The sequence below is a fragment of the Herpailurus yagouaroundi genome, unplaced genomic scaffold (genome assembly GCF_014898765.1).
Source record: "Herpailurus yagouaroundi ecotype Mexico unplaced genomic scaffold, PumYag 28, whole genome shotgun sequence".
Classification (NCBI taxonomy): Eukaryota; Metazoa; Chordata; class Mammalia; order Carnivora; family Felidae; genus Herpailurus; species Herpailurus yagouaroundi.
Window position 1 is genome coordinate 101845060 of NW_024412376.1, and position 72089 is coordinate 101917148.

A 72089-nucleotide genomic window follows, 5' to 3' on the forward strand; every position below is an offset into this window, starting at 1 on the left:
AGAACCTCATAGGCCACAGTAAAGAGTTGGGTTTTTATCCCAAATGAAATATGAAGCCATTTGATTTTTTTTTTCTTTTGGAGCAGGGGAGTGACTTGATCTGATTTATGTTTTCAAAAGATCACTATGGTGGCTGTGCCATGATGGAGCGTAGACTGGGGAATAAAAGAAACAGGCAGACATGTGAGCAGGCAGTTGAATTATTCAATTCAGGGGAAAACAAATGGAAGCTGGCTTGGACCAGACTGTCACCTGGGTCAAGTACAAGGAGCAAAGGGTGGGACTGTCTGGAGAGAGGTGACAGGATTGGATGTGAGGCATGAGAGAAAGAGAAGAAGCAAGCACGGATGATTCTTGGGGTTTTCAAGGTTCTAGGTGAGTAAATATACATATACAGGTATATGTATGTGTGCATATATGTATATGTACATGTAATTCTATGTATGTGTCTAGATATATAATGTAATTAAAAAATATCCTTTCCTCTAAGAACAGTTTTCAGACTGTGGTCTCAATTATTTTTAGGTAGGGTTGCTACATATTGATGATCACACTGTTTGTTCAAGGCAGAAAGAAAGGATTGACATTTTAATCACTTCCATGAAAGGTGGTGTGCCAAGTACTTGATACATGTTATCTCACTTGAAGTTTATGCCTGGGCTTTATGAAGTCATTATTTCTACTACTTTATTCATGAGGAAACTTTTCCCTGGAGGGAAAAGAAACTAACAGACTTCAAACATTTGTTCAATGAACATTTTTAAATGACCTACCCGTGTGTGTTATATTCCTAGTTGAGGATAAGAATGGGTATCCTCATTGCCGTATACTATGGCAGTAAGACCATTCACTGGAAAAATAAGTTTTAAACCCTCCTTGTTGTGTGGTCTATTGTCTTGGTGCAAAACTAGCCTTTCATTCATTAAGTTCAATCAGATATAGCACCTGCGGCCAAAAATCTTCTCAAGCATACACTATACCAATAGGGTGTCAGGGAAAAGTAGTTAAAGTATATCATGTACAAATAATGTTATTATGGTTTTAGATGGTAGAGTGTGACCAGGGTGGGGGTATTTAAACTTAGTTTTTTCTCTCTCTTCATGCCAAGTTCAACTTCTGCTGCCTTTGTGTTTTTCTTTGTAACAAAGCAGAGCTGGGGATGCCAGCTCTTCTATGCAGCTGCTCTAATAATGGCCTACAGTTTTTAGTTACATCACATCTTTCTTCTGCAAGAGTCTAAAATATCTCCCTTCTATGGGTAGACCCAACCCACAGACTCCAATGCGGCTTTCATAGCACTCCTCGGTTAGCTTTTCTGCACTTTTTTCAAACTTAAGTTCGCTTCTGGGTATGCCCAGAAGGATTGGGCTATCAAATTTATCTCCTATTTTCACATAGGTCTTATTGGCACTTTTTTTTTGCTTCTATTCCTTTCATTCATGGTGTGCAAGTATGAAAATAAATGCACAAGATAATTTTTAATGATAGCAAATGTATATTCAAAAGATTGCTGACTATTCAGGAAAGTTGCCTACAGAATCATGTTTATTCTTTCCTCCAACTTCTCTATAGATGAAAAGGGCAACCTAAGAATATGTGGAAACAAATTGGAAATGCACACAAGCCAAGTCTGAAAACACAGACCAGAAGGAATGACGAGCAATATCATTTTGGTTCAAAATGATGTACTGGCATTAAGAGAAGAAATTTATTTTCTTGTAAACTGGGGATGAGGGATAATGCCAAAAATTTGGGAATACGTGTGTAACCTCCCCCCAAAATTACTTTAGGCATTGAGTGCAGCACACATTCAGAAGAGTAAATTCTAGTATGCTTGCTAGATATTGGGTCATATCTCACACCTTCCTCTTCCACTTCCACTTGCCAGATTCTATTTATCTGTTGTTTTTTTCTACCTGAATTAAAACTCACTGCTCCTATAACTCTTTAATCAAACTCTGGGCATTCATATTTTCAACTTCTACTATATTAGAAGCTTTGGTACTTTCCACTAAACTTGTCTAAAACACTGGTCGTCATCCTTCATCCTCCAAATCTTGCTTCTCGTGTCATTTCCCTATGGAGGGGGCAAAGAGCTGTTAAACTCAACCTCCATGGCTATAGAGGCCAACTAGCTTATATAAAGGCTCAAGTATAAATTCAGCACTTCCAATTTAATACTCTGTTCGGGACTTCTGTATTCTATCTCCCTTCATGCTTCGCAGGTGGTCTATACAATCAAACCTTGACCACTCCATTCCTTTGGCCCATCAATTCTTTTTATTTTTTTAACTTATTTTATTTATTTATTTTTAAATATGAAATTTATTGTCAAACTGGTTTCCATACAACACCCGGTGCTCATCCCAACAGGTGCCCCCCTCAATGCCCATCAGCTCCTTTCCCCTCCCTCCCACCCCCCATCAACCCTCAGTTTATTCTCAGTTTTTAAGAGTCGCTTATGGGGGCGCCTGGGTGGCGCAGTCGGTTAAGCGTCCGACTTCAGCCAGGTCACGATCTCACGGTCCGTGAGTTCGAGCCCCGCGTCGGGCTCTGGGCTGATGGCTCAGAGCCTGGAGCCTGTTTCCGATTCTGTGTCTCCCTCTCTCTCTGCCCCTCGCCCGTTCATGCTCTGTCTCTCTCCCAAAAATAAATAAACGTTGAAAAAAAAAATTAAAAAAATAAAAAATTAAAAAAATTAAAAAAAAAAGAGTCGCTTATGGTTTTGGCCCATCACTTCTTACAGATGACTTTGCCTCCTACTTGATGTTAAATATCACCTGTATCACTGTGACTGCAAGTCCCTACATTCAGACCAGACCTTCGTGCTGAATTCCTGACCAGTAGGCCTCTGATGGTATTCACCTAAATTTTCTAGTGGCCACAAACTCAGTTCAAAACTGAATGCATCCTCATGCATCTCCATCTCTGTTCAGGTTAACACTGTTTCTTGCAGGACTATTTGAGCTCTTCAGCATTGTTCCTCTTGCCTCTGGCCTAGATTTCTGTTGGTTAGCATTTGTATTTTTGTTTCGTTTAAATTCGTCTAATTTCATTTTGCTTAAAAGTGCTTCATCCAAATTAAAACTAACTTTGATGTTGAGTTAAATTTTAGATAAAGGGTCTTAAGAGTCATCCAAGAAGTGCTTATTGTGTTCAAAGCAGATTAGAAAAAAAAAAAATTAAGCACACAATGCAATAGAACTAGAACCCCAACTATTCAGTAGGAAGTAAGATTTGTTTTCAAAATGACTCTATAGTTTTAAAACTGATGGGCAGCCTGAGTGGCTCAGTCGGTTAAGCGTCCGACTTCAGCTCAGGTCATGATCTCACAGTTCGTGGGTTCGAGCCCTGTGTCAGGCTCTGTACTGACTGACAGCTCAGAGCCTGGAGCCTGCTTCAGGTTCTGTGTCTCTCTCTCTCTCTCTGCCCGTCCCCCACTCTCTCTCTGTCTATCTGTCTCTCTCAAAAATCAAATTAAAACATTAAAAAAAATTGAAATAACTTCAAAATATAAGATTTCATGGGGGCACCTGGGTGGCTCAGTCAGTTAAGCATCTGACTCTTGATTGCGGCTCAGGTCATAATCTCATAGTTCATGAGTTTGAGCCCCACATCAAGCTCTGTGTTGATGGCATAGAGCCGCACAGAGCCTGCTTGGGAGCTTGGGATTCTCTCACTCTCTCTCTCTCTCTCTCTGCCCCACCCCTGCTCATGCTCACTCTCTCTCAAAATAAATTAAATAAATAAACATTTAAAAAATATATATGATTTTATGGTAGAAATTAATAAGAGCAGAGCAATACAATTGAAACACCTGTGGGATATAGTTAAATAGTACCCAGAGAAAAATGGTTATTCTTACGTGGACTTATTAAAACACTATAAGAATTGAAAATAAGTGAACTCCATATTCACCTCAAGAGGCTAGAAAAATAAAAAAAATAAATCCTACGGATTACAAGAAATTATTTTATTGATTAAAGCATTACTTAACACAAGAAAAAAAACCTTATTCCTTATTACAGGCAAAAGTTAATTTTCTTAAAAAGATCATCATAACAGGGGCACCTGGGTGGCTCAGTCAGTTAGGCTTCTGACTTTGGCTCATGATCTCGCGGTTCGTGAGTTCGAGTAAAATAAATAAATAAATAAATAAATAAATAAATAATAAAAAGATCATCATAACAGAAAACAAATATGTAAGATTGACCCAGGAAGGAAAAGAAAACATAAATAATGATGCCAGGACTAAGAACAGGAATAACAACAGATTTGGGCTAATGTCAATGAGAAAATAAATTACAAAGGTAATTTCCAAGAGCATGTAAATTACTAAAAGTCAATTCCTGTAGAATTAGAATATCTGAGTAGTCGAAAATTAAATGGTAACCACTTATCTCCACAAGGCAATCAGCTCAGATAATTTAATAGTGTTCAATAGACAATTCCGATGACACTGAAATCTTTCTGTACAAAGAATTTTCCAATTCACTCTCTATAACCATGATATCCAACTACACAACTGTTTTGTATATAACAACAAAAATGTACACCAATTTTATTTATAAAAATGGATGCAAAGCCCTAAATAAGATATCATAATTCAAATCCCAAACTATATTACAAGATTCACTGTACCAGGTAGAATTTAGCTGGTAACTATTTGGGAACGTTTTAATGGTATTTGTAAGATAAATGTATTAATGGAAAAATATATAATCATATTGACAAGCAATTTTTAAAAGATAAAATTTAGTATCCAATTGGGAAAAATCTCTTTGTAGAAGATCAGTATTTTTCTTTTCTTTCTTTTTTTTTTTTAATTTTTTTTTCAACGTTTTTATTTATTTTTAGGACAGAGAGAGACAAAGCATGAACGGGGGTGGGGCAGAGAGAGAGAGGGAGACACAGAATCGGAAACAGGCTCCAGGCTCTGAGCCATCAGCCCAGAGCCCGCCGCGGGGCTCGAACTCACGGGCCGCGAGATCGTGACCTGGCTGAAGTCGGACGCTCAAGCGACTGCGCCACCCAGGCGCCCCAAAGATCAGTATTTTTCAAATGAAACTGAAAAATTGTTTCTAAAGTTGATCTGAAATAGTATATGCAAAAGAAAAGTAAAAAAATTTATAACTAAGAACCTTATTAATCTCATCCTTGTGAAGAATTTACAACTTCCAAGTCACTTTCATCTGAATTATTAAATTTGATTTGAAATGTAGATGGGACCCATACTGCTGCTCCCTAGATCAAGCCGCCATTATCTTTTATGTTGAGTATTGAAATCGGTGCCTCACAGTCTCACAGCTTCTACTTCTGGCCCCATTCATCTATTCTCAATACAATAGCCCAAGTGATCTGTTAAATATAAGCAAGATTACTTCTCTCTACAGAACTATAATTCCCATCTCTTTCAGAGAAAAAGCCAAAATCATTCTTTCCCTATAGCCTAACCCATTCTACCTCCACCTCTGTTAACTCCCTCACTTCCTGTTCCAATTATTTCTCCTGCTCTCCTCCAACCACACTGGCCTTCTCACTCTTCCTCACATATGGAGGTTATACTCCAATCTCAGGCTTTTTTCCCTGGCTCCTGCCTCTGATCCATGCCTTTTCCTCATACATTTACCTTCTTTAGACTTTGACTGAGTTTTGATTTTGATTTCTCACCTCTTCAGTGTGGTTTTTCTTGATGACTCTCTTTAGAATTGCAAGTGCCTTGGTTGTCTTTATCCTTCTTCCCCTTGCCACTTTCTTCCACAGCATTCCTTGCTCTCTAATATGATACACATTTTATATATTTGCCTTACACGCATTGCCTATTTTCTGTCTTACTCCAGTACAATGTAACCTTGATGAAGACAGGCTGCTCTATCCCCAGTGTCTAGAACAGTGCTGAGCAGATGTGAACTTACAAGAATTTCTTAGATACATGTCTGAGTTACAGATGAGGTAACCGATCCCAGCATGGTTAAATAACTTCACCTATGGTAACAAGACTTCATTAGAACATCCATCTTTCTACTCTCTAATCCAGTATATTTTTCCAACTCCTTTTTTATCACTATGATATCCATATCATAAATTTGAATTAAGTGTGAATTTGGTTAGGTTGTTTGTTACTTTTAGATACTTTCAAGTGAACAGATTTCGTGGGTTTTTTTTTACACAAAACCCACAGAATTTAGAGTATAGCTTTAATCTGTTCATTTCTCACAAATAATTCCTTTTTAGAATTTTACTGCTTTGTTGTTTTTTTTTTTAATCGAAGTTACAACCTAAAGAAGACCCAAGAATGTTCAAATTAGTATAGTGAATAGAGGAGCACAGTAGACCAAGTCTTGTATAGATACACAAAATGTTATTTTTATGAATGCAATGAGATGTAGAAAGGTTCTCTAGAAATGCCATGATTTGCAGAAAATTCAGGGGATGTCATCTTTAAATATTTATATGAAACCCTCAATATTATCCAACATTCTGACTTTCACATCAAGCTGCAAGACCCAGGCTGTCCTTGTACATTTTTGCTGAAGACTCTTATTATTTATTAGGGAACTAGAAAGAAAATAAGGGTATTAGATTAGTTTTCAGCTGGAACTGTATACATTAAAAGGACATCTGTAGGGATAGGTGACATTACATATTTTTTAAAGTATTGAAAATAGGGGCGCCTGGGTGGCTCAGTCGGTTAAGCATCCGACTTCACCCGGGTCACGATCTCGCGGTCCGTGAGTTCGAGCCCCGCGTCAGGCTCTGGGCTGATGGCTCAGAGCCTGGAGCCTGCTACCGATTCTGTGTCTCCCTCTTTCCCTGACCTTCCACCATTCATGCTCTGTCTCTCTCTGTCTCAAAAATAAAAAAAAAAAAAAAAAAGAAAAGAAAATATACCTGGGACTTTTGTTTAACCTGAAATTTTCCCTAATCCTGGAGGTCACGCATAAGGCATTCCTTTACTGTTCAGTTAAATAAGTGATTATTTTCCCAAGTTTGTCTTTTAAATGTCTCAATCATTCTCAAGCTTAATAATATAAAGGTTGATGGAACTGGAGGGTATTATGCTAAGTGAAATTAGTCAGAGAAAGAGAAAAATCATATGACTTCACTCATATGAGGACTTTAGGAGACAAAACAGATGAACGTAATGGAAGGGAAACAAAAATAATATAAAAACAGGGAGGGGGACAAAACAGAAGAGACTCATAAACATGGAGAACAAACTGAGGGTTGCTGGAGGGCTTGTGGGAGGGGAGGATGGACTAAATGAGTAAGGGGCACTAAGGAATATACTCCTGAAATCACTTGCACTATATGCTAACTAATTTGGACATAAATTAAAAATAAAATTAAAAATAAAATAAAATAAATAAAAATAAATAAATGAATAAATAAATAAATAAATAAAAATAATATAAAGGGTGATGCAGGGGAGCTCTGTCATATTTGTTACAAACTTGAGCTGTTTAGAGGGGAACAGTAGTATTTATACTAATACTAACATATTAGTATAAATCTGTGCGGTGATATTTTCTCTGTTTCCAAATGAGGATTAGGTTGACTTGACTGATGGGAAGCCTCCTGGGGAAGCTGGGGTGATTCATTTTGTACAAGTAAAGCGAATGATCTTGAATTTTAAAAAATGGGAGTGCTCGGGTTATAGCTGCCATTCTTTGTTCTATTTGTCTTATGTTTAGCCGTGTCTCATTTGTGTTTCTATCTGATGGCTCAAGGAAATGCAAGTGACTGCTAAAAAACTGCACATTAAAAAATAAAGCATAAAAAAGAAGGGCAATTGCAAAATTTGCCACATTCTCGGTGAAAACTGACTGAAAAAATAAATAACGTGACAAAAGCACTCTTGAATATTATTTCCTGAGAAGATTTTAATTGAGCAAGAGATGAAGAAGAATTCCATTCTGGATCCATCTGGCATTTAATCCTTTAGATAACATTAAGAGGTAAACCTATGTCTTGATTTTTTTTTTTTTTTTTCCTATCTCCTTTGGGCAGAAATATCTGACTGAGAACAGAGATGCAGAGAATATTCTTTGTCTTTAAAAATAATAGAGAGAAGGAGAGAGAGAGAGAGACAGAGACAGAGAGAGAGAGAGAGACAGGAGAGACTAGGAGGGGGAGAGGCAGAAGGGGGTCCAGGAACACCTAAAATGCAATTTCAAATGTTTACTGAAGAGCCTCACAAATGGATAATTAGTTCACAACAAAAGAGACAGACAAAATCCTTTGATCTCCAGTCTTGTCTAGAATTGACCCCACTAGAAGCAAGGGCCACCTAAGAGCCGGTTCTGCACAGTGGTGGCACCATATTCTGCTTAACCCGAGGGTCACGGGGTACGCATGGAGGCTAGGATGCACTTTAGCATGCCTTCTTCTCTGCAGGCTAATAGCTGGACTCCATCTAGTGGTCAGAGTAACAAACTGGGATTTAGCTGCTTACGTAGACCAAACCAAAGCAAAAAGATGGATGCTGTTCTTGAGATTTGACTGTTGCTGTTGTCCGAGGGTCTGAGGTGACTAAATGAAAGAACAACAAAACACAGAGCCTCTGGGTCCTGGTATCAGATACTCTGATACCTCCTTTTATAGGTAGGAGCCTGTAGTGGCTGAAGCCCTGTAAGCCATGCAGGGTTTTTGCTCACTCTGATGGTTTTCTGAGATGCATTTTCTTGTTGTGTGACACAAGGAAGGGGGTAGAAACAGTAGTGGATGGAGTGTCGGAGAATTGTTTCTGCTATGTGACTCTGGGCGGGTCTCTGGGGCTAAATATCTGTGGGACAGTTTCCTGGTATCTAAGAGGTAAGACACAGAGCTTTCCTCCATTCATCTACTTAATAATAGCTGCCAGTCCCGCAGCTGGGTGCTTTGGGGGCTCAAGGAGCTTACAACTGAAGAGCATAGATAGATAAAAGTTTAACGTATGCATCAAAAATACATTATAGAAGGTGAAAAGTTCGGTACTGGAAGACCACAAGAGAGCTCCAGACAGAGTTGTCTAACTCCTTATAGGTGGTAGGAGTGAGAGGTGACAGAGAAAGTGAATGATGCCTGTGTCTGTGACTGTCCATGTCTATATCCATATCCATACCTACTCTCAATGTGTGCTTTCATATAAAACATATATACATATACATATACTTGCAAAAGCCAATTTTAAAATTTCACAATCAATAAAAGACAAATGACCACCTGGAGAAAACATTTGGAACGTGAACAGCAGATAAAAATTTCATATCGCTCATGTATTCTTACAAACGAACAATTTAAAAAACAAACTCCTGGGGCGTCTGGGTGGCTCAGTCGGTTAAGCATTCGACTTCAGCTCAGGTGATGATCTCATGGCTCATGGGTTTAAACCCCACACTGGGCTCTGTGCTGACAGCTCAGAGCCTGGGGCCTGCTTTGGATTCCATGTCTCCCTCTCTCTTTGCCCCTCCCCACTTGCACTCTGTCTGTGTCTCTCTCAAAAATAAGTAAACATTAAAAAAAATTAAAAAACCACAAAAAAAAAAAAACTCCTTAGTCACAAAGTGAACAAAGGACACGAACAGGTCACTCTCAAAAAACAATTACACATGTTTAAAAAATCCATGAAAACTGTATTTAAGCTTACCAACAATTAGATAGATTAGTTCAGCCTTTAAATAATTCAATTAGTGGGGTGCCTGAATGGCTCAGTTGGTTAAACGTCAGGCTCTTGGTTTCAGCTCAGGTCATGATCTCACATGATCTCTATCTCTCTCAAAATAAGTAAATAAACATTAAAAATAAATAAATAATTAAATTAGTTTGCATTACTGATTAATTAACTAAAGTTAATTGCTAATAACAATAAGTTAAAATTTCTTACTAGAGCAGCAAAGTTTAAAATGGTTGAGAGTCCCTAATATTGAATGTGCTGTGGGGAGAGCAGGCTTTTATGCACCGATGATGGAAATGTACTCATTGATCTGAGTAAAGCTTAGTAATGTGAATCAACATAAAAAGATTCAATTGTTGGGGTGTATCTAAAAGAAACAACTGAATAGACAACTACACAGAAATGTATTTGTAATAATCTTCATTGTAGGATATTATATAATAGCAAAAAAGAAAAAAAAAAACACAGCAAATACCAACCATAATAAATAGTTTGCTATTTAGGAGTGGTAAAAATAATTGGGGTATAGCCACAAAGCACACTGCTAAATTGTAATGAAAATTTGTGCAGATCTGCATTCATACTGTAAAAAATATTTATAATATGCTAAGGAGAAAATAGCTTACAAAAAATGTGTACAGTGTGCCACAATTTTACTGAAATAATAAACTGCATATGTACGTGAATTAGCATGGAGAAATATCCAGAAAGATATAAATTAAAACATTACTAGTGATTATCTCTCAGTAGTGAAATTACATTTTCCACTTTCTTTTTATACCTTTCTCTATAGTCTGTGTGTATCCCACAATTATGACAGATTACTTTTATTATCGGATAAACCAATTAAGAAATTTTTATTGAAGATGAGAATAAAGCCTGAGCAACTGGGACAAATTTCCGTGAAAATCTCTAACTGTGCTTTCTACAATGTTTCCTAATCTGAAAGTATAATTTCCTGCTTCGGTTTATAGTACTGCAGAGGTAAATAAAGGGACGAACAAAAGAGATGTATCTTTCACAGGCCATAAAAGTTCCATTTCACTGGTGAAAAATTCTCTCTTCTCATATCCCTTAGGCACTATATTAAGTCTCCATATGGAAGGAGGTAAAAGGGAAACTTGCAAAGACACAAAGACTGTCTCTGAAGGAGGCAGACTAACCAAGAGGGCTTGCATGGTCGGGACACACACCCCCTGCCTGCAGTCATCTGCCCATGTGCTGGTACATGTGCTGTCGCCGGGTTCCCATGGGCTCAGTGACATCTGTAGGCCTCCTATCTCTATACTCAAGGTTCAGGTCCTGAGTGTCTCTGACCAGTAGAATGATTTCCACGGCTTCTCTGAGGACAGTCTTTCCTGGTCTTTACTATTGTTGTCAAACTTACTGTCTGCTGCTGCAAGGAGCGAGACATACTTGAGTTTGATTCATAGCATTACCATTTCATGTATTTGTGATCCCTGTGCCAGTAACTGAACTCTCTAAAATTTCAATTTCCTCATCTCTGGAGCAGGGATGATACCCTTGCATCTGACTCTTGGGAAGGGTGATGTGACAATAGCCCCCGGCACTAGGCTTGGCACATAGTCAGGTTTCTAGAAATGAACATTAAGCCATTCCTGTATGTTCAAGCAAAGCAGATATTAACCCCCATTCAATACAAGTTGGATGACCGTCCAGTCTATCAAACAAGCAAGATCATTCCTGAGAGTGAAAGGCGGGGGAGTTCTTCAGTTATGCTGATGCGAGATGTGATCTGGGAGCTGACCTGGGCAAATTAAGACGGATGGCCATTCTGGTTCTTAATTTGATTCCCTTGAACTGTACAACATTCATGATGGTTAGTGCATTATTATCAGCACTAAATGTGAGTGAGTGCCTTATGGGATGGGGGCCAGGAGAATCTGATGATGCCCTGAGCACATATCTATGGTGCACTTAGGTTGCATTACCGTTATTTGCTTGTGTGTCAGCGTCCCCATGGTGTGTTGTGTGACTTTACATCCCTGGTGCCTAGCATATTGTATGTGCTCAATAAATGTTGATTGAATTTATGACCAGATGCCCTGGAACTATTAGTGTCAGATGCCAGGAAATGGCTCCTACACTATCCGGGTGGTTCCTGGCTGTAAGCCCAGCTTCCTAGCAGTTGGATAATTGCACCCTGATGGTCAGCCAGAGGCAGCAACAATCATCTCCACTACCTGGGTCAAGAATAAAGGTTGCTGACTGCTGCTCTCCTGATGCTGTACTGGGACTTTCTGAGGGGGAAGGGCCCTGGCTTTTTTGGCAATGTGTTGTCTCTCTCTGCTTTACCTGCTGAATCACCTGTTGAGTCCATTAGACTGTGAGCCCTTTGAGAGCAAGCAGCAAGATGACCTTGCTTATACTTGTATTCTCAGCTCTATAAGAGGGCACAGCACCCAATAAATATTTGTGGGATGAAAAAATTTTGAAATGGTAATAATTAAATAGTTATGAAATAAAGAACCAAAAATTTAAAAAAAATGGAAAGAATATTGTAATTTGCATATAAATTTGGAAAGTTCATTTATCTTTGGGCCTCATTTCCAATATCTACAGAATGGGAATAAAGCCTTCACAGTGTGAAAAAAATATCTCACAGTGTGGCCTCAGGTATGCCAGTTGTCACCAAAATGTATAAAGTGTAAGTAATATTAATAGCGCAAGTCTGTAAATCATAGTGGCAATGCTAATAGCTTTGGATTCAAACGCATCAGAGTTCAAATGGAATCTATCTACCTATAATTAACTATTAGAGTTCGAACATTTTAAAATATAATATATTGTCAAGTTGGCTAACATACAGTGTATATAATGTGCTCTTGGTTTTGGGGGTAGATTCCCCTGATTTATCGCTTACATACAACACCCAGTGCTCATCCCAACAAGTGCCCTCCTCAATGCCCATCACCCATTTTCCCCTCTCCCCTGCTGTCCCCCACCCATTCAGCAATAGCCAAATTATGGAAAGAGCCTAAATGCCCATCAACTGATGAGTGGGTAAGGAAGATGTGGTTTATATATACAATGGAATGCCACTTGGCAACGAGAGAGAATGAAATCCTGCCATTTGCAGCAATGTGGATGGAACTGGAGGGTATTATGCTAAGTGAAATAAGTCAGTCAGAGAAAGACAAATATATATTTTCACTCATATGTGGAACTTGAGAAACTTAGCAGAAGACCATGGGTGAAGGGAAGGGAAAAAAAATAGTTACAAACAGAAAGGGAGGGAGGCAAACCACAAGAGACTCTTAAATACAGAAAATGGAGTTTGAACATTAACTCGGCTTCTCCAAGTCTCAGTTTCCACTGCTGTAGAGATAAAACTAGATTTTTAAAAAATGTTTATTTATTTTTGAGAGAGAAAGACAGCATGTGCGTGAGGGAGGGGCAAAGAGAGAGAAGGGACAGAGGATCTGAAGCGGGCTCAGTGCTGACAGCAGAAAGCCCAATACAGGGTTCAAACTCACAAACTGTGAGACCATGACCTGAGCCGAAGTCAGACGTTTAACCTACTGAGCCACCCAGGCACCCCCAGATTAAGCTATATGTTGTGAAAGGAATTAGTATTTTCTATTGCTTAATAAAGATATTATTACCAATATTACTATTCATATCAAAGGTTACTTTACAGTCTTAGAATTTTATGAATTTGTTTCCATTATCTACATATCTATTATCTGTAAAGCAAAAGAGTATTTTTTATTTATAAAATATTTAACATTCTTATTCACAATTAGAAAGCCAGGAAGGTTTATTAGATTTGTATAATTGGGGATTGAGGATAAATTGATAGATACAATGTATAGAACCCAATAAATACTGAAAGTTCTTATATGGTACACAAAATACTTCCACAAGATTCATAATGTTGGAATAAACTATGAACTGTGGGTAAGTTTTCATGCATTACTGTGGATTGCATTTATTCCTCACCATATTATTTGGGGGTTCCCATGGATGCTAAAAACCATATGTAACTCATTTACCTGGCTGATTTAAGAGGAGTTTGATAGCTTCCAAAAGTTTCCACTCTCTCTTTCCTAGCCAGAAAATCAGAATGCAGGTGCATCAGAGAGACTGGAAAGAGTTTAATGTAGATTTGTTGGGTGGGGGAGAATACTGGAAGAAACACTTTCTGTAAATGTGTGTGTGTGTGTGTGTGTGTGTGTGTGTGTGAACTCACAAGCATCTCTGTCTACACACCACACATAAGAAAGAGGTAATAGAATAGAGCCCTTCCTGCATTCAATGAAAAGACTCTGACAAAGAATCTTAACAACTTACTCTGAGCCATGGAATAGTTTCAAAGCAGGTGCTTAGACCTCTTTACTCTCTGGTCCTTAGAAGTCTCTCATTTGCAAAGTCTACTTAGTTTACTAATAAGTCCAGTTACTTACTAGTTTCTCAACCAGAACTTGTGAACACTTCTCAAACTTAACACTTTATATATCCACATGGTATTATATTATCATCTTTATTACTTATCACTGCTCACAGTTTCCACTTATAAAATCTTACTTCAGTTATTAAATTTTTACTCAAAACTGGTTGTAAGCAAGAATGAATAATTCAGCACTCATTTTCATTCATCCATTCGTGTCTGGAGATGGGATACTGGGAAAAAACCCCAGGGCTACGTACACGTTTTGGAAACTTAACTAAGATGTATTTCACACATACGATCCCGTCCTCAGTCCAGAAACATTAACACTTTCAGGCCGTTGACACAGACTTTTGTACGCTGGAAAGTTAAGAAGTGCTTTTTAGAAAGGTTTTAGAAGAAAATAAGTGCCCCAGAAAACAGAAAGCAAGAATGTTGTCTGGGTTGGAGAGACCGAAGTTTTCCCTTCTAAAACAGAGACTCTGTGGACAAACACTCAACATTATGTGGAGAAGCAACAAGACTTGAAATTGATGCCTTTGTCTAGTTTATACCCACAACTTTCTTTTTCAGCCTTGAGAATGGCTGCCTTTCTGATGTAATTATTTTTAACTGTTTATTACCTATTTTGATAGCAATCTATCTCAAAGGAAGGAGGACTGGTGATATATCTGTATCTTATAAAAGGGACTGTCACCTTTTTGTAAGATACAAATATATAATTTTAATAATATTGCGCGCTTTTTTTCCAGAACATTTACATGGTTTTAATCAGCGCCTTTCATTTGGAAAGTCATTTGCTTGTAGAAAACATATTGAACAGAGTTATTGTCAGAAAGGAATTGAGATAACTTGATGGAAAACAGGATAAAATGGTTTAACAGTATTTAACTTCACCTTTCTATCTATTATAATCATTATCATTATCATCAGCACCATCATCTATTAGGTGCATGTATTCCAAATGTTCAGAAAGGGCAAAGGACCAGTTTCATGCAAAAGTGGACTTAATGAGTTAGGAATAACTGTGGAAAAACTTAATGTTATCATACAAAGTTGTTTAGAGTCAACAGAAAGGCAAGTTACAAGTGTCCTGCCAGGTAGGGCAACCCAGCTGGGTTTGAATGGTAATTAACATCTGTATTATAAATAGCAAGTGAGTAAAACCTGTACCTTGGGCCAGGACTAATGACTTGAGGCAGCTTTTAGGTCACAGAGTGATTAACATGTAATTTTAAAGAAGTATGGATTCTAAATTACAGTTTATAATAACTTTTCACTTTTATTAGTCACAAGGGCGCTCGCATCTTTCATTGATATTCAAAGCCTACATATTGGCCAAGAATCTACTTATTTGATAGTTCACCTTGTTCAGATAATGGATATAAAATAGAAAACATTTTCCTGAAGACTCAGTGAAACTGCTTCCGTTTATCCCTTAGATCACCACTGTCCGGGAGAAGGTTCTATGATGATGGAAATGTCCTATATCTGCCTTGTCCAATCAGATAGCCACTGGCCATGGATGGCTATTGAGCATTTGAGATGTGGTTTGTTGGACTGCGGAACTGAATTTTTATTTTTATTCCAATATTAATTAATTTAAAGTTAACTAGCTACATATGGCTAATGGCTACAGTATTTGTGAAGCTTTAGATTCAAGCTCTCTTAACTGTTTTGTTGCTAAGGGCATTTTTCTGAATGGTTTCACGCTATCAGATGCTGGACCTTTAAAACCTTGGCCAAAACTAAAACTCAAGCTTCCTGTCCTCCAAACTACTGAAGAATTTCTTACTTAGATTCCCTCCACTTGCAGCCACCAGTGTTTTGGTCGATTAATGAGTAAGTTACCATCTAGGACCTCTTGTCTCTAGCAGTAGTCATGATAACAGTCTACCGATTCTCAGGGGTTCAAAACAAGCATCTTTTCTCTTTTCTCTTTCCTTTCCTTCCCTCTTTTTTTGTTTTACGTGGATTTACAATCAAGCTAATTATTTTTCATCAGTCGTAAATATCTAGCATGTGGCTCTGTTTTTTCATGAAGTCAGTAAACTTAAAAGAAGACCTTTTCAGTAAGTACATGTTCAATGTGTAGGTTCAGTCATTTCATTTTTCTTTGTATCCTAATTCATATGTGTTTTCCATCATCTGTATATGCCTGATAACCACTCTGGAGGCTATTCGACCTTCTCACAAATTCAAACCGTTATTCCAGAAAGCTGCAACAGACCCGGAAAAGAATAATAATGAAGGCTAAGATTCATTAAGATCTTTTAAATTTAAAATACGATATTTTAATTTAACTCAGCAGACTCACGTTTATGTGATTTTTCCCTTGTTCTCAAAGCCCTGGGTCATTTTCTTACGTGTCTCAGGTGATTCGAAGCAGAATTCAGTAGAGGAGTCTGCCTGCTACTAGACAGAAATATCTCATCTTAACAGTGAGCCCTAGATATTGGTTTTCTAACTAGAGAGACTGGCGTAGGATTTTAATATAACCTCCATAATGCTCTGCTAGGGGAAATGGGAACTGCTGACGACATTACAGGCAACTATAACTTCAAAATGCTCTCATCCCAATGTATCACAGCTGAAATTTCTCCTCGCAACATGTGGCTATCCCTTGGAAGTATTATAAAGTGAGTTTCATATTAAAGGCAGTAGAAAGCACAGCTCCAAAGGGCTCAGTTATCTCTGGCCGCACACCCCTGGCCAGGCGGGCCATCCTCTCCGGCATTATAAAATCATCCGAACGTTACTAACACCTCTGGGGTTTCTGATTCATGTTACCAACACCAGAGAGTAGGCTCTAGATTCCACACAGCGTTTTTCTTACTGGTTCAATTGGCAGAATTTTGATATTGTGTCATTAATTTCTTCCATTTCTAACAAGATAATTTAATGAAATTACATACGTTGGACCCAATGTTGAAAGTATGTTCATGCGCACGTATGTCAGTGTTTATAGCGATGGAAAATCTCCAGAAAGCAGGGCTCAAGTCCTAAAAACACCAAGATGTTTCTCTTAAGTAATCCCATTTTGGGAAAAGCTCTGTCACATGGTCCTTGCACATAATTGCCTCACCTCTGGACTGCTGCATTCACATCTGGCCTGAGCCCTCATGAGGTGGGGGTTGGTTTTGACTGTAACCTGATGGCAGTTTGCCCATGTTTTGAGTCTGAAAATGTAGTTGGTTGATATTTTGAGTCAAGGGGTTGGAACATAACCATACCTCGCTCCCTGCTTCAGTGACATTGCAGTGGAGCCGGTGTGTGTGTGAGATATTGGGTATGGGCTGGGATGAAGGGAATGTGGGGGAGGAAAACACCTGCTACTCTTGGATTTTAACTTCTTCAGGGCTGGATTTCTTATTGCCCTCAGAGCAGCATTTCAATGTCCCAGAAGGAAATGAGAACAAAATGAAAATCAAGTTGTTGCAAACTAAAATGGACAACATTGCGGGGGGGGGGGGGGGGGGAGTGGGCTTCATATTTTAACCTTGTTAGTTACAGCAGCCTCCCATCGTTTCACAGAATAGACTTCTCTCTCCTATAGGCTGCAGCTCAAATACCCAGACCACTATGGGCTTGGACTCCAGGCAGACCAAAGTTGGATTATTTTTTGCCACATCTTTTGAGGGTCCGGGAGGAAACAAGAATAATAAACAGGGCAGAGGAATTCTTACAAAATAGCTAACTGAAATGATCAGTGTATGTCATATTTGCTCCTTTTAGATTTATAATAAATGTTCATTAGAATTAAAAATATGATAGGAGACAGTTCATACAACAGTTTATGTTAAGGGAGTCACTTTTACCTCATTCCCCACCTTTCCATAGTGGGGCTCTATTTATACCCCCACTTGCTAAGAAGGTACAGTGGTTGAAGACATGCCCTGCTCCATCCAACTCTGGGGCTTCCCCCCCATGGGAAAGGAGCAGCTACCCCAAAGAGTGAAAGAGTGAAAGTTGGCCATCCACCAGGTGGCTCATATTTCTCAGTAGGGCCAGGGTAAGATTTAAGATTATAATAAAAGATTATAGTCTTGTTCTTTTGGGCTCTTCACACTTAAAGGGATGTAGGGAAGGGCATAGTGATACCTGACTTCCAGTTTCCCCATACAGGGAACAAGAGTCCTGTGGACTCCCTTCTAGGAAAGTATCGAAGCAATATTTTCGGTTCCTGTCTCCGTCCTTTCTTTTTAAGGCAGACAGCTTACCCGACTGATGATGGGGAAAATGGCAACATTTTCTGGGAAGAAAAATGGCAACAGTTCAGTCCCTACTTGACTTTTCCCTTTTCAGAATTATCTACTCAGAACACACCTGTTCCATCTTCCAGGACCTTAGCTCATCAGTCTCCACATCCCCTGGGACTGGCCTACAATTGGGCAGGAAGTTGAACGCAGGCAAACAGCCTCAGATCTAAACACTAACCAAATATTGCCGTTATTACAATTTATTTTTTTTTTGTTCCCTGATACCTTTGCCTACTTCCTCAGTATTTCTCAGAACTCTCAGAATATTTACTCTGATGGCTTTCTTTAGGAAGAGGCATCTGAAGGAAAGTGGAAGAGAATAGGACAATCAGAGCAAGTCTACTACTACTGCTGGAACCCCAGCTGTGACACCAGTATGGCTCTTACCTTGGTTAAATCAATTATTCTTGATGGATAAACTGGGGATACTGCTGAGACCAGCCTTCTCAGTTCAAAAGAGGACTCATTCGTGAAAGTGTATAAAGTACATTTAAGATACCAAAAAAGCTAATGTTATAGAACATTTACTCTGCATTATGAATAGTTATAAGTGTTTCACATGTCATAAGTAATCCTTTCAACCCTGCAAGGTAGGCTCTGTGTTTCATCCTTATTGTACACACGAGGACACCGAAGCATGGAGACGTTTTATAACTTCTGTAGGTCCACACAGCTAGTACTGACAGAGTTGAGATGCTGATGCAAATAATCTGGCTCCAATCCTGAGCTCGTAACTTCCGTGATGCATTCTCTTTACAAAGAGTGGTAGATAAATTTGGTTTTTGTTTGTGTTTTAATTTTATTTGAATACTGTTGACACGCGATGTCACATTAGTTTTGGGTATACATCATAACGATTCGATGAGACTATACATTATGCTATGCTCACCACTGGTGCGGCTATCATCTGCCACCACACAATGCTATTACAATTCCATTGACTGTGTTCTCTGTGCTGGACCTTTCCTCCCTGTGACTTATTCATTCCATAACTGGAAGCCCATGTCTCCCACTGCCCTTCACTCATTTTGTCCATTCCCTCTGTCCTTCTGACAACCACCAGTCTATTCTCTGTATTTGTAAGTCTGGTTCTGCTTTTTCTATGTTTGTTTGCTTTGTTTTTGAGATGAATCTAGCTCTTAAAAATTATTCTTTGCTGTTAAAATGAGAAGAGGAATGCTTCAAGTATGTTTATGAAAGAGACAAGAGTCTGGCAGACCCCCATCACGCAACAGAAGCGAGACAGAATCTGTGACCTCCTTCCAAGTTGAGGGATGGCGACCTATTTCCTCAGTTCTTTCTGATGTTCTTCCCACTTCCCCTTTCACTATTGCTCTTGTTGCTGTTTTTTCCTAAGACATGATCAGGACTGAAATGCTTAGGAGTTGTGACTAAATTAAGTAAGGATGTTTGGATCCTAGAATCTAGGGTACTAGAGCAAGAAGCGATTTTAAAGACCACCTAAGAGAAAGCTGAGGCCACCAGGAGGTGAAGAAACATAGCAAAGCACACAAGCCCGGAGCTGAGCAATGCCAGGGCTAAAGTCCGGGGTTACAGCAAGTGCAACTGGAAAATACAAATATTAGAACCCAAATTAAATTTAAAAACTCATACTGTGAGAACATCTATTTGTATGTGTGTGTGGACAAAAGAGCATGAAGAAAAGATTCGTGGATTCTTAATTTTGTGTGTTGTGAATCTAAACGTATAACCCTGTGGCATTGTGCTTTTTCTTATTGTATACTCTGGTTTTATTGGTTGATATTCACTTGAGGATAGTTACATATAGCTAACCTCCAGTTTTGAGACTGTGTACAATTTAGATACTGATGCTCTGCATCAACAAGCACATCTCCACCAACCGTGACAGTTTTGTGCAATGTGAGCTAATCCTTGGTAATACTAAATAATTTTTAGGAGGATGCGGATTTGTGCTCAAAGTTCTTATTCTCTACCCCAATCTCCACCACATCTTCTAATAGCCACAAAGACCAATCGTAAGAGATTTTTCAAGGCAATCCTCTGGCACAAATACCGAGTCAACCTATTACAATAGCAACTCCTTTGCAAGCCCCTCTTAGTCACAGAACTGACCACCTTGATGGTATGATAACCCAGTCAATATTCCTCAAAGGCATTTGTCATCCTGGTAATAACTAGCAGTGCCAGGATCACACTGGAAGTCAGTTTGATGTCAAAGACCATGTTCTCTCCATAATGTTACAAAGGGCTCTAAATACCAAATTTTCCAGTAGTTTGTTGTATGGCCCCGGGAATTCTCAGAAGTTCAGTATATTGTCTTCACGATTCTTTTTGGTTACAATTTACAGACACTGGCTCAGTTCTGCTTCAGAAGAGTGAGCATTTTATGGAGTTTGTTGGAATATCTCATATAATCCAAGGACAGGAAGTACAGTTTATGAGAGACAAGAACAGAAGCCATAATATCATCAGGAAACAAGGCAGCTACTCTCCTTACTCTGTGAAACTCCATGCTTAATCTGTGCCCCATTTTTTTTCGCTGAACGCTGGTTTTTAAACTTTTTCACGTGCCTGGTGCAAAAGAGTTACAACCCTCTTCGGCAGCATTGCTGCTAAATATCCTCCCAGCTTTACCAATATTGTTTCAGCTTTTGTTCCATGACCATATTTGTCATGTGTCAAGGAACCCATCCCTGTTGATGGCAGCCAGATTTTAAAGGAGGGCATAATCAGGAGACATCCAAATAGGTATAAACTAGAGTATAGTTTGGGAAATGAGAAGACTCTTTGGGAAATGAGAAGACTCGATTTGATAATAATAATAATAATAATAGTAATAATTGATAGTAACTAAGCCTTTATTCTATTTCAGGCACTTGGCAAAATAATTTACACATCTTATCTTATTGCACCTTGTAACAACCTTATGGGGCAGGAAGTTTATGCCCCATTTTAAAGGTTTATTATTTTTGAGAAAGAGAGAGAGAGAGGGCACGAGCAGTGGCAGAGTAGAGACGGGGGCACAGAGGATCTAAACCAAGCTCTGCACTGACATCAGACAGCCCAACACGGGGCTCAAATACACGAACTGTGAGATCATGACCTGACCAGAACAGGATGCTTAACCCTCTGAGCCACCCAGGTGCCCCATAGATAAGTTAAATGGGGCACAGATAGGTTAAGAAATTTGCTCAACATGACCTCTAAAGTGCCTTATAATCCCAAAATGCTATAGATTTTAGTTAAATATCACAGTCTGAATACATCTGATATACATTAAGTGAGTGAAAATAATATGAAAATATATTTTACTTCTTGACCTCAGGTCATTCTTCTTCTTAAAGACAAAGCTAGTACGTACACAAAAATAATGCAATATAGTTTGATGATCAGATTAATTAATTTAAATACTCATCATCCCAAAATGTACCTAGAACATGGTGATAATAAATGATGAAATACCAGGGGATCAGGCACCCAGAAAAAATATCTCCAATGAAGAAATGGGGACTTTGTGGTTAAAGAAGAAATATAAAACCAAACACAAAAGAATTCAAATTGAGTTACTCCAGTTTGGAAGACATGTTTTCACCTCCCGGGTGTGTTTCTGTATTGTTCCACAATGTAATCATGCTTTGTTGACCATTCATGGCACCATTTGTAAATATTTAAGTCTGTGCCCAACCTTTATAACCTCTTTTCAAATGCAGCACAGTTGAAAAAGTTTTACAAATGCAGTCTTTTCCAATTGTAGTAGAAAAGAATGGGGAAACATTCAATTAAGTAATTTTTATTTTCATACTGTATAATGAAAAGCTCTCCATTACTGGAAGAAAATGATACAAAGTCAGCAAAGCTTATACATCAGTAGTGAAGTGCTCTGCACAGTTTCACTGCAATGTGCCCCTTTAGTGGATTTGACTAAAGAACCAAATTCCATTTTGCATGTAATAACTATAGTAAAAAGAATTTTTCTCACCATTTAAGGATGAAAATTACCATTATAGAAAGACAACAGTCATTAAATAAATTAAAAGCATCTTTAAAGTTTTCCATATATATATATATATAATATATATATTTTAAATCGCCATTAACTGTACAAGCATTAAATTCTGGACTAAGACATTTACAGAAACTAGTGTGAAAAGCTGAAAAGAAGGCTTGGTTTTTAGAAAAGGGGTGGTCATTTAATCGCCTATATACTACATTAAAATACAATTCTCCAGGGGAAAAAAAGCTATACAGAGCAGTCAGATTTATCCCACATTTCTAATTTTAGACGTAATCTTATACATCAGGCGTGCATAGCTATTCTTTAAACCAACCTTGATTCAACAAGAAGTCAATATCCAGATACTAGTTATTTGTTAGCGCAGAGAAAAGTGAAAGGAGAAAGACTAAACTGAATAATGTAATTATAGAAAGAAATTATGGAAGACTGATAATTGTATTATACACATAGAATTGTCTATAAAAATATTAAACAGGCTACAAGAGGCTTTTTTTTTCAGAAATAAAAACATCTATGTTAAGTGAATAAATGATCATCAATTAATATATAGCTAGGTGAATGTAAAAATGTATCTGGAGTATTACAGTCCTGACATCTGGGGAGTCCAACCTTCAAGTTTAAATTCCACAACCCCAAATCCTGTAAATTGTATACATTATCTACACAGCTTACAATAAGATACTTTGAAAATACTATATTGACATCAACAGCCCCTGAATTTGAGTTCAAGAGAACAGTTATTGAAAAAAATTTCGTTTTTAAGTGACTCTGTGTGTGTTTGTGTGTGTGTGTGTGTGTGTGTGTGTGTGTGTGTGTGACATCTAGGAGTGGGGGTGGAATGTCAGTTTGGAAAGAGAAGTGGGGAACAGGAGAGAAGAGGGAGAAATAGGCAAAGATGCATGATTTAGGAAATGGCATTTCTAAACATAATTTCTTTTCTTACACCATTGCCATTTTTATATCAGGAGATTTATAAAAAGTCTATATACAAGTTATGCATATACCAGTACCTAAGAAATTGTGAAATAGTCGCTTAATTTTCCAACTATTTCAAGTAAATTTTTGTTAGTTGAAATATCATTTCATTTATTTCAACCCCCTCGACTGAAAAGAAATCTTCCTTTATTTGGGGGGAATAAAACTTTCCCTGTTTATGTCCTCAGTGTGGTAGTGACATGATGGTTATGAGGCCACACAGCCATAATGACTGGTCAAAAAATATTTTGATTGCTAAGAGACTCCCAAGATGATTCATTGTGTTGCAATTTTGTTATATAAGTTGCTAATTAAAATAAAATCTTAGTTATTACTCAGAAAGTTTTATTATTGAGAGACTTTCCTGGCCATTGTAGGATTTAATCTGTAGTAAGTAGGCATCAGTTAAAATTAAGAAAGGTAACAAACAGGGGTGCCCGGGTGGCGCAGTCGGTTAAGCGTCCGACTTCAGCCAGGTCACCATCTCACGGTCCGTGAGTTCGAGCGCCGCGTCAGGCTCTGGGCTGATGGCTCAGAGCCTGGAGCCTGTTTCCGATTCTGTGTCTCCCTCTCTCTCTGCCCCTCCCCCATTCATGCTCTGTCTCTCTCTGTCCCAAAAAATAAATAAACGTTGAAAAAAAAATTAAAAAAAAAAAAAAAAGAAAGGTAACAAACAGATATCTAGATAGAAGACTGAAAAGCAATGCTGGGAATGGCTAGAGATGTTGGTTGATATATCTCTAGAGAAAAAAGCTAAATTAAGAATTTCCTCATATCTACGAACAAAAAAGAGGTTTCTTTATTGAAAGATGGTATGACTAGGATAAGATGGCCACACACTGGCTCACTTCTATTACATAGTTTTGCTTTCAAATTCTTGATAAAGTTTATTTGTTTATTTATTTATTTTTAAATGTTTATTTTTGAGAGAAAGAGAGAAGAAGAGAGACAGAGAGAGAGAGAGATGGGTGGGAGAGGGAAGGCAGAGAGGGAGACACAAAATCTGAAGCAGGCTCCAGGCTCTGAGCTTGTCAGCACAGCGCCTGACGTGGGACGTGAACTCACGAACCATGAGATCATGACCTGAGTCAATGTCGGACACTTAGCCAACTGAGCCACCCAGGCACCGCTCAAATTTTTGATAAAGTTTATGAAGAGTAAGTCCCTTACCTATCTCAGTTTGAATATTTAAAATTATGCTACCAGAATAAAAAAATTAACTCTAAGAAACCATAGTAACTCAGGCACCAGAACTTAATTTATTAGTTCTAACTAGTGTGTCTCATTCATCGAGTTCATATATACTCACACCAACCTCTGTGTCCTCCAAAAGTGTCAAAGCGCTTCTTTCATGGTAATCATCTTCAAATGGATCTCCAAAAATAAGTTAGAAATTTAGAAATATGACTTAAACCACGGGGAATTCCATACTCACCCCCAAAGGCTGAAGACTAGAATGTTCTTGCCTTTGGTTTATGAACAGAGATATTTGTAGTATTTTTAGATCTATTGGTATCATCCATTTAAGGAAGATGTGTACAAAGTAGCTCATATTCTAAAAACCAAACTTTTAGGGTCAGAAAGTTCTTCTGGCTCAACTAGTCAACCTCTTCATTTTACCAGTGAAGATGCTAAGACACACAGTTAACACAGTGTCTTTTACAAAATAAATGCTCACTAAATATTTATTACATGATGAACCACGATAGGTAGCTCTAGGTAGACACAGAACAAAACCCCACGCCTTCTGATACTTCACAGCCTCTGAAATGGCTTAGTTGTCTCTCGTCAGCAGAGACTCAACCAAGAGGAGGGTTGGCCACAGATAGGACATCAACAACAACCCATGGTCTGAAAACATCGTTGTCACACATGCGAATTCGGAGAAAGAGAGATTTTTGAAACATGTTTTCTAGGGCAAGGCGTAAGAGGATAGTTGTGACAAGTGGAAGTGGGGAAAAAAACAAAGTGTCTATATTTGACTTCCTTTTTTTGGTGAATAATTTTTAGTGAGCTTTGCTAAAGTAGATTTCATGGCTGAACCTTGATACATGTGAAAAGGTGCCTGGACCTGGACGTGGCTGAAGAATGATATTCAACACGTGATGGTGATTAATTTGGTCATTTCAAGAAACCTCCAATATTCCATCCGTTTTTGAGCCTCAGGTAGTTATGGATTGCTTCATAAGAAGTAAAAGCATATCAAGAGAACCCAAATTTTTATTTAATTTAAAAAATTTAATTGAATTTTTGAATTCAATTTAAAAGAACAAATGAAGGTATTCGTGAAAAAGAAGAGGAAGTACATGTGGGTTTTTGAAAAGTGGGCTGCAGGTTCCCTTTTCTAGGAGGCAATGAAATGAAAACAACTGTATTTCAAATTAAATGGCTGGGCCAAGTGGTAACTCTCTGCATATGCTCTTGGATCACTCTGTCCTTTTTGGTAAAGTTCTTATAATTGAATGGTGCTTGCCAGAACATGAAATGGAAAACACAAAGAATCCTGTGTAGATTGAACTATAAAACCATGTTAAGCAAACCTTCCTAGAGAGGGGACAGGCACCTGGCAATGTACACACATACATATACTCTTAACACTCAGCCCACACTCTCCACTCACCTATTCATACAATTACACATGGAGGAAAAACACAGGTAAACAAGAGTCTTAACAGATTTGAAGATACACAAAAAAGTTGGTTGGGTTATTTAGCACTTGCTGAGTCGCTCAGGAATCTATGGCAATAAATCTACTTCAAAATATGAAAAATTTCTATTCTCTATGAGTAGAGATAAGTGATAAGCTATTGGTGTTTTTCCAACCTATTTTCAAAGCTCCTTACAAAAATAAATCAGTGTGTCCTCAGCTCTGAAAAAGAGTTTGAGTGATCATTTTTCCTTTGTGAATTTTTTTAAAAAAGAAATAAATGTCCATAGTTACGAAAATCTTGCATTTAGTTACATTCAGAGACAAACACAGTCCAGTTCTCCTTGATGGAAATCGTCAGTCTGTCTGCTCATTCTCTTTGACTATAAAAGATCTTTTGGGATGAAATGCATTGGCAGTGCAAAACAAGGGTGGGGGGGAGAGTCCATTAAATAAAGTAATGATTGAATTAAGCACCCAGATGAGTTCTTTGCCAGGTTATCTGCAAGCACAAGACTCTACTGTCATATTAGGATACACTTTAAGTACCACGTTCTTATTCTCATCAAAGAATAAGATACTGAGTGAGGACATCTTCTCTGGCACACAGCAAGGCTCAGGGATTCCAGGAACGACGCCCACAGCTCTCACTATACTCTGGATGGTAGCATGGTTTGATGGCTTCAAAGACTAGAAAAGAAATGGGAGAACATACAAGTTAGGTGGAACTCCTTTCCCACTCTTCACTGTTCATCCCTAAGGTACGTACGCAACGAATTCGTTTCAACAACTTTATAACGCTCTGGCATCATTACCCGTTCAGCACGATCTCCTATACTATCATCACCAACATGGTTATCATTTATTAAGTACCTGCTACGTGCCAGGCATGTTATATATAGTATCTGTGATCCTTATAACAAAACTACCATTTTTAAATATTTTACAAATAAAGAAATAGTCTCAAAAAGCTTAAATGACATGTCTAAGGTCAAGTAAGTGGTAGAGTGGGTATGTGAATCCAGTTATCTAAGCCGGAATCACTTAACTAAAAACAATTTAGTTGCCAAACAGGGGATTAACACACTCTAGGGTGTTTTCAACAACAGGACTGCAACAAAAACCATTTGTTCTTGATTCTACGCTAATCATAATGAACCCTAGCAAACACCCTATTTAATTAACACAGACATATTATTACCACTGCTATAGCGATAGTTATACTTTGTTGTTAAAATACAACCAAGCACATCAAGGAGCACTGATTTATTTAGTAGTCGCCACCAGGATGAACTGGACGGTAATCACTTCACTGTTAATTATTCACCTCTTCTTCGGAGCACAAATCGGGGTTAAGAAGATCACCCCATTGGCCACTGGGGGTCACTGTTGCTTCATGGGTTCAGACTTCAAGGCAGTCGTGTTAGAAGTGTTCCAAGTGTGGGCCATATATATCTTCTGTGAATATTCTAGGGGGCCGAAGGTTATCTCATGGATATCAGAAGTTTGACCAGGGAAGAAAAATTTGTTCCTGAGAAAATGCCAAATGGAACCATTAACATCCATGTGAGGCAAGTGGTTTTCTTTAGAGTGCCAAACAGCTCTGCTCAGCCTTAAAGGACGGTCACTTTTCCAAGCCCAGAATGTTTGGGTATTGCTAGAGTGGCATGAACTTCTTCAGGAGAGATGCCACGCTTTTCAGCATTAGTTTTCCCCAATGTCTCTCTAAGGCAGGTGAAACGAGTTTTGTTTTAAATATATTTAGAACCAGAAATTTGGTAACTTGCCAGAGATCACATGTCAATTCAGAAGTGGGATTTAGGCCAAAACTCTGGGTTTTTAATTTCAAGACTTCAAGCCATGTTTCTCATGGCTCAGAGGCACCTCTGAGTTGATATTTTAATTTCATACCCCTAAACCTCCCAGGACGGGAAACTGGAACAAGTTGAAAGGTTAAGGTACATACAAATCAAGGGAGAAGCAAATAATATAGAGAGCTGGCATACCAGTAAAAAAAAAAAAAAAGAAAGAAAGAAAACAGATTATTTTTGTTAGACAAAGGGCAAATCCGATTTGCCTCATCCCATCTTTTAACTTTAATTAAAGAAATTATCTATACATTAGACTTTAAATTTATTGTGAAGGGGCATAAATCATTTAAAAAATGGTCTTGATGAGGTGCAACTTTTTTTTTTACTCTTTCTCCCTAGAAACTTTAAGTATATGTTGAAAAGAGTTGTTAACTTTCACTCAATTAGCTTTGCAAAGCAAGGTATTCTCCCTTTAAGAAAAGGAAGTCTATGCTGTTCTATTTCAGGTATCTTGTGCCGTGCAGCATCGCCAAAATCTGTGTAACTGACACAAACTGTAATTGGTATTGTACCGTAGAGATCAATAACCACTGTCGTTATTTCATCAGTATTGGTAATTTCCAAAGAAAATTTTGCAGCCGTCCACTTTTCTCTATTGATTTATTTTTAAGACTCAGTGATCCAAACAGCTTATAATAATGTCCCAAAGGATTTTTTTTAAACCATAGATTTTCTGACATTATTCTGTGACTTTTTATGTCTTAATGACTCCTATAATATTTAAATTTCATAAGAAGTGCATCTATTTAAGTAGAAGAGGTCTCGAAGGATAAATACTGCTCTGCATTGTTGTTCTCCAGTGCCTGGAACAGTATATGCTCTGGGCACTGAATATTTACTGAATGGATGAAATACTTCTAAGAAATAGCTTACCCTCCATTATACCTATTTCTGTGGAAATAATTCCCATCAACAAAAATAAAAGTTTCTGTGCAAATGACCCAGAGTAGATACGGAAAATATTCATGGGTGTTTCCTAGGAAAATTCCTGTCCTTTTTTTTTTTTTTTTTTCTAAACTCAACTCACAAATGATAGATTCAGAAACTATGAACAGTCTCTGGTGGGCTCGCTGGAATTCAGGAATGGGCCCTTGATTCTGAGTTGGTGTGTCTTATCAGACAACTTCAATTTTCTAGGGAGTTTCCCCATTTGACTCACTATGGAATCCTCTGATCAGGCTGCCATTACCAGGAATCATTATGTCATGCACAAAAGATTCATGCACTAATTGCTCATTTGAAGCACGCTGCCAGTCTATAATTTGTTTGTTTTTGAGTTCAGATCATGCTTCTCATGACTCTCTTGATATAGCTTAATAAATTTGTCCATCGCAAGTGCAGTCTGTGTCATTTCCCTCCCTAGTCTCTGTTTTTAATGCGAGTAAAACATGACTTTAACATCAGTTGAGGTGATTTTTGCTTAGGTAACTCAGTACATCAAAATTTAGGATTTTGGGGTCATCTTTTCATGACCAGCGATTGGAATTGGAAACTCAGGAAAGTAATTTGAGGGTCTATCACTTTGAAGTCATTACATGTGAATTTCTTCTTGATATAGGATATTTGGCTCAACGTGTTTAGAGTCTTTGCTGCCCAATTCTATTGTCTTTGCTATCCTTAGCTTCCGCACGATTCCATGAAAAAAATAACTCCATTCCTCTAATCCTTGTGGGTTCTCTCGCATCTCGGTCAGCAACAATGGCTCAATCGTTTTCATTTCATTTGAAAGCTCTGTTTTCCATCTCCGCTAAGGTGGTGAGGGGGAAGCAAAGGCATACGACTTGGCCTTAGCTATATGGGTATTTTTCATCTCATGGCAGAATTCCAGGGGTCTCTCCCTGGGAGAACAGATTGGCTGTAGGGGCTAGAAATCAGAAAAATCCATGCGGCCGTGTCTGTGAATGAAATCTGCAGTGGTCCGGCCCGCACCTGCCAAGCGGCGCCTGATGTCCTCGAGTTGAATTTGATTACAAATGCATTAGCAAGGGAGAGTGTGTCATCAGCTAAGAGCCTTCATTCCTGACCTGGGCCATGGGGTTTTGCTCCACACTCTCCCAGTCCAGCCCACATGGGTGTGATAGCCCAGAAACTATCTAATTGGAATCAGTGAAAGGGCAAAGCCTGGAATTTGGGAAAGGCAGCACACAGCTGTTCTGAATTACAGAACAGGTTGTCGACTTTTGCAGACGGAGAGCCCCGCCATATAGAGCAGGCTTTCGCGAAGGAGGCCAAAAGGAAGGAGGGCCAGCAGAGGAGTCTGGCCTGGGAGAACTTTTCTCTGGGGCAAAATGTGTATCTAAAGTCTGAAAGTTCTTTGGCGCCTCAGTTATTCCACATGTGTTTGTACTGATCTGGTCAGAGACCTTATTTTCCTCTGTTGCTCCGACTGTATTTTTCTCTTAATAGCTCGCTCTGGTTACCATGTTGGAAGCTGTACTGACAATAGCAATGCTTATTAATTACCCCTAACATAGCAGCTTCGTATTGCTTCGTGTTACCCATCCTTTTGGTTATCACACCACCTGAAAGCCACAGAGCCTGGAAGGCCGAAAGGGAACCACTAGAAAGCCTTAAAAGTTAAGCCGATTCTCACAAGGTGATGAGAGATAGAGAACTCCATGTAACAGCCAAACTTCCACTCTCAACTTGGCAAAAGGAAATCTCAGGCTCAGAGAGAAAACTCCACACTTCTCCCTGTTATGTCTCCCTGGAGTTCTGATGCCATTCCAAGTTTTGACAAATATTATGATGAGTTCAGTTGTTGCAACCAATGCTGTCCTGATTCTATTACTCTCCAAAGAAACGTTACTGGAAGAGCTTACAGGCTGTTGAACCTGCAGGGAGAATCCTATTTTAGGCTTTGTGATGTTTGAAAAGGGAGTAGAAACATTTGTAAAACTTTTTCTTGTCTTACATCTTTTATTCTCTTGATCCCTTTTCCCATTTGGTCTTCCTTCAGCCCCCTACATTGAATTTTCTGTTCTCCTCGGTCTCAACAATGACCTTTAATACAAATATTAATAGCAAATACTTATGGAGCGCCTACCATGTGCACGGTGTTCTACTGTTTTGTTTACCCACTGTTGTTATTATGTAGAAACTATTGTTTTTATCATGTACTATTGTACCCATTTCAAAGTTGAGAACACTAACATACAGCTGACCCTGGAACAATGTAGGTTTGAACTGCATGGGTCCACATATACGTAGATTTTTTTTTTTTTTTTGGATAAATTCAGTAATGCAAATGTATTTTCCCTTCCTTATGATTTTCTGAATATTTTCTTTTTTCTAGCTTACTTTATTGTTAAGAATACAATATAGAATACATGTAACATAGTAAATCCATGTTAATCTACTGTTTATGTTATTGATAAGGCTTCCGATCAACAGGTGGCTATTAGTAGTTAAGTTTTGGGGGAGTTAGGACTTACTGATGGATTTTTGACTGTGCGAGACATCAGTGCTCCAAACCCCCGTGTTGTTGTTCAAGGGTCAACCGTATGAGTTCTCCCCCAAACCACATTTAGCCCTCAATTTTGCTACTCAAAGTGGGATTTGTGGACCAGCAACATCAGCAACACCTAGGAGCTGCACTGGATACGCAGAATATTAGGCTATATGCCCGGAACCACTGGATCAGAACCTCCGTGTTCCCAGGCAAACTGCAGCCGCATTACAGTTAAGAAGTCCTGCTACAACCAAGCATGTACATTTAATCATTCTGCTGCATTAACACACTTCCCTCCTTAAACTTATCTGTTACTCTTAACTTATCCTTAGAAGTTTTATTTTTAATTTTAATGTTTATTTATTTTCAAGAGAGAGAGAGAGAGAGAGAGAGAGAGAGCGCAAGTGGGGGAGGGGCAGAGACAGAGACGGACACAGAATCTGAACCAGGCTCCAGGCTCTGAGCTGTCAGCACAGAGCCCGACGTGGGGCCCAAACCCACGGACCAAGAAGTCCTGAAGCTGAAGTCAGAGGCTTAACCGACCGAGCCACTCAGGCACCCCTCCCCCTCATAAGGTTTTTAAATAATTATTCTTTTCATCACTGAGAACCATCATGAAGAACTACCAAAGCAATGGCAGGGTTTTGCATAGTCAGAGCAAGATGGAAGGGGTAAGACGGGGTAACTGTGGCAGAGCGGAGACCAGACCAGGTCTCCAGAGTGGGTAGTTGAAAACTCACTGAATAGCTCCATATTGTCATGGCTCCCTGGGTATGAAAATTTGGAGTCAGGAAGAAAAATTATTTCCCCAGGCTACATAGAAGAAATTACAGTTTACGAGTGTGAGAGATTATTTGGAAAACTCACAGACCCACTTAAAATCAGTCATCCTGGGTTCAGAGACAGATTGAGAATTCATTTTGTCTCTCAATGCCACAAAGCAACCCACACTATAAAGATTCATCGCTGTTAACATTCTGCATCTTTGTGGTCTGTTTTTAAATGCTATCCCGGGGCGTCTGGGTGGCTCAATTGGTTAAGTGTCCAACTTTACCTCAGGTCAGGATCTCATGTTTTGTGAGCTTAAGCCCCGTGTCAGGATCTGTGCTGACAGCTCAGAGCCTGGAGCCTGCGTCGGATTCTGTCTCCCTCTCTCTCTGTCCCTCCCCCCTCATGGCTTTGTCTTTCTCTCTCTCAAAAATAACTAAACATTAAAGAAAATTAAAAAAAAAAAATGCTGTCCCAATTGGCAAAAGTTTTGTTTGACAGTGATATACCCTTTATGAATACTTAGACAAGATAAGGCTGTTTATATCATAGTAAATGTATATAATTCTTATTTTGTGTTTAGATTTAAAGAACATGGAGTCGACAAAAATCCTTGGGAGAGACAAGTCTTAGAAGATGTAGAAAACTTTTTCTTCTGAGACATTCTAAGAAGAAAACGCGATTCCAATCAAGTTACTGGCCCAGAGGCTGACCTGCTTTTGTTCGGCCAGACCTTTATGCATGTGTTCCATTAAACATCCCAATGAGCATGACACTAGAACATGAACATGATAATTTAAAGATCTATAGGTAGAAGTTGCTCACTCTTTGAGGCAAAAGATTTTTTTTTCTCTGTTATTATGCAACAGCAAAAGTTGATTCCCCTCAAGTTTTGAGAAAAAGAACAAAAAAACCCCATCTCTATTCTTTCTCTGAATTCTATTCCTACAGTCCCTTTTCACTGTATGTCAGAGATTCAAACCGTTATAAGCTAAGAATAGAGGTTCAGAGATAAGCCTAACTGAAGGCCAGAGGGCACCACTCTACTTTACTAACTCTAAATTCAAAGAAAATAGTCACTTGGATTTGCTGTGCAAGGCAGTGGTGGGATTGGGGAAGCTTCTGAGAATATATTCGTCAGGATACTGAGTACTGATGCGATACAGTACAGTTTCCACTGATTTTGGAAGAGACACAGGTAAGCTCTGACCGGATGAAGTAAATTTTGGAAGAAGCTTATAGAGTCCACATACCCTATGTTACCTTTGTTTTTGATGTTTATTAGGGAAGCAAATGAAATAAGCATCTGGTGGATTTCATGAGGTGAGTTTACCTGGCCCAACCCTGATCCTGACTCTGGTGGGGCCAGTTCATCTCATGAGAAACTATTTGTCAAAAAATTCTGCACAGGGCATCGATGCAATTAGTCCTTTCCCTTCCTTTTCCCCATGACATCTAGTCATTCTCTGAATATCCTCTCCAATTATCAGCCTTCTGTCGTTTGCGGCTTGCTTATTGTGGGCAGATACAGATTTGCCCCCAGCTGAGTAGACCACATGGCTGATTGCACTGTGTTTGGAAGAAGCACAAAACACATATTTTACATTTTTTCTCATATCCTTCCTCATACCGATACTGACTTCATATCACCTTAGCAACCATTAAAGAAAAACCAAGCGTAACCATTCTTGCCTAGTACATGTCAGAAGGCAATAAATAAGTGTCCAGATGGATTTCGTAAATGAAAACACACTCTCGGTCAGTGTGTCTTTCTCCTCTACGGAAACAGGAAGTATAGGACAGAGAACAGCGGCTACCTTTGGCATGGGGAACTGGCATGCTCCGGAGCAATAATAGGCATCGAAGGATTTGGGGGAGATGATCCATTCACTCCAGCCAATATCCGCAAAGTCCACTTTAAGGTACCGCCTGGCACAATTGCGCGGTTCAATCCATTGCTTTCTTCTGGCCTTCTTCAGGGTCTGCTCATCAAACTGGAGAGTCTGGCTCTTCTGGGGGGGTCCCTTTCTCTGTTTCTTTTTGTTTTTAGTCTTCTCTGGGGCCTGAGTCTGAAGGGTCTTGTAAGGCTTTCTCTCCTCCCATACCCCATCCTCCCTATACTGATATTCTGCCCCAGGAAGCTCGTTGTTCTGCAGAGGCAGCAGGACCCCAGCCGAGCGCTTCCTTCTCCGTTCAGTAGAAAGGGCAGCCTTGATATGGCCGTCCGGTCTAGGCACAGCTCCAATGCGGAAATTCCGGTGCCTCTGCAAGCTTGATACCACACTCTCCGGCTCAGAAATGGCAGCATCGTTGGCATACACCAAGATATAAGGCTCGGGGAAGGGCAACATCTTCTTTGGCAGCTGGTGTCCTTTGGAGGTAATGTTAAATCCTATGAGGAACTCTTCATTTTCCTTGGCCCTTCTCAAGAGCTGAGTGATGTCTTTAGACAGCCAGGACCCAAGGTCTCGATGAGATTTGGCTACATCTACTGAAAGGTGACCGAGGTGTTGACTTTGGTTTCTGTCAGATTTGAGGATCCACGCAGAGAGATCAATCAGAACGTGTTTCCTCTGAGCATGAGGTGAGCATCCTCGGGATGCTGGACAACTCAGGCTGATGTTTATTAGCTCTCCAACATAGAAATACAGTGTGGCAGATAAAATGTTTTCAGACTTGGTTAGAGAAGTCAGGTTAAAGATGTGTAGTCCTTTGCTTCCAAGGGTTCCTAGGAAGGGAAAAAAAAGAAGAGTAAACAAGAGTAAACAGGAACCCTACCTGCCACCACACACAAAAAGAAACTCAAAATGAGTTAATGGCCTAAATATAAGAGCTAGAGCCATCAAATTCTTAGAAGAAAATATACAGGTAAAATCTGCCTGGCCTTAAATTTGGTGATGTATTCTTAGATAATGACACCCAAGATATGAGCAGCAAAAGAAAAATGGATGAAGAAAATATTTTCAAATCATACACCTGACAAAATGCGGTATCCAGAACATGTAAGTAATTCTTACAACTCAACATCAGAAAGTCAAAGAAACCAATAAAAAATGGCCAAGAACATCAGATAGACATTTCTCTAAAAAAGATATTTAAAGGGCCAACATGCACATGAAAAGATGCTCAACATTAGTAATCACTGGGGAAATGTAAACAAAAATCACACTGTGGTACAATTTGACATACACCAGCCTAGCTATAAGAATGAAAAACCAAATAAGTATCAGCAAGGATGTGGAGAAACAGGAACACTTTACATTGCTGGTTGAAATGTAAAATGCTTCAGCTGATGTGGAAAAGTTTGACAGTTCCTCCAAAAGTTGAACATAGAGATATCATGTGAGCCCACAACTCTATTCCTTTATAGACAAAAGTAGTGAAAACAGGTACTCAAGTACATGTACATGCATGTTTACAGTAACACTATTCACAATAGCCAAAGGTGGAGACAGCTCAAACCTCCATCAACGAATGAATGGAAAAACAGTGTTCTATCCATGCAGTGGAATATTAGTTAGCCATAAAAAGTAATGAAGTGATACCTGCCACAATGTGGAGGAAGCTTGGAAACATTGTTAAATGAAAGAAGCCAGCTACAAAAGGTCCCATATTGTATGATTCCGTTTACATGAAATGTTCCAGAACAGCTAAATCCGTAGAGACAGGATGCAGATTGATGTTTTCCGGGGGCTGGAGGCATGCAGAATGGGGAGAAACCTTTTACTGGGTAGGGGGTTTTATTCTAGAATTATAAAAATATTTTGGAATTAGGTAGACTTGGTGGTTATACAACCTTGTGAAGGTATCAAATGTTGCTGAATTGTTCACTTAAAACATAGTTTATTTCACGTTATGTGAATTTCACCTCAATTAAACAAACAAAAACGATAATAGGAGTAATTTTAAAAGCTAGAGAAAGATTAAAGCAAGGATTTGCCGTTTTTACTGATTTGCTTTTTCCTTTCCTGAAGCACTACAAATGTGTGTAAGTTGTAACACAGCAGTAAACTTACTGGTATGAGAGCTGAGAGCTCTGGCTTTTCATTACGAAACTACCAACAACTAGTCCTGTAAATCTGGCACAGGATTGGAATATCTTCTTATTAGTGGGAGTGTATAGCCTACTGGTTACAAGCATTGATGAGATTACATTCACCTTGATTCAAGTCCTGACTCAGCCACTTTGGGCAAGCTAGTGTTCTCATTCATAACATGGAGATTGTGTCTACATCTACTGCCATCGGCATTAAATTAGATGTGTGTAAAGCAGTTCATAAAGCACCCAGAAAAGGGTTTCTCTAACTATAATTCATTATTGTTATTAGTGTATTATGGGATTATATCTTCTTCTACCTGCCTCACAAAGTTTACGGTGCAGGATGGGGGTAGGTGAGCAAGACCGTCTAACTCAATATTCAGGTAACATGTGCGGAAAAATGAGCCACACATTCAAACGTGTCATAAAGAATTAACACTGTTGCGGAGCTTGCCTGGAGTCTATGACATCTCAAGAATTCAAGAGTTGAATAATTTCTTCTTTCGATGAAATTACTGACCTGGGTCAAATTGTGTTCCAATTCTTCAGAAATGAGAGTAACAGAACAAGAGATTGATTAGGAAGGGCAGAGGTTGGTTCCTTCTCTTCAGATCATCTACCAAATTAGTGGTAAGGCTGAGGTTAGACTCAAGAATGCCCAGTCCTGGGACCAGCCACCAGAGCCCGAGTCCCCCTCCGTGCACTTGTTCCATATACATACTTGTTTCAGAAACATATACGCAATCGTGAGATTATGTTCTTGATCAAAAACATATTTCAGTAAAAACAAAACATTTCTACAAAGACGTGGAAACTTAGAATGAGTTCCCTGAGTCTGCAAGGACAAGGGAAGTGCAATGGGAAACATATTTTACTCATTTTTAACACCGTGTGAAGGAAAAGGAGGAAGCTGCCATTTGTGCCCATTTGTATAATCCATGAGACCAGGATAATATTTTACAGACCTTTACAACAAAGCCATGGCATCAGGGTTGTTCAGAGACTCTAGCCTTAATTCGTACCAGTCACTGTAGCATATACTTTTACCCAAACTTCTTGTAGCAGATGGAAGTTTAAAATGGAAGGAAGAGAAGTCTCTGTTCTAAGTATGTGGCAATCGAATGGTTGCCAAACAGACATCCTGGCAGGGAAAAAACGAGCTACATGGGATCTGGGTGGTAGTGTCTTAATGGGTAAAGTAATAGTGCTCCTTCGCCCAACAGTTTGCTTCAAAATGTATCCTCCTCCTGGAAAAAAAAAAAAAAAAGTTCCCTCTTTCAAACTGTTTCCAGACACCTTGTGACCTGCTGTTAAGCAGCCTCCACCCCTGTGTCTAATCTTCAATATCCTCTCGTAAATGCTTCAGAATCTGTCAGGCTGCCTCTTGTGATGGCTCTCATTTTAGTTCAGTACACTATTTTGAAGTCAAAGCCCCGTGGCCCAGGCCCAGCTCCACCACACCCACTAGCTGTCCTCAGGCAAATAATTAAGCTCTTTAAGCCTCAGTTGGCTTTGTTATTATTTATTGAACAGAGAAAGACAGGGGAAGAGAGCAAGAGACAGAGAGAGAGAGAGAGAGAGAGAGAGAGAGAGAATCCGAAGCAGGTGCCATGCTCGGTGCGGAGCCCGACACCCCGGCTTGATCCTAGGACCCTGGGATCATGACCTGAGCCAGAATCAATAGTCCACGCTCATCCTGATTGAACCACCCAGGCGCCCTTCAGTTTGCTTATTTGTAAAAAGAGTCCAACAGCATCGACTGCAGAGGTGTGCAAATTAATTGACAGAATGCAGGCAGAGCTTGCAGCACACAGAAAATCTCCACGAATGTTAGCTAACTAGAACGGTCTGTCCGATATGGTGGTGACCGGCTATTTAAGGTTGAACGGCAATGTGCTGTTCAATGTAAAATGCACGCTGGATTTCAAAGACTTAGTACAAACATGAATGTAAAATATCACATGAATGTAAGTTTACATCGATTGCATATTAAAGGATAATATTTGGATGGATGGGGTTAAATACTGTGATAGATACTGTGATTTAAAATAAGAAATACAGGGGCGCCTGGGTGGCGCAGTCGGTTAAGCGTCCGACTTCAGCCAGGTCACGATCTCGTGGTCCGTGAGTTTGAGCCCCGCGTCAGGCTCTGGGCTGATGGCTCAGAGCCTGGAGCCTGTTTCCGATTCTGTGTCTCCCTCTCTCTCTGCCCCTCCCCTGTTCATGCTCTGTCTCTCTCTGTCCCAAAAATAAATAAACATTGGAAAAAAAATTTTTTTTAAAATAAAAAAAAAATAAAATAAGAAATACATATATTTGGTTTTTGTCCTGTGTCTAAAACCCTTGGAATTTCCTAGGTGATGAGAACTATACAGGTGCCTTGTGTTATGTTAACAAGGTGAATTTAGAGGACTGGTGGGGATGGGGCTGGTTGCAGGGGAACCAACCCACTGATTGAGGGTTGGCATTTTTAGTTCTATCTCTGATTCACAAGGAAAGAGGAGCCAGAGGTTGAAGCCATCACCAAAGGCCAATGATTCAATCAATCATGCCTATATGATGAAGCCTCCATAAAAACCCAAAAGAATGGCGTTCGGAATGCTTCCAGGTTAGTGAATACATGGAGATTTGGGGAAAAGCAGCGCGCCTGGGCAAGACATGGGATCTCCACACCCTTTCCCCCTACCTTGCCCAATGCATCTTTTCCATCTGGCTATTTCTGAGTTGCATCCTTTTATAATAAACTGGTAATCTGGTAAACAAATACATTTCCTGAGTTCGGTGAGCTGCTCTTGCAAATTAATTGGACCCAAGGAGGGGGTCATGGGAACCTCTAATATGTATGTAGCTAGTTGGTCAGAAGCACAGGTAACAACCTTGGCTTGCGACTGGCATCAGAAGTGGAGGGTGGTCTTGTGGGCTGAGCCCTTCGCCTGTGGGATCTGATGCCATCTTCAGGGAGACCAAATTGAATTCTCAGATACCCTGCTGGTGTCTGAGAATTGCTTGCTGGTACGGGGAACTTCCTCCCCTCTCACCCACACCAGAAACTGGGTACAGAACATTTTCAATATAATCGTATGTTATGAAAATTAATTTCACTTGTTGCTTCTCATATTTTTTTTAAGTGTGGCCACTAGAAATTTAAAATTACATACGTGGCTCACATTTGTGGCTCAAATGAAAATTTCTGCTGGACCATGGCAGTCAAGGATAACCACCACTTTTGTAGTCACATATAGTCCAAAAGGGAAGAAAAAAGGCATTTATTTCTTTCCAAGTGCAGAGAAGAACTAGGATTTTGCTAAACATGAATCCTTAAACCAAAAAGTGAACCGGGCAAAAGATTCCCTTCTTGGAATGCGACATACTTTCCCTTACCAAGAACATTAGATAAAGATAATTTTGGTGATTACTTTTTAATTTTCCCTCCAGCTGTAGCTAATTGGTTCAATCTGCAGTCAAAAGTCTAAGGTTAACAAACTGCTCCAAAATAGAGTTAAAAGAGTTAAATGGGCAGTTTAGCGACAGTGCTTTACGGCGTAGCGATTCTACACATAGCTTCAGTTGTGTTATTTGGGTATCTCACATGGTCATCCACTACAGCCAACAAAGAACCAGAAGCAAAGCAAAACCAATGTTTCGGTTTAACAAACATGAGGGTGTCGAACACCTACTAGGGACTGGACCCTGCCCTGGGTCTCAGGGCTGCACAAATGGCCTCTGCTGTCCACACTGTGGCGGGGAGGGGGGAGAAGACCGATAAGCAATAAGCAGGTAGTTAGGGCATGATGACGCCACTTGCTGTCAGAGGTGTGAACTACATTCTTGGAGTAGCACCAAGGAGGGAGCAAGTAACTTTGTGCATGTAAGGGGAAGAAGGATACACCGGGAAGACTTAACCTTTGAACTAAACTTTTAAGAATGAAGGGAAAAGAATGAAGGGAAGTTGGGGGTGGGAAAACGGAAGGAGCACGCTCTGGCAGTATGCAATACCGGAGGTTTTTGCATAGCGATATTTCCAATGTTTTAAGTAGACATTTATAAAATATCCCAAATTAGTCTAGATGTTTGAAGTCCTAACAGACATCTAAACCGCCGAAATTCAGAAAAGGGATGGCCAATTCACATCTAGCTCCTAACTACAGGTGCTGTATTATGCCCAGCACTCAATGTCTTTGCCATTTCTACCAGGCCAGGGGGCGCATTAGCCCTGGCTGTTCGAGATGACCTCCACTCCCTCTTTGTTCTAATAATAAGCTACAAGTCTCAGCCATTTCGCCAGAACATTTTTTGACTTCTCCAACCCATACTTTATTTTTGCCTTCTTTAACCTTAAAACATTTAATTTCTGTGCAAGTTAATGCTCCTTCCCTCCAAACGCCCCATCAAATGCTTAGTATTTACAATGGATGAAAACAGGAATAAAAGAGTCGTGCAGAGTTGCATGGAGTTGAGCGGAGAGGAATAACTAAGGAGATAAATACCTCCCTGAAAGTGGAAATAAGTGATAATATGTATTCAACCACTCTCATGCTTTTTATCTGATGGAGTTTTAAAATTAATTTAACTTTTCCAAATGAGAGTCTTCACATACTTAAGAACAGGGGTTTCGCAGTAGGCATCTTGCTCTTCTCCCTGGGTAGTTGAGTCTTATCTACAGACACAGGTATATATGTTCAAATACCAGTAAATGAAAAATGCTAGAGTGCTCGCTTTTTCTTTTCTTCTGAACTATTCTGATACTTAGCTATCTGGAATTATTGAATTAGAACCCCAAGGTACACTTTCTGATTAATAAGAACAAACTGACACACTAATAATATAAAAAAACAATGGTGGGTTTAATCAGGTGAAAAAAAAAAACCCAAGTTAACGAATTTTCAGGCTGTCTGTAGTCTTCAGGTACCAGGAAGCATTAACTGCCACACCAATCTAACTATATCTAGAGTTGCATGCTTAATTCTGGGTGTTCTCATTTTAACCAATTTATTGATACAGAAGAGAGTAACCAAGATGTTGACGGGTCTGGAAACTGTGTCTTACAAGTTTGAGTTGAATAAATGGAGAATACATGGTCTGAAGGAAGAAAAAAAATAGTTTACCAACGTTATGAAAATTGTTTGCAAATACTTAAGGGGCTGAAGAGAGATTGGGGTTTTTCTCTCCGGGGTCAAAGATGAGAATGAGGTCTAAAGGTGAGAGTTGAATGGAGGCAGTATCCAGACCAATATATAATGACTTTCTAAGCGTCTAGTACGATAGGGAGACCCTTCTGTGGGACTGAGCAAACATAAGATAGTCCTAATTCAAGACTATTGCAGGAGGATCTTTTTCTGATATGGAGGGTGTGGGAGATGCACTAGATAACCTCTCAGATCCCTTGCAAGGAACTGCAACAGGCTTTATTTTCAGCTCTTCCTAAGGAAACGTTTTTGACGCCAAAATATAACTACCAATAGGTGGTGCTGTTTTCTTACTGTTTTCTGGCACTGGCACAAGCTTGGATTTTCCTTGCTTGGGAACACATCAACTGCAGTCTAGTTAGGATTTGCCATTGGCATTATAATTTTTTGAATTTTCTAAAATCATCATGTCTGTAAATTTAAAAAGCCTCCAGAAGTCAGGTGAGTTTCAGCCACACGCCTCTTCGAACACCTGTCAGGGTTTTGCACCTGCTGCTGTTTCTTCCTAGAATGCCTTCATCTGCCCTGCTGTCCTTGATAATCCAGACCTGCTTTGTTAAGGCAGAGAAGCGGCACCACTCTTGAGGCACGCTTATCATGACAACCCACTCCTTCGGTTGGAATCCCAGTTCTAATACGATTTTCATCATACTATCGCTCCTTCCTAAGACCAAGAACTCCTTAAAGGCAAGGTCACCTGTAGTAACTTTTATCCGATTCGTCAGCCCCAAGCCTAGGGCTTAACTCTAAAGCAGTACTCAGTAAATGCTGCTTTCATGAATAAACGGACTGAGTCCAGCCTATTCATTGTAGAAATTCAAAAAATGAAGCACCAGCTAGGTAACATTGATTTTGGAGAGAAGCCCAGGTCTTCTATTAACTATATAGAATTTTTTAGGGAGTTTGATTAATAGATAAAGGCAGAGGATTTATTTCTGTTTTTATCTGAAGACAAAGCACCTAAGCCTAATAAAACCAAGGACTCAGTAGGAACCTGTAACTTAGGACAGGCCGTGCTATGGCAAGGTTCAGCTCCTGTCAAGGAGTAGCTGAGGCGGTGCCCAGGGAGTGGTAAGTTCACCTTCGTGCTGGCCCATGCAGAATGTTTTCAGAGGGAATTAGGACATATAATGGAAAGCTTTCTATGTAAAGTCTGGTTTTAAAACAAATAGCCTAAATGAAATCTTGATGATTAGTTAAATCCCCAGAAAGCAGGAAAAACATTGTAGTCATACAGAAAATACGTAACCAAGGACAAGTTTTTTCCCCCCCACTTCTTTCTTTCTCCCAAGTACAACTGCTAGAAATGCCAGGGTGCCTAGGAAAGAGTCGCATACACCTGCAGCCACTGGCTGAGTGCTTGCGGATTACTGACTCCAGAAGGCTGCTTCTTTCCGCCACCTTCAGCTCTCAGGCAAAGGCAAGATGGAGACTTTCTAAATAGAACAGAAAGTCACAGAATTTTGTTTTTCTTGCAGAGTGCCGTCAAACGACTGAGTTTTATGGGATTCCAAGACAACCATTCTCTATGTCCAAAGTAAAACATGGCCAAAGATGATATAATGTAGGTTTCTCTAGAACAGCAAAATGTTCATTAATCAGTTTATCTACTCTTAGCCTCTGCCCAAGGGCATTCCTAGACTGTGAGCTCTCAGAGGGCAGACCCGTGTCCTAATAAATCTTTGAACTCCTAGTACTTTGCACAGTCTGGAGTATTTATATCCTGAAAAATATTTGTCAGATGTGTTGAATGAACAACTGTGTAAACTCACCAGATTCAAAAATGTTTCCTACTTAACACCAAAATGGGAAAAAAAAAAAAACAACTTTCAAGTAGTTTCAACTTCCCAAAGTCAGCAGAAGCCCTTCTTGGGTTTACATACCATATGGCGTTATGGTGCTTCCTTTCAGCTTATCAGGAAAAAAGCATTATTAGAACAGTTGTACATAAAGTAGAATAGCATTGCCATTTGACATGTACATAGTAAAATGCCTCATGGAAACTTCTCTCATAGCAAGTTTATTTTCAAAGGATCTTTTGCCTGGCTAATAGCTTTTCTACTATCTCTTCTTATCTAGTCCCCTGAACATCTAATTCAGCTCAACTGAAATATTTACTGAGTGCCTGCTATGTGGCAAACTACACCAGATCCTCAGAACACAAGAATGAAATGGGATATGCTCTTTGCACTTCAGAGACTTGCTTTACACATTCCTCTTCCATATCCCCCTTCTAGCAGGTCTATTAGGCTCCCAACTCTCTGAAACTATGACAGAAGGGCAAGAAGTCTTTATTAACTTACTTGAAAGCCCACTCCAGAGAAAAGACTACCTTAAAGATGCTAATATACCTTCTAAAGTGAAAGAAGCCTGCTATTATATAAATTAATAAACCATTTGTCCACAGAAAGGTCCACTGAAAGCACCAGATGAGATCAGGTCTCACACGTGAATCAATCCTGGATTTTAGAAGCTGGTTATAAGATACTCAAAACCTTAGGGACATGAGGTTAGACAAGTATGTCTCGAACATGCAACAGAATCACCTTGATGGCTTGTTAAAATAGAGATTTCTGCGTCCCACCCCCAGAATTTAATTCAGATGGTCTTGGGTGGGCTGGAGAATATCCAACAAGTTCCCTGGTGACACTGACACAGCTAATACAGAGACCATCCTTTAGAACATTTAACCTCACTACAACAAAGTGTAGCCGTGCTCACTCAGCCATCAAGGCCAGGACAGAAATAGTACCTTCTTGAATGTGGGTTTGGGGTATTATGGATTGTATTACAAGAGGACTATCACCTGTTTATATTTACATTGCTGTTGTGTGTTACAAACAATTGCACATGAGCCCCATTTTATGTATGTTTATGGCTTTGTGGGAAGCTAGAGAGAGACACCTTTTAAAATATTAAAATATCTCATTTATACAGAGCTTCTAAACTTTTAATGCATTTTCCCAATTGAGTTGTACCGTCTGTCTGTGACACTGGCACAGTAGGTATGACTTAACCATTTGATAGTTAAAGAAACTGAAACTGGCAATGTTAGATAACTTGATTAATTAGCAATTCAACCAAGGTTAGCCTTTAGATCTCTTAACTCAGCCTCAGGTAATAGAAAAATTAAAGTACCAGGAATCTCTTCTTTGCTTGAAAACCATTTACCGTAACCCATGCCTAAGTGTAGCTGTTACACTTAATTCAAATAGACTTTAGTTTAATTCCATGCAATATTTTAATTTTAAATTTTCTTTGAAGGAAAAGCAAATAAGATCGTATTGGGTCTCAGGTGATTTACCTGTAAAATCAGATGATTGGACAAAGAATCTTGCATTTCTACAACTATTGGATGCCTTTACTTTATAAAAGGAATATTTAAAAGAACTCACTCAGTAGAGTAAGAAATACTTACTGAAGATGGTAACAGCGTAGCATCAGTTTGTCCCCAAATTTTATTCCTAGTGGGCCCAAATAAAATCTAGGCACTGCATTTACTGTGGTTCTGTCGCCAAGAAAAGATGGTCTGAAAGGTAAGTCCATCACTGAAGGACTCAACAAACACACTGCTCAATTAGCTCTATGACTTACATGCATAGGTGTTTGAAATAAATAAAGAGACATCTATGCCTTTAAACATATCATCCCTAAAAAGTGTTTTGCCGAAAGTACTGTTTCAGGTACTAATATGCTAGGACACAACCACTACTAATATGTGGTAGACCAGCAACTTCATGCATTTCTAAACATTCCATATATGAGCGCTCTTCAGTTACACTGTCATCATTTACTACTGCCCAAAGTAGATATTACCCTGGTATACTCGTGTCACTTGATTAATACTATGTCAGTGTTTCCATTACATAATTCTATGTTCATGGGCTCATAACCATAACAATGCACTCTGAACTGAAACTTGGCATAGGAAGTTCAAGCTGAAACTATTTGTGATGCTAAACTTATTTCCACTACCACCACTAAAATCAAGTTAGTAAGTTACTAATTACTAGGATATACACACTGAATAGATGGGAAAACCATCCAAATTTGGAGACAAAACTTCTGATGTTGTAGCAAAATTTCCTGGGTAGCAAATAGAAAGTATATGCAAAGTGGCTCAATATTTTTCACTAGGCTTTTTGATAGGTACGATTTTTATTATGTCTAATAAATACAACAAACATTGGTGATTATATAAGGGATTTGATAGCTGTCTTGAGTGTGTCTGTTTTTTTTTTTTAGTGTCTTTCATCAAGATACTAATGGTGATACAGTTAAACAAAGTTATGTGTGTAATCTCCAGTGAATTTTTCCACAAATAAAGTAGCTTTTCTTTTAAAAGCATCATACTAGCTGTGAACTAATGCAGATCAAGTCCAGAGAAGACAACAATGGAGGAGAATTCATAAAGAAACTGGGAAAATGGGAATTTAATAACAGAGAGATTCTATGATTACATCCAGAGAAGTTTAAAACATGAAAGCGGGAAGATGATATGGTGCCAGTTGGACCCAAGTCCAAAAAGTAAAAATGGAAGTTACCATCCTGACATAGGTATTAAATGGGAAATGAGAAATAAGACCATTTTCAGTTGTGATATTTACTTGCATTTTGCATATCTTCCTTTCCTGGGGAATTAGGAAGTGTCCGAACAAGTGTTTCCCCAACTAGATACCTTAGAACCATAATTCTCTAAAATGCTTTCTCAGAGGGAAAATGATCCACTCTTAGGAGGACTCACTATCATTTAAAGGCCCTGAGATTCCCATAGCAAATAAGAATGATCGTTTTTTTCCCCAAACTTATTTGACCATGGGACCCAATTTTATGTAACACCTGTTAACATCTTCCAAAGACACCTTTTATAAAATTTTCTCCTAGAAAATTAGACTGGAATATTAGGAATAATAGGTTTTGAGCTGAGCTACTCAGTAGGTTTGAAAAATTGCCTGGTAAATACAGCATGACATCCATTTCTTCTTCCATGTAAGGGGGGTTGAACTTGCTCTCTTTAAGGTCTCTTCTACATATAAACTTGTATAATTCCAAAATGCCTAAGAGCAGATTTGACATTCATGTCCCTATTTAATTTTTAGAGAGATCTAAACTGGGTCAGTCAAGTGCTCATAAATATCATTGCTTGCATAAGATACATGCGACCACCTTAATATATTCTTAATTATGTATATATTTTTAATGTATAAATATTTCCTGAGTGAATTACCTACGTAGGGGATGTTTTTCCCACTGACCCTCATGGTCTCTTGGCTTCTTTGAGTGTGTCTAACTATACTAAAAAGCCAGATTTAAATAATTTTTTTTCATGTAACTCATTCTCTTTCTCTTTTCCATTAGCATGGATAATCAAGAATTCCTGGTATTATGGATTTTTAAATGTCAGAGATTGTAAAGCTGTCTTGCCCATTACAGTAAAAACTTCATTAAGGGCTGTCATGTATTCAAAGTAGTATGTAATTCACAGCAGCCATGCATACACCTCCCTTCTCCAGATGTACTGTTGTCTTTTGAATACAAACGTTAGATAACCCGAGTGCTCTTTAATTTCAAGCCTAGTTTCTAGGTGCCAGAAATTTTAAGGTAACTACGTTTTAATAACGTTATTATATTCCCTTGCCATTAAACCCATTAAAAGTGATGTTCTACCACTGGCCCGTGAATTTTACAAGGATGGCCCCTACTGGAATGCTCAATTTGCCCTTAACTCTATCTTTTCCAAAGGCTTACATTTTAGCCTCGCACTTCAAAATCACATCAAATGATAATCCTTTATTTTTAAATAGTTTTGGTCACGGTAGGAAAGACGCTCCCTTTCTCATTGAAGGAAAATATTCACTTTTGGGTCCGGATTACCTCAATTTTCCAGTCTGTGTGATTTTTTTTTTTAAAAAGGTGACACATATTCACCGAAATGTCATCTTTTTGTAGTTACATTTCATGAATTAAAGTAATGATACTTTCCTAATAAGAACATGTGTGATTTAATCACTTTTCCTAAAGAAGTTAAATTTGTGAAGAGGAAATATAAGAGTAAGTGGCTATGGGAATAATGAGAAACTAATGAGCACAAAGCGTGTACCCTAAAAAATCAGGCCAGGAGAAAACCTTCGGTGAAACATTCTCCTTTTTACACACAGTAGCCACGGACCACCTAGACTAAGATTAAAATAAAAGCTGATTTCATATGCCTCTGGTGTTCCTACAAGATGGTGTGTTTTTATAAATCTAAACTGCTCTGCCGTCAATAGTTTTGTAAATTACTTCTTACAAAGGAAAAGATAAAACCTATCTTTATGTAAACCCTTACACATCACAAAAAGACTTACGAGTGTTCCAAACTTACGGTTTTGGCACACCCACTGCATAGCATGGAGGGAGGAGAAAAGGGGTTAGCAGAAAGTGTATTTAGGATGAATGCCACCCACCATCAAGTAATGGTTTAAGTAGAAAGTAATCAGAGGGACACCACAGCAGCTACATTTCAACCAAAGATATTCTAGGTTTAGAACAATAAATAATTTTAATCAGGTATGTTCCAAGGAGCAAATAGGGCTCTAAGGCTATAACTCAGCCTGAATAAGCACTTGGAAAGTCTGCCTGATCAGCAACCACTCCATATACACAGCACGCCATCTGACCTTCCACTAAAATTTGTAACATCGTTGCTATAGAGAAGCAGCCCATGTGCTGTGACACCTAAACACCATGGGCTAGAAAACATGTCTGATTTATTAAAGCAGACAGCATCTTTCACCTATATCAGAACATACGTCGCAAGACAAAGAGAGTTATGGAAACGTTGATATGGACAGAGGAGAGGGGCACACACATAAAAAGCCTTAGCACCTTCCCCAAATCGTGCCTTCTTAGAGCCAGAACTGCCTTATAATAAGGTCTTTTTAGTGTGTTCGTAACTAAACACTCTTGGAAGGGGTCCAACATGAACCACCTCTCCAGGAGTCTCCGATGCGGTAACATGACACTTAAGCTTCCACAAAAACCAGTGTCTACGTTTGATGAATAAGTCATTAAGACAGTCTCTAGGATGCTAAAGGGATTACCTTCCTTATCAGGGCACACAGCCTTGTATATATGCTTCAAGCTGCAATTCATCATTTCAAGGGAACTTCTGGCCTCCGTATCAGAGTTTATCATTTGATGGTATGAGACCAGTGAGACTGATAAGGGACACTGAAATTATAATGCACAGAGTGAGCGGAAGCCCAAAAGTCCAAGGGGCCTGAGTTATTCAAATCCTTATCCATCTCCCACACACGGTTCACTCAGCCTAAAACAAACATACAAACAACTATGCAATAGGTGTGAATGAAACAAACTCACAATCCACTTCCAAACCCTGTGATTCATACTAAAAAATGAAACTTGTTGATAAAAAAAAACATACTATATGTCTCTTGGGTGCTTTGGCTACTCCCTAGGAATATCACACACACACACACACGCACACACACACACACACACACACACACACACACTATCAAGGTAAGAGCGACTTGAGTATCTTCATTTACTGCCACCTGCCTTGCCCACCCAACTTCTCTCCAATTCCTGTTGTCCCCACGCTGCTCCCTTCACTGAGCTCTGCTCTCAGAGTTGCACTGAAATAAACAAGGCATTCGCTGGTCTAGTCAGCTGTGAGGATAGGCTCAAGTGGCTGGCATACCAGGGAGAGGGCAGCCCTTTACACATTATGTTCATGGTTTTAAGAAGAAGGTGAAATCTGGTTCAGCTCAGACTCTAGCTAAAGACTCTGCATTAGAAAGCATAATTCACATTTATTGTAAATGTCATCATGCCTAGGAGCTCTAGAGTGTATTTACAGTGTCAACCTAGGGCTTTCCTTGATGGATGCTTTGGTTTTCCTTTTTTTCCAGGAGTCCTACATATCAAAGCTTCAGGAGATTTCTTTCTAGTGATTCTGACAGAATGGATAGAGCATGAGGCCAGGCCTCCTTACTTGAAGATTCTTGGCTATTTTTCACCGGTTCACTGAAGACAGGCTTTGCAAGTTACATTTCCCTTTATCGTGAATGTAGTGAACAAAAAAGCCTGATGCGTCTTCAAAGCATATAAACCGAGTCAGTGTCCAGGAAACTTTCCCTCAAGCTGTTAGCACAAGGGAGGCAGGCTGTTAGCATAAGTTATTCGCTTCACCACAGGGGACAGGAGAAACCTTGTTAAACCATGAATCTCAGTCCGCAGTGATCTGTGTGTTGAAAAATGGGATGAGCAGATTTTCATCGGCGGATTCCAAGAGGTGTTTACATCCACGCTGTCCACCCTCGCCCCCCTCAACTCCTCCCAGGGTGGAATAGGTACAACCCCTATTTGCCCAGATGGGTTTTAAATAATCAGAACACCAGACCACCTGGTTTCGTTTGTGTGTTTGCCACCAAGGGACTACCAGATAGAAAGTGTCAAATACAGTAAACACAGAGAACTGTGCAAGTCAAGAGGGGGTGCAAGGTCTGGAGAAGCGACTGTCTAAAGGGCGAGGGGAAGGCGTCTAGTTCCAGTGTGACTTTTCTCTCTGGTGCCTCGGGTTGGCATAAAATGACAGCTGCCTTTAGGTAGACATGGCTAAAGCCCAGTCCAAGGGAATTTCCGCTGGCTGGCTTAAGAAACATCAGCACGAGGGACCCCAAGAGTGCACCCAGCGCGGGAGGGCTCCGCTGGGCAAGGGATAGCCCCTCACCTTTTTCCAGGCAGTTCCTCTAACCCACCCCTACCTACCGGGCTGCTCAGCGCCTTTCTTCTCTCCAGATCTCCCTCTCAATTCAGGCTCTAAAACTGGGATTACTCCCTGGCGAAACGCGGGGTGTGACGGGACCGAGGGGCTCGGTGCGCGGCTGCACAGGGTGAGGGAAGGTCTCTAGGTCGCATCAGAGAGAGGAGAGCAGACAAAGAAGCTGTGTGTAAGTGTGTGCGTGTGTGTGTGTGTGGGGGGGGGTCCCAGGAGAAACCTGCGGCGGGACCGCGGAAAGGGGGCGTCTCGGGCACTCACCTGATGCTCCCGCTCGAAAGCTGCGAACCGTGTTGCCTTCGCGCAGGGGTGGGGGGCGCAGGGGCTGAGAGCCCTGCTCGGAGGACCGCGGCGCCCCTTCCGCCTCGGCCCTGCCGCCGCCGCTGTACCTGTCATAGAGCCGCAGCATGTGCTCCGACACCTTGTCGTGTGGCTGCAGCACGGGGCCGGGGCCACCACCTGCCGTGCGGTCTCCTGGAACAGCCCTGTGCGGCTCCGGGACACTGCGCGTCAGTCCCTCTCCCCGCGCCAGGCTCACGCAGAAGCAGCCTAGCCACAGGCACAGCAGCCAGAGCGCCCCAGCCATAGCGACGTCCCGGCGCCGCGCGTCCGCTCCCCGCGTGGCGGGGGGACACGCCGAGGGCGCGAGGGGCCCGCGACAGAGCCGAGGGTTGAACTTCAAATTAGCCGGGGCGAGGGCGCCGGGAGCTCCAGGCACTGCTTGAGCAGGACACCGGCAAGTCGCGCTTTTTGCCCTGGCCGATCTCGGACCGGCAGGTGGGCTCTTCCCGGGCAGCCGCGCGGACCTCCCCGGGGCAGGGCGCTGCTGGAGCCGTCCTCACTGGTACGCCGAGAAAGAGCTTCAGTCGCGGCGTGTGTGGCCGGGGTGTTTTCAGGATCTGTCTCTATCCTCCCTCCCCTCTTTATCTTCCAGAACAGCCAGCCTAAGCGGCGGCGCTGGGGAAAACACCAGCTTCGGGCGCACTGCCGGAGCCCGGGTGCGCGCAGCGGTCCGGAGGGCGCTCGATTGCCTTTTCCAGGGATTGGAGTGGCCGTGGTGCGGCAGGTCCGAGTTTTGAGTGTGTGTGTGTGTGTGTGTGTGTGTGTGTGAGAGAGAGAGAGAGAGAGAGAGAGAGAGAGAGAGAGAGACTACTTCGTTCTTTGGCTGATCTGTACAGTCCGCAGCCAATCTCGCCCCGTCCCTCGCAGGCAGCTTGGACCCTGCTATAGCCGGGAGAGAGGGGAAGGGGGAAGTAACCAGCAAACCAGCAGGGGGAGAGAGAGAAGAGGAAGTAGGGGTGGGGTGGTCGGGAGAGGAGGAAGAAAAGGTAGGAGGGACAGAGTATTTTTTAATCCCCTCAAGGATATTGGTTGTGTCCCAGCCTTCAAGAGGGCAGAGGAAAGCAAACTTCCTCCTGGATTGTTTCGCCTCTGATACCAGACAAAATCAAGATGGGAACAGCATCCTTGCCTCCTTTCCTGAGCCTCTCCTTATCTAAGTTGTGGACCCTACACCTGTGCCCGGTGGCCACCTCTTCCGGTCTCTCTGAGGGCTTACCCATCTACCCTTTGCATCTCTCCCCAGGAGACGAGTATGTGTGAGTCGGTGCATCTCAAAAACAAACAAGTAAACACACCACAACACACAGGGTTCACCACTTCATTCCCCTTTAAAGGGGTTTCTCTGCAGGAAGGTGGGTGAGGATGAAACACAAGTACCTCTGGGGGATCCAGGAATCCAGAGCAAGCTGTTAGGGTTGCTAATTCTGAGACCTTTACTCACTGTCTCTTTTCTTGGCTGTAAAATGGAGGTTGCACTATTAGTTAACATTTTACCCCATACTTCTCATGCCCTAAGCACTCGTTGTTCTTTATATTGCACCTGTATTTTTTTAAAGCACTCTCTACCCCCAATGCGAGGCTCGAACCCACAACCCTAGGATCGAGAGCTGCAAGCTCTACCAACTGAACCAACCAGGCGCCCCTCCCCTGCATTATCTTTAAAGAATTTTCACAAGGAAGTCCATTTTACAGATGAGGAAACTGAGGGAAAAGGACACTCCTAGATGGCACAGCTGAGCTCCAAACTCAGGGAGTCTGACTCCTGGCCCTTACTGTTAATAATGAAATTAGCATTTAAATAGACTTTTCAGGGACACCTTGGTGGCTCAGTAGGTTAAGCGTCAGACTTTTGGTTTCAGCTCAGGTCATGATCTCACAGTTTGTGAGTTCAAGCCCCGCATTGGGCTCCATGCTGACCGGTGAGTGCTGATAACTTGGAGCCTGCTTGGGATCCTCTCTCTCCCTCTCTCTCTGCCCTTCCCTTGCTCGCTCACTCTCTCTCTCTCTCTCTCTCTCTCTCTCAAAATAAATAAACTTGAAATAAATAAATTGGCTTTTCAATGTGACAATTCTGTAAATATTCTTAGCAGGGAGCCTGGCCTGGTGGAGTAAAGCCAGCAGCCAATGTCTGTTGCAGCTATCTGTCCCCTCCTTTGTAGCAGAGTCAGGCTTATCGAAAGGAAGATTGGCTCCTGGATCATACTGGCCTTCCAAATCCCAGTTTTTTCTTTGAAGGGGAATAAGGACACATCCCTTTTAGACTTTTGTTCGGATGAAATTGGAAAGCAGTGCTGAAGTGGCCAGCACGCTGACTAGCCTTTAACAAGGGCTCAATCTCTTTTTATCCCAAACTTATCCCAAAGGCAGAAGACTACATTCTCCCCACTCTGTCGCTTCTCAGCCCCTTGCGGTTTGGATTTTGCCCCCAGCCATCCCCAGAACTGTTCTGCAGATAATAACACACACTTCAAGTGTGGTTGGGAGGATGGAATGGGATCGTGTGTGATCTTTGCTTGGCATAAAGAACATAATAGCTTTTGTGATTAATAATAAAGACCCAATTGCAAAATTTCAATAGGCCCCGGGAACTCTCTTCTGCGGATTTTTCCCTGTGAATCTCTGGTTCTTTTCCTCTCCTTTCTGCTTTCCCTCAGCTCTGTGAGTTGCCTCCTCCTTCCTCCTCTTTCCATTGTTCCTCACATCCTCATATTCTTCCCTGGAAGATGCCAAATTGAGAAGAAAAATCTTCTTCTGCCTTGATGGTCCCCTCTGATCTTTAAATACATAGTCCTGGGTCTCCACCAGCCGCACTCTGCATCATCAAAATTTCATCCCTCTCCCCTTTGTAACCATCCCTGAAACTTCTCTTCCATTAGCTCTTGTGTATATATCTATGGCAACCTTTGTTACTCTGCACTTGACATAATTCTTCATTTGTAGAAGCTATGCTGTGGGGTGCTCGGCTTGACAGCCTGTCTCCAATGCCTACCCTTCCACTTCTTCCTAGATGCATGTACTTTGCCTTTCTTGTGCTTCCATTTTCTTATTTGAGCCATAAGTACGAAATAATAGTTCCTGTCTCACAAGGCTGTTGTAGAGAATCATCGGGCAGTCCATGTCAGGAGATTAGTACAGGGCCCACCACATAGCTAAGGCTTCAGAAACTTCAGCCATAAGCTAAGATAATTGCTTGTATGTTTCCGTGTAAAGCCGAGGCCAAGCCACATCCACCTTTATATTTCAGTGACCAGCCGTCACATTCAGCATAAACAAAGTAACAAGGAGATGATAAGTAGGTAGAATAACCCCTAGCTGGGACTCTCAGCTGTAATTGCAAGGTTGGAAAGGAAAGTGTAGATGAAAGCCAGCAAGCTGAAAAACACTGGTGGCAACCAAATCCTGGACCAAGAGAGGCTGATTTGCAGGTAGCCTACACCCAAGAAGACAGAGCAAGGGACGAAACAGATGAAGCCCACAGCATCATGTCCGGCAATGACAAATAAATGGCATCCATGCCCGACCCTCTGAGTGACCTGCTGGGGAACTGAGAGCAAACTGATTTGGAATTCATAGTTCCTTCATCAGAACATCTGGAGATGCCATCTTGTGATACTTCAAGATCATAGCACAGTGTTTCTTTTATCAAAGGCCACAGAATCTTAGGTCTGGATGGATTAACTAGTCTCTGCATGCTGGTATCTTTAGATGCCTTCTCCCCGAAGGAATAAATCCTAGGACTCCTAATTCTGGGTGAGCACCTGGCTTACTTGATGTATGGAGGATTTAGAGCTATTCAGAAACAGGAACTTCAGAATTGAATATAATGGTGGTACAAGTGCCTGTGTCTGATTTTTTTTTTTATTGAGTCTAATTAATTTAAATTTGTTTTATATTTCAATAATAAGAATTTCCCTATTTCATGCTGGAGAATAAGTGTTACCACTTCAGTCAACCAGTGAATCAGAGGACACTTATCAGCCCTTTTTCCTAAAAAGAAAGGTGAAGTAAAGAAAGGCGTTTTTATAATTAAAAATCACAGCAAACACTAATTTGGAATTTTAGTGGATTCCATTGAATTGGGCTCTATTTGAGACCACAAAATCCTGTGTGTGTGTGCTTATGTGTATTATGTGTGTCTTTCAGTTCTCTTAAGCACTTTATGCCTTTATTTCCTAAAAATTCCATCAAAAGGCTGCATTAGCAGTTGGGAGAATATGGAAGGAGAATGGGTCTTAGGTTTGGAGGAGTTTACCTTCTAGTAGGTGAACCAAAGAAGGCCACACGGGACAATTAACAACTAGTGGGAGAGGGATTAATCCAGTGTTCAACCATGTTTTGTAGACCATGTGGCAATTTGCTATGTCAGTAAGAGGAGGAGATGAGAGGGAGATGGAGTAGCCAAGGAAGATTTCCTGGGAAAGTTGGGGCCTTATTCAGCCTTGGAAAATGGGTAACATTTTAGAGTCAACCATAAAGGACTTGCAGTTTAGGAAAGAATACCAGTAAGAGAGGAGCCGTAGAAGTGAGAATGAGCTGGCCATGTTACGAAAGCCATGTCCCCTGGGACAAAGGCTGGCCTGACGTTACAGAGTATATACCCTGGACCGCACAGGAAAATAGAGATGGGATGCAGTGTGGAATGAGTTTATGGAGGACCTGGAATGCTTGACCAGGGGGAAAGAGGGAACTTTAGAACGTTTTTGAGAAGAGAAGGCTTCCTAATGTCAAATTCTCCAAAATGGTCTGGAAAGTTTTAGTAACTAATGAATGCCCTGCCTCTGGAAGTATATACACATAAGGCAGATGACAACTTAAAGACAGTTTAGGGCTGATTCAGATATCAGCAGGCTGATTGAAGATATTTAATGTCTTATTAGCTGCAAGCTTATTTGGGGGGGGGTCAATAAAATATATACCTATATACAAAATTTGTATCTGTATCTCTCTGTCTATTTGTGTATATCTCATTGACAGCGGCTTAAACGCACAAGAGTTTATTTTTCCTCCTGTTGTAAGAAGTCTGTAGTGAAGGAACTGTTGGTATCTGTCCAGTGGCTTGACAAAAGCCATTTGTAGTGTTTAAAGGACTCAGGTACCATTTCTCTCTTTCTTGCTGCCTCCGGGTCGCCAGATGCCTCTTGCAACTCAGCCATCAAATGTTTGCTCAAGGAAGAAAGGAGAAGGAAAGGGGAGGTACCAGCTATATCTTTTCCTTTTCATCAGGAGAAGCAAAAGCTGTCTCAGAGCCCTGGCAGGTATCTCTTGTATCTCACTGGTCAAAATTCTATCACATTTGTCACCTCTACCTCAAGACGCTTGATTTCCCAGTCCCCCTTTCCTCCTGTCTGCACATTGCCACTGCAGGTAGGATCTGCATTCAGTCTCCAAGGAAGAAGGAGCAATGAAAACTGTGAAGTAACTAACAGAGTCTTGCATAAGGACCCTTCCAACGTGAACAGTCTATATATCTTATAACCCATTTATGAGTCATTTCCTATTCTGCTTGTAAACTTGTTTAGTTTTTCTCCAGTCCCAAGCCAAAAACACACATCAAAACTTTTTTCCTTATCTATTTCACAGACTATCATCCTATCACTTTCCTTTCCTTGATCTTTGAACTTCCTTAAAAAGTTGTCTACACCTAACATTTCACTTTCTCGCTACCTCTGTCACATCGCTTCATCTGATTCCAAACCATTGGTAATTTGATCGTTGTGCTCACACTGTTCTTGTGTTTGGCACTACACTTCTAATCACTAAACCAACAGCTCCCCGCCACCAAGTCTTCATCCTTATTTATCTTGAAGGGTTTGACACTATTTACCACCCTTTTTTGGAAACTCTCTTCCTTTTTATCTTATGTATGTGACGCTATTCTGGTTCCTTCCTATCTTTTTGATTATTCCTATCTTTGGTTCATTCGCTCAACAAATACTTAGTGTCTGCTGTATTCTTGACACTTGACTTGGTGTTGAGAATGCAAAAATTAAATAAAATGGCCCCCGTCTTCTGAAAACTTAGCTGGGGGATAGGAATACTGTCACTTAAGAAACCTTAAGATAATTTTGATAGGTTGCAAAAGGCAGAGGTGCTAGGAGGAGGAGATGATGCTTGAACTGAGATTTGAAAGTTAAGTTGGTGGTTTTCCAGGGTTACTTCAGCTAGGATATTCCAGGAAGAGGAAGTTTCAAGAGCACAGAAATGGGAGAAGCCTTTCCTCTGAGATCCTCATTCAACATCATACCAATCGTTTTCTCCAATTATTCTTCAGCTAACTCACTGTAGCCATGCATTTTTACTTATTTACTAGGAACTCCAAAAATGACTTTCCTAATCTAAACTTCTCTATGAAATTTCAGACTCCCGTTTTTTATAGACTTGTGGCTATGCTGTTGGCATCACAAATTCTGCGCATCGGAGATGAAACTGATCATCCCCCCACCCCCATCTTATTCTGGGTTTCCATTCTTCTATGAAGGTGCCATTATTGTTTCAGCCATCCAGGTTTCCCATCTCACCTTTCTCTGACCACTGTGTCTAATCCACTGCTAAGTCACATAGAGATTATTTCTTTGATCACTCTTCCATCTGTCCTCCTTATTTTTATTGCAAGCTCTTTCATTAAGTTACTCACTTATTCTAATCTAGACTAGTTTGATAGTCTCCCAAATGGCTCCCAGTTCCTCTTCATTCCACCTGTATTTGATGTTTTTTTTGTTTGTTTGCTTTTGTTTTTGCTATATAACAGGTTAGCACAAACTTAGGGACTTAAAACAACACCCATTTATTATCTCACAGTTCTGTGAGTCAGAAGTCCAGGTGGGATCACCTGACTTCTCTGCTCAGGGTCTCATATTCAAGATGTTGGGTAGGTGGTGTTCCTATTTGGACGCTCTAAGAAAGAATTCTCTTCCAAGCTCATTCACATGTTAGCAGAATTCAGTTTGTTACAGTTTCAGAACTGAGGTCTCATCATCTTGCTGGTTATTACCAGGGCTTGTTACCAGCTTTCAGAGGCCACCTGCCATTTCTGCCATGTGGTCCCCTCTATCTTCAAGCCACCAGCGGATAGGATCTTACATAGCACATATAGTACTTCTAATCACTTTCTCCAGAAAGATATCCCATCCTTTTAAGGGACCTGCCTGAGCTCAGGCCCACTGGGGATAACCCCCCTTCCTCAAACTCAATTTTGCCACATCACATAAGCTAATTACCAGAGTGACATTCCATCATGTCCATAGTTTCCTCGTGCAGAAGATGGAGGCAACTTTGCAAATGACTAAGAGTCATTTTAGACTCCTGCCTACCACAGCAATCATGTAAATACTGCCACTAGATTTATCTTCCTGAAACTTAGTTCGGTGGTATTTTAAGCTTTCTGAAAAAGCAATAAGTAGTTACTCATTACCAATTAGATTTAAACAAGACAAAATCTCCATTTAGTATTCGTAGCCTTCCATAATCTGTCCTCAACCTAGTTTTCTTGTGTATCTCTACTCTTTCCCAATGCTAGATGGTCCTTTAGTGCCTTCCCCACTTGTTATTTTCCTATGCCTGGTTTGTGCTCCTCAAGACCCATCTGAAAATGCCACCTTCTTTTATGAAGTGAGTCCTAATCAGTCCAATGTCTTGAGAACTGCATTTAGTACTTCTCATAGCACTTGAGAGACTCTGTCATGTGCTACTATTGTTTACTTTATAAAGAAATGGCTGCTTCTCTAGTAAAACCCAGCTCCTTCAGGGTTGGCAGTAATGGGAGAACATCCACCTGGGAAGAAGGGCTGGACTCTTATCTAACTCTTCATCCTCGGAGATTTTCCATCTGTCTGAGCCTTCTGTGGCTGATTCCATTTTTTCCTACCGCACTTCACTAAAGGATTCTGCTACTCTTTTCTCACTTATTTTGGCTAAGTTTTTGCACACAGCTCATCCTTACTTTTTGATTTTTGTCACATAGCTGAGGCAAGCCTAGAGCTTACAAACAACAATTGAATAAAGGTTCATGGAAATCGACATGAGGAAATCAACACACAACCCCACAGTCCGGCTTACACTACATTTTTGCTCTTGGTTTTCTGCTTTTTGGGTCTTTTTCTTCCTGGCTCCTGTCCTATCATTATTTTGCTAACAGTTTTTTAACTGAACATCCTCTATGGACCAGAAATTCTTTCAGGTGCTGGAGATAAAGCTGGGAACAAAGTGAATGCTTGTGTTGTTTGTTTGTTTGTTTGTTTTTTTAAGAAAATCTAGGGTTAATACAGTAAGACCCAGAGAGGGAGAGGCAGGTGTTTTCTCTGTCATTTGTTCATAAATATTCACTGAGTGTACATCATAAGTCATTCACTATTCTAGAAGCTGGAGATATAGCCATCCAAAAGACTTTGAAATCCTTACCCTTGTGGAGTTCCTATTCCAAGAGAAATGGACAATAAACCCAAACCAAAAAATATATAAGAATTTCACAGAATTACCATGAAGATAATAAAACAAAGTGGTAGGATCAAGAATGGTGTGGATATGGGGAAGGGAATGTTGGCAGAGGTGGTGTTCCAGGATGGTGAGGTGGTCAAGAGAGGCCTTTCTGAGGATCCAACATTTGAACTGAGACCTGAGTGATAGCAAAGTCAACCTTAAGATGGACTGGAAGAAAAATGTTCCAGATCCTAGGAAAAAAATGAAACGGAGAGCCTGCTGAGCCCTGTCCTGTGATTGAGGATCTCCCACTTTCTTAATTGAAAATAATTAGACACTCAAAGGGTTTTACTCAAAGCCTTGGCCCTGTTCTCTATCCTAAATAGGAAAATCAGACCAGAATCTAGGGCATAGACTTGGGGTTAGGAAGAGGTGGAAGCAACACATTGATCTTATTTCTTATTGGATGCAAGAACCTGGGAAACAGGGGCAATCATTCATCTATCCCCATTGCCTTCCCCTAATATCCTTATACCTCATTATATGCTTAACAAATAATTGTGGGACCGAATCCAATTGAATAGCGAATGATAAGATGGAGGGGTGTTATATCAAATATCTCCCACCAAGAAGATTTGTGGTCCTATATAAATATACAGACTAAAAAAATATGTTTATCTTCCTATAATATGAAATGATTTGACTTTAGTCTTCACGTCCTTCCATTTTTTCTGTATTCTTTTAACTGTTTCTCAACTTTTCAAGACGTTTTTTTAAAACTTTAATGATATTAAAATTAAAGATGACTAAACAAATATAATAAGGAATAGGAATTAGCTCCTTGAGGGCAGAAACTGTATTTTATGTATTTTCATATTAGCTGTAATCATAACAAATAAATAAACAAAACCAAAATTGGTATCTGCGGTATATCTTCTCAGCCTTCCTTTTTCTAAGCCTAGAGCGTAGAATATTTGCCTATGTTAATTATATCTCTATAATCATGCAGTATTTTGACCTTTCCTGTTTAATTGAAAAGGAATTCTATTGTGAGCGACTGGATTTCTTTTTTATGCTATTTTATACTCTGCCTCCTAATTAACATATCAGAACAACACACACACACACACACACACACACACACACACACTAAGATTATATAACTAAATGACATGCCTAGTCATATATCCCCTTGTGTTACTCAATGCCACCTATACTGAAAATTTGTACTGATAATGGTGCTGTGAGAATTTACAACTACACCTACCCTGCCCCCATCCCAACCCACCAAAATGAAAAGGATTTTTAGGGATTGTACTTATAACAACTGCTATTCTTCTCCCGGTAGAACGTTTTGTGTCTTGCTTACATGACAGCATGAGAAATTTTGCAAGCCCACCTTGCAGGCTGTTCTTCCTCTGACTGTTAATTTAGCCCTTGTGATTTGATGGCTGCAGTGTCTCCCCAGGTGATGTTCAGATGTTCTCCCCATGTTGTCAGATTCTTGTCTTTTGGGAAAAAATTATTACTTTAAAAAAGTCTTTTCTTCTTACAATTCATCTCTCCTTCCTGTCCTGCTGTTTTGGCAATCCCTTCCTGAGTTGGGTTTCTAAAAGCCTAACACTGAAATTATTCTGTGACGAAGCAATTGTGCCATACATAATTCCATTCCTATTTCCATAGCATTTTTCCAGGTAATCATGTCTCCCAACTCCATTAAATGCAATGTTGAAGTACATGTGGTTCCCTGTTTTCCTCTCTCTGCCTTTTGCTGTCAAGGTCAAACCGCTCTCTACCTTCTCCCACTTTCCTCTTCTACCTCCTTTTGTTCCTCTTTCTTCCCACCAACGCTTCCCCTAAATGCAGCCCAGGAGATGGCTGGCAATGGGACTGTGGACTGAAGAGGTTACTGACCATCCAGTAACCTGGAACTGAAAGGCACAAGAGGGAGGTGATCTCATTTGTCACCTCAGCAACCCGGGGACCCAATCATTGCCATGGTTGCAAGCATCTGCCTTTTCACCCTGAAGGTTTCCAGGTGTAGCTGCTCAGATGACCCATGTAAAACCTTAACAAGATCAATTCAAGTTGTTTAGGCATGGTGACGAGTGCTTTAAAAATATGGACAGATGGGGGTGTAGAAATGATAAATATCACCACTGGGAACTAATTTTATTCTTTACTTTTGCTTCAGGATTTCCAGGTGTTTTTCTGTCATTTCTTCCTTGAGGGAAGTCATTTTAAACTGCCCCTGGATATCTGCCCACAGAAAAGCAAACAGCTTGCTTTGACCACAAATGATCACCACCAACTCCTCCACCCTGTTTTTCAATTTTTGAACTCTAGGGTAAATACTTGCCTTATAAAATTAAGAGCTAGATAACCCTGGCAAGGAGCCAGGTCCTGCGAACCAAATCTTTTACTGGCAATGAAGAGTGATTGCATCAATGTTATGTAAATATTTCAAGTATCTGTGTTGTCAATCCTAGTAACTACTGCTGAGCTGTGAACAGAGCAGGAGTATCTGGACGGTGCTAGGTGACCCGAGTAGAATTTGGCTGAGCAGGAATTCAGATTGAATGGAAGCTGACAGACCCTAAGCTCTGCGAGACCAAGGGTGACTGCTTTTCCAGTTTTGTAATCCCCACATTTACGCTAAGTATGCAACACATTTTCAGCGAAGTACATATTTTGGAGGAAATGCACATAATTAAAAAGGGATTTGTGATTACCTTTGCAGCTAGGTCAGTATGTATCTTTGAATTCTAAGGAACTGACGAGGAACAGCCTCAAGAATCTGTTGCTGTCCTGTGGTGGTTGTTTTTGCTTCAAACGACTGGTGCAAATTTCCTCCTAAAATGACACACAACTAAAACCCGATGTTTATTCTCTTCAGATCAGTAAATTCCAGATTTGAATGTTTTCATAAAGCCTTCCTAAATGACTCAAGACCATTATTACTTGATACATAAACATATGAGAAGTGAACTGACCACATAAAGTGGGCATTTGTGTACATTTGCATCTCTATGTCAAACACAGCTTCTTACGGCTGGGATAACTCTTTGCCTACAGTAGGTATTCATTAAATATCCTTTAGAAGAGTGGCTGAAAGAAGAACACATAGAATCAGTGACATCCTAATGCTGTCACCTAGGATGGCAGAAAGATGCAAAGAGAGGCTTCCTTTTTTTTTTTTTTTTTTTTTTTTTAAACCCGGCCCTAGTCTATTATTATGTCTCTGCAGCCTCAGCAGAGTTGTACAGAGGAACTTCAAGTTGATAGAAATTTGTTTCCTTTTTGGGGTGCCTGGGTGGCTCAGTCGGTTAATGGTCCAACTTCAGCTCAGGTCATGATCTCGTGGTTCGTGAGTCGGAGCCCCACGTCGGGCTCTGTGCTGGCAGCTCAGAGCCTGGAGCCTGCTTCGGATTCTGTGTCTCCTTCTCTCTCTGCCCCTCCTCTGCCCATGCTCTGTTTTTCTCTCTCAAAAGTAAATAAACATTCAAAAGATAAAAAACGAAGAAATTTCTTTCTGTTTTAGATAGTGGAAACACGGTACTAATTATCTTTCAGTGGTGTAATTGGGAGGGGAAAAACGTTCACTATTTTTCTCTGTGCGTTCAGACCTTATACATAATGTGTGGTTGCCTTCTCTAGAGCTTTGAAATGATGCATGTCATAAAATACAGGCAAGTGATTATATAGCAAACCTCATGTCCTAAGTTCCTAGTTCCCGCTTTCCTCTTGAGTCACGTGTAATAGACTGGCTATGTGAAATTACAGAAAATCAGATTAAGTCCTAATGAAGAGCAATGGCAACCAGGAATTTGCTGGTGGTTTCAAATTGTTCCCTTTCCCCACTTCAGGTTGGAAGAGATCTTGAGTGTTGTTGAACTTGGAAATGCTGTGGAAAATGTCATCCTGCTAGGTGAAAGAGATCCCACCTGGTGGCAGTTTGGATTGTATTCTCAGCACATTTCAGGAGACAATACACTTGCTAACAATACTTGGGCACAAAGAATGTAGTTATAAAATGCTCAGGCAGGACCCCCTCGGTCCTGATGTCAGGTAGTTTTGGGCACCAAGATGACTCTTCCGTTTTTATTTCTGTCCTTATGACAAAGAAAAACCTCAGTGTACTGGTTGATGTAGTAGGACAGGAGGCTTCTCTCTGGGGGTGGAGAGTACAGGGGTAAACGCCCCCCCCACCCCACCCCCACCCCCAGTAGTCGGCTTTGTGAGCTCTGAGAAGAGAACAGACTCTTCACCAGCGAGTTAAAGAGCTCCTTTCTTTGGACTCTTGAAATTCAGCCAGTTTCCAGGATCCCCCTAATAAAAGGTAGATATTCCTGGGAAGGCTAACACCTTGAGCATTATCAACTGGTGTCAACACTTTGAGGGAGACTTTGGAGAATTGCTCAAAGTTGGTAGAGACAGCAAGAGAAAATGGAACCGGCACCTGGGATGAAGTATTGCCTCCCTGACTCTGTCATCCAGGATCAGCCCTGCTTTAGTCTCCAGAACAAGTGGACTTCTGTCTTACCTCAGTGGCCTTGGGGAAGTCATTCAACCAAGCTAGTTTCTAGTTTAACTGTTAATTGGAGAGAGTGATTATTCTTTATCTCATGAAGGGTGTTTAGAGAATTTATGGTCTATAAAACATTTGCCATTTTCAGTGTGAGGAAGTTCATAAGTACAAAGGGTTATTATTAGTTTTATTATCGGATTGGAAAGGAGAGCCAAGTAGCACCTCAGAGTAATATTCTGTGGAAATATTTCTCTTTACTTCTGCAGACAGGAGGCCTTTTGTATCTATTTTCCATGTTATGGTAGAAGTCCTGCTAAATACTGATGAGTGTAGATTAGGTCCTGATCTAGAGGAGATGTTGTTGGCATTTATTACCTAACACAGGTGTTTTATGGTGTTTCTTATCAGGGAGTAAGAATGGCCAAATGCATTACTGAGCCCTGCTCAAAGTCAGTCTTGATAGGAGTTTTTAAAAATCCTCTGAAAAAAGTGGGAAGGCCTTCTCTTCCACACCCACAGTCATACGATCATCCTAGTGCACAATGGCAGGCCTCACTCATATTCCTGCCAGTTTAGAACAATCGCTTGCTTACATTCTCTAGCTCTTTCCACACACAGAAATAGGGCAACAATATCCAAGGATGGCCTGGGGTCTTCAAGCTCCAGGAATCTATAGTGACTGTTCAGAGCCTAACATCTTTAACATTTGAACTCCTCAGTCCAGAATTTCAGGGCCTCTTTCAACAGCATCATTTCTATTTACATTTTTCCATAAACTCAACACACCTAACCATTTTGTAGCAAATGGCCTGCCTTTGTGTAAACTCTATGACCGTAAGGACAGTTATGGCCTCAGAACCATGAAAAGCATCTGGTTCACAGTAGCTGTTCAGTAAAGAGTTATTGAATGCATGAATAAATGATTTAAATCCTGAAATACTTTTCCTCATTCTCTCTCGTAATCTGTGTTCCTTGAATTGTCAGAATCTGGCTCAAAACCTAATTCCTTCAGGCAACCTTTTAACTCAGTGTGATACATCTTTGGACATGCACTGCATGTATAATACTATGACCCCCTTGATTGAGCCCACCTGATTATACATGCCATTCTACTTATTTATTTTTCACTTTTTTATTTATTAAACATGTTTATTTATTTTGAGAGAGGGAATGAGAGCACACCCACTTGTGCGCAAGCAGGGGAGGGGCAGAGAGGGAGAGGGAGAGGGAGAATCCCAAGCAGGCTCCACGCTGTCAGCGCAGAGCCTGACAAACGATGAGATCATGATCTGAGCCAAAGCCAAGAGTCAGATGCTTAACTGACTGGGCCACCCAGGCACCCCAGTTTGTCCTCCTATTTCGACTCCATACTTAAGTTTGAATTTAATTCCCCCAAGCTGCTGTTTTATAAACGCAAGTGTTTTATTTATATGTAAGGAATTCCTTATATGTAAGAGAATGGGCCTCAGTGTCAGAAGCCAGCCTTGTTCTTTTGCCTCTCCAATTGGGATTTTGAGGTAATTTGCTGAACCTCCCTAAGCCTTAGTTCCTCTATATATTACACATACACACATTTGTATGTAATATTACTAAAATACTTGGAGGATTAAATTAATAAAACCATTCTCTCAAATCTCTACCATTCCTTGGGAGTGGAAGCGGGTTGCTAAGTGATTTCTGTAAAGATTTGTGCATAGAAGGTATAGTATTATCGGGGAGAAACAAGGTTAGGAGAGAATCTTTGCAAAATTTATCTTGTGGTCCTTAATGAAAACTTTAAAGAATGCCTTAATGTTTTCTTTTTGTTTTAATTCTTGTTTTGTGGACTCTTTTACAAAACCTGGTGTCCTTAGCATAGAGTTTTCGAGGCATATATATGGCATAGCATGTATTCAGTACTTCATTCTTTTTCATTGCCAGGTAAGATCCCTTACATGGATGTACCACATTTTGTGTATTCCTTCACTTGCTGATGGACATTTGGGCTGTTTTTATATTTTCATTATTACAAAATAGAACTGCTGTGAACATTTGTGTACCAGTTTTACCTTGCATTTTATGATTTCCACTTATAGGAAGTACCTAGACAGGCATGTCCATGGAGACAGAAAGCAGATTAAGGGTTGTCAGGGCTTGGGAAGAGTGATGGCTTAATGCGTATGGGATTCTGTTTGGGGCGACACAAAGATTCTGCAAGTAGCTAGTGGTGATGATTGCACAGTGGTGTGTGACTTTAGATTGGTTTAAGCGGTAAATTTTATGTTATGTGTACTTCACCATACATAACCACAGCCTAGTGTAGTGCAAAGTTAACATAGTTGGACTTGTTATTGACTGGATAACTTATGCCAACAATAATTGGAAGGATCCTGTAAATCTGTGTAACACTAATATTCCCTTTCACCATGCAATCTGCTGCAGGGAAGAGATACTTTAATTAGGGTGACCAACTTGTGTTGGTTGGCTCAAGTCTATCCTGACTTTAGGGCTGAAATGTCCATGTCCCACACAATCTCTCAGTCCTGAGCAAACCAGGGTGGTTGGTCACCGGATTAGAGTTCTCTAGAGAAATACAACCAATAGGACGCACACACACACACACACACACATACAGATAGATATAGTCTGTAGATCTATCAAGAGATTGATCTATCGAGAGATTTCTCTTAAGCATCATACCTGGTTCAGTGTAGGACTCAGTTAGCGTTTAGTATATGGTGGCTACAGAGACGGTAACAGAGTCTAAGAAATTACCACGCACTGAGCACTTTCACGGGCTAAGTATCGCGGTAGTCACTTTAATCCCCATAACCACCTGATTATGTTGTGATTGTTAGTGCCCCCACTTAATCAGTGAGGTAACCAGACTTGGGGAGGTCGTTAACTGAGATTCCAAGGTCAAACAACTAGTAAATGGAAGAAGTAGGGTTTGAACCCAGCCACTATGTTCCTAATCCTTCTAGCGCATTGGCTATATGGAAAAATGAGTAGAGGTTAAAGTCTCTAGATGAAGCTCATTTTGCATAATTATTGAACCTGTTATTCCCTGACTGGAAGGCTTTGGTCAAATTATTTAAGTTTGCTAGGTTTCTATTTCCCTATATAATGACTGAGTAACAGTCATTATAGTCAATCCTCATCATTTGCAGATTCTGTATGTGCAAATTCACCTGCTTGCTAATATTTATTTGTATCCTTAAAATCATTTTTTGGCACTGTGCAGTCATTCATGGACGTGTGCAGAGTGGTGACAAATGTGATGTGTCCAGTGTGCACATTTCCAGCTGAAGTGGGACAAGGAGACACTCTGCCTTCTCATTTCAGCTTTCATACTGAAAACAGGTGTCTTTTTCAGTCTGTTTGATGCCACGTTCTTTTCACATTTTTATGCTTCTTTGTTGGTGATTTTGCCTCTACTATGGCCCCCAAGCATAGTGCTCAAGTGCTGTCTAGTGTTCTTCAGCATAAGAAGGCTTGAGGTGACTTATGAAGGAAATACGTGAGTTATATAAACTTTATCAGGCATGAGTTATGCTTGATTGTTGGCCATGAGTTCAGTGTTAATAAATCAATAATTTATAGAAGATAAGGTGTCTTTAAATAGAAATATACATAAAACACGGCTATGTATTGATTGGTTAATGAAAATAACTGAACAGAAGCTTGCAGGAACATAACCTTATGTTTCTTTCCCCAGGAGCATTGGTTTTCTATCCTCCAATACAGTGTTTGTGGTGACTTTACAGAAGGTGACTATTGTATAACAAAGAATTGACTCTATTTCTTAAGATTATTTATAGATTAAATAAGATAATCTAATGTGCTTGACACAAAGTAGAAACTCAGCAAATTGTAATTAGATTTCTTGCTCTTTCAAGCTACTGTATCGCTTCGTTTTTTTTTTTTTAAGTTTATTTATTTTAAGAGAGAGAGAGAGAGAGAGAGAGAGTAAGAGCAGGGAAGGGACAGAGAGAGAGGGCAAGAGAGGATAACAAGCAGGCTCTGCACTGTTAGCACGGAGCCTGATTGTGGGGTTTAAACCCACGAACCGTGAGATCATGACCTGAGCCAAAATTAAGTCTGATGCTTAACCGACTGAGCCACTCAGGCGTCCCTCGCTTCATTCTATTTTAAAGATCATTTAGTGCAAATCTTACTAGGTTGTTCCTATACGTCATTTCTAAAAGGTACCTTTGAAAGTACATGGTATAAATGAATACATAAAATAGGTGAAGGCTGTTAAGAAGCACAAACTTCCAGTTATAATATAACTAAGACATGGGGATGAAAAGTACAGCAAAGGGAACACAGTCAATGATATTGTAATAACTTTGTATGGTGTCTACCTACACTTACTGTGGTGAGCATTACCTAATGTATATAAGTGTCAGATCACTATGCTGCACACCTGAAACGAATATAATATTTACATCAACTATACCTCAATAAAAAACAAAAATTGAAAGGAAAAATACAAGCTATAAACTGTATCTCAAAGAAAGAGAAGAAAACATTTTTTAGAATGCTATAGTTGGAGGATCTATGGCAAAAATTGTTGCCTCTTGGACCTACTATAAATCCTCATGTGTGGATAAATAGTACCTCATTTTCTTCTTGGTCATCCCCGTGGATCATGAACAGCGTTTAGTACAAAAAGGATGTTTAATGAAGTGAATGAGTGAATGAATGAATGACTGCTACCCAGGTTCTCAGAGGGGTGTGTGCGTGTGTGTTTAGATAAAGCACATTGCTCTTTTTATTCAAGGTACATAGCTAGTGGGTGGAGGGGCAGGTTAGGAAAATACTGTTTTTTTGGATCCAAAGTTATTTACATTTTATCCTTAATCTTTAGCCTCTAACATTAAATGTGGGATCCTTGAGACCTAGTGTGTTTTGACAAGGAGATCTGCTTTATGAAAGGTGGTGAATCTTCCGTAAGTCGATGTCCTTAAGAATAAATAAGGGGTCATTCTCAAATGTGTTTTTCTTCCTCCAACACTTACTTCTTTTTGGTGTAATGAAGGATATCTCCACGAATTGTAAAACAAACCGTTGGCTCTAATGCAGCCTATGTTAACATTAAGGATCTTACTGATGAATTTAAGATAAGTAACACGGAAGCCTAAGAACTACTCTTGACCCCAGTGCCTGGAAAGCTGTGAGTGTTCTGACATGTCTTATCAGTTACCACCGGTTTGAGGAGAAGTTACTGATTTCCTGGTTTTCTATAGTTCTTAGAACGACTTGGGTCATTTACATTAAGAAATTATTCTCTATCACGTGGGCTTTCTTAACTGAAAATGTCTCATCATTTTACAATCTTTCCTTCCTCTTTTATCCTCTGTCTCTAATTATTTCCAAGTTCTTCCAGTTCTGTTAAAGGTCTCATCCGTTTAAAAATAGTCTCATTGACATCGCTCTAATTCACATTTCTTTGGAGAACGATGTTAACGCAGCTCAGGAAACTCAGGGAACAGTTTCCCAACCTTTCCAATTCTTGATTTTCCTTCTCTTCCATCCAGTTTGTATACACCTAATCCACAGTCTTTCTGAAGTATGAATTGATTCTGCCTTTCCTCTGATAAAAACACATTTAATGGTTCCTTGTCATCCATTTGATGAAGGATGAAAGGTCCAGGTAACTCAGGGTATAACCTTTAGGGGAGTCCCATGAACACGTTTCTACGAGCTGGACATAAAGCTTACGCTCTATCCCTTCTTTGCTCATGGCTCTATCCCAGGATCCAGCAGGGCCTGGGGCATAAGGAAACACTCATGCACTGTTTTTGATTGAACAAATCAATTAAAAAACAGATTTTTAAATTCTATTTGACTTGGGTTTAACTTCTAAATGAAATATGTAGTTCTAGGACACTTCGTGTCAAGGTACTGGAGTCACATACGGAGGTACTTTAAGTCTAAAGGAGACAGGAAGGTGGGAATTTAGATCCAGCTCTGCTTCCCGGACAACCTACAACACAGTCAAGTTTCCTGAACTTTTTGCCTTCACACATTAAGTTGTCCCGAAATAGCAATGGTGCATGGATGACTGAGTCCATGAATATATCTAGTTTTTGTTTGGTTGCTTTTAGTTGTTGTTTCTATTTATATTCCAGTATGGCTAAAGTGGGGAAACGCTGAAACAATGGGAGTATGACTATTTGGTTTCCTCCTATTTCTTCCAGGCCCAGTCCCAGTGAATCTCCAGTTTTCTCTCCTAACACCATTCAGTGGACACAAAAGGTGAGTGGAAGTCTCTCCACTAAGTATTTCATAAACTCAGCTCTGCCTCATCTCCATTGCATCTCTAGTGATTCTGCTATTCTGCCCTGTATGTGGGTGCTCTAAGACGTTTATTTCTCAGCCAACTTTTCCTATTAGGGGAAGGAGTGGTGGGTGCCTGTCTCACCAGGTGCAGTATCATTTCACATTACGAAGGCGGAATAGATCAGGTTTTCCATAGTTGCTACTATTGGGAAAAGTCTTTCAATCCTCATCGGTTGACTTCTCTGCCAGTTAAATCTTGTGAATCCTTCCTTGGGTTTGACAAAGGCTGGGCTCAGCTGTGACTTTTTAAATCGGCTCTCTCGAGATGTCCATGCTGCCCTTTTCTACTTCTTTCTGACCCTTTTGTCCCTGCCCCTCTTCCTTTCCTCCTGTCCTCTCTTAGTGTTTGTGTTCTTGCCTAACATCTGCCCTTGGCCCACGGGGCAAGTTCCGCTCTGGGTATTGTCTATTTTTTTTCTTTCTTTCTTTTTCTTTTTTTTTCTTTTTTTTTCTTTTTTTTTTTTTTTTTTTTTTTGCAACATCTCCCTCAGGGCAATAAACACAAATTTGAATTTCAATAGCAACTCCTGGTTATGTTTAAGAAGTACCACCCACAAATAATTAATATCTTAACACAAGAAACTCTGTGGTTCCCCTTTCTGATCAGTCTTTCCTCTGCATTCAGAAGTGGGGCTACATCTCTCACACATTGCTTGCCATGAGTGCAAGTGAAGCTTGAAATAGCCATGTTTGACTAATTGTGCTTTTCACACACCTTGACCTTGTGATGAAGGTTCTTTAGCTCCTGGTTGAAACTGCTCTCTCCCACCTTTTTCCTCAGAGACCACACCTTGTTCCACATAAACCACCTGGTGCTTAACTTACACAGGGAAGCAATGCTGACTCCCTTCTCTCACTTCACATCTGCAGACAATCCCTGGAAACCATCAAAAGGAAAGATAATTGAAGATTCTCCAACTTCCTTCTGTAGGAATGTTTACATCGCCTTTTTTTTCATTCTCCCCTTAACTTCATGCCCACACCTCTAGATACTTAAAGGTAGACTGAGAGGGACAAAATCTGGGTAAACATACCTGTGGCTTTTCATTTTTTTCAAGGAAGTGAAATAAAACTTACTTGTGTACATCATTTGTAAATTCCACAGTATTCCCATTTGAAATTTATAATAGCCCTTTGGGGTAGGAAGGGACATTAAATTATAATATTATGTCTCTCTGTATTTCCTGAAGGAAGAAACTGAGGTTTAGAGAGGTAAGGTAATTAATTGCCAATTTGCCAAAAACCAAAAAATTAAAAAGCACACATAACACATATGATTTTGTAATTTCTATCTTTTCATAGCTCAGGATCAAACTCATTATTTATTCATCCGGCTCACATTTCTTGAATTCCTGCTATGAGTGAGGCTTGGTGTTGGGGTTGGTTGGGGTGTGCTTATGTTAGATCGTGTGGCTTAAAGTTGTTCTGCACATGTCTGAATAAACCTGTCTTCCTCCCCCCCCGGCCCCCCCTTAATGCTTTGACTCTACTTAAGCACCACACAGTTGGTTCCTGCTTCCTATGCCATCTGTCCTTCCATAACTGGAGAACTAGTTTTCTAACAAGTGTCAGTTATGATCTTTGTAGCTGTTTTACCGTAATGATTCCTTCTCAAGAATTAATGGGTTCTTATTTGTTGGACTCAGATTTTCTTGCTCACACACTTTTCCAGATTATTCCTTGTATTTAGGTTGTCTTTTGGGGAAAAGAAGAAGTCATGCATAATTATTTCCTATCCCATTAAAAATATGGCATATTGACATTTCATTTGCCAACATTTTATTAGACATTAAAAATAGGAAATAAGATACTAAATAAGTATCAATACTTAATAGACAAACCAAAGAAGAGAATAGCAAACATGTCATTGTTTGTTTGTAATTCTTGAAATACTTGAAATGTATTACTTGTACATGTAATACTTGAAGCAATTTGGTCCTGGTGTAACAGGCAGTTTCATTCATTTAAAAATATTGGAAGGGGCGCCTGGGTGGCTCAGTCGGTTGAGCGTCTGACTTTGGCTCAGGTCATGATCTTGAGGTTTGTGGGTTCAAGCCCCGCATTGGCTCTGTGCTGACAGCTTGGAGCCTGAAGCCTGCTTCAGGTTCTGTGTCTCCCCCTCTGTCTGCCCCTCTCATGCTCATGCTCTGTCTCTGTCTCTCAATAATAAATAAACGTTAAAAAAATTAAAAAAAAAATACTGGAGACAAAGGGTGCCTGGGTGGCTTAGTTGGTTGAATATCCTACTCTTGATTTTGGCTCAGGTTATGATCTCGAGGTTATGGTTTATGGGCTCCAGTCCTATGCCAGGCTCTGCACTGAAGCCTGCTTGGGATTCTCTCTCTCTCCCTCTCTCTCTCTCTCTCTCTGCCCCTTCCCGGCTCATGCTCTCTCGTTCTCTCTCTAAATAAATAAATAAACTTAAAAAAAAAG

At 40.2% G+C, this 72089-nt stretch overlaps 1 protein-coding gene and 1 long non-coding RNA gene across 2 annotated transcripts; one reads left to right on the forward strand and one right to left on the reverse strand.

Moving 5' to 3' along the window:
• Positions 1 to 23610: 23610 nt before the first annotated feature.
• Positions 23611 to 24114, forward strand: LOC121033662 (uncharacterized). The gene is made up of 2 exons (XR_005792052.1): positions 23611 to 23717; positions 23964 to 24114. It is a non-coding gene; the product is annotated as an uncharacterized LOC121033662 (long non-coding RNA).
• An 854-nt stretch (positions 24115 to 24968) lies between these two features.
• Positions 24969 to 51313, reverse strand: BMP3 (bone morphogenetic protein 3). Its single transcript, XM_040480184.1, has 3 exons — positions 50306 to 51313; positions 33852 to 34762; positions 24969 to 26634 (listed from the first exon to the last, which is right to left on the reverse strand). The coding sequence occupies exons 1-3, from the start codon at positions 50628 to 50630 to the stop codon at positions 26443 to 26445; spliced, it is 1428 nt and encodes a 475-aa protein (XP_040336118.1). The 5' UTR covers positions 50631 to 51313; the 3' UTR covers positions 24969 to 26442.
• Positions 51314 to 72089: the final 20776 nt, after the last annotated feature.

Bases quoted from the DNA above. Each gene is read 5' to 3' on its own strand.
- BMP3 (XM_040480184.1), bottom strand. From the start codon at position 50,630: ATGGCTGGGGCGCTCTGGCTGCTGTGCCTGTGGCTAGGCTGCTTCTGC. The intron at 34,763-50,305 runs GTGAGTGCCCGA...TTCCCTTCCTAG, and splicing joins CTTTCGAGCGGGAGCATCAG to GAACCCTTGGAAGCAAAGGA. The intron at 26,635-33,851 runs GTAGCCGCTGTT...TTTCTTTTCTAG, and splicing joins GCCAGTTCCCCATGCCAAAG to TCTTTGAAGCCATCAAACCA.